General features: G+C 35.2%; 1 long non-coding RNA gene and 1 other non-coding gene across 2 annotated transcripts; one reads left to right on the top strand and one right to left on the bottom strand.

The window, feature by feature from the left end:
- Window positions 1–30602: 30602 nt before the first annotated feature.
- LOC139439378 (uncharacterized) lies at window positions 30603–71349 on the bottom strand. The gene is made up of 3 exons (XR_011649303.1): window positions 71017–71349; window positions 68447–68528; window positions 30603–30870 (listed from the first exon to the last, which is right to left on the bottom strand). It is a non-coding gene; the product is annotated as an uncharacterized lncRNA (long non-coding RNA).
- Window positions 65661–65767, top strand: LOC111765264 (U6 spliceosomal RNA). Its single transcript, XR_002797657.1, has one exon. It is a non-coding gene; the product is annotated as a U6 spliceosomal RNA (small nuclear RNA).
- Window positions 71350–72089: the final 740 nt, after the last annotated feature.

The raw sequence follows: 72089 nt of genomic DNA, 5'->3' as shown, positions 1-72089 counted from the left end.
TGTTGTTTTTTTTTTTACCAGGAGAAATTTGACAGAATGTGTTCTGGGCAATCAATCATAGTTGTCTACAATGGTATTAATCACCTCATGGGCCAGGTTGCTTGTCTTCTCGTCATCTTTGAGGATTAGATGTTTTAAAATGTTCTGCCAAAATATTCTTCATGTAAATGAACCATATGTGAAAGCTTACAATGATGCCAAGGTATTTGTAAAACTGCTTGTTCAAGGTAGAAAGTTTTGCTCATTGTACTTATATTTATTACTGAAGAAAACCTTACATGTGATAAGTTTACAGCAAAGTCCAAATGTCCAAAGGTTAGAAAATGAAAATAGCATTTATATTTTGTCATGCCACATTATTTCTTAGATATCGTTTATAAAAGATATGGAAAAGAATGTCTATATTGGGATTTTTCTACTAGATCTCAGAGGTAATAGTTGAACTGTAGAAAATACATGCTATCCATTTATTTCCCTTTTGGACAATCTGATTTCTATTCACAGTTTGTCATCAGATAACTTCATATTTTTTTATTATTTTTATCAAGTACTCATTTGGTGTTTGATTATTCATTTTTAATTTAAATATTGAAGTGTTTGTTAAGATTTTAAATACATATTTTAAATCCATTTATTAGAAAATAGTTTAAGAGGTTCTGAGAGAAAGGAAAGGAAAAAATAGGTGAAACATAGGGCATTTTCAATGCACTGGAATTTTCTGCAAAATTTGCAATGATGAACACAGACCATTATACATTTTGCTATAAAACCTCTAGAATTGTACAGCACAAAGTGCAAACCATAATGTAAATTATAGATCATGGTTAGCAGCAATACTTCATTATTTGTTCATCAGTGCTAACAAATGTACCACACTAATAAAAGATGTTATTCATAGGGAAAATGTGGGAGGGATTAAGGGTGGTTTATGGGAATCCTGTATATTTTCTATGTAACTTTCCTGTAATTTAAACTTATTTAAAAATAAAGTAAAAAAAATTGATGGAACTTGCTAATACAAAAATGAGGAATAAATTTGAAATGTGTTCTCAGGTTTTATATGACAGAGGCTGTACTGATGTTAATGCTAATTATAGAGGCAGGGACAGTAAAAGCACAATTTTAGTGTGCATCTATTAAAGTCAGGGCCTAATTAATATCTCTCTGAAAACTGTCAACCCCATTGAAAAAATACATAACAGAAATCTTTTTATCCCAAGGTAATTAGCACCACCAGAAAAAGGTGAAGACCTCCATTGTGGTACAAAAAGTAATATTAATAATAAAGGCTATGGCAATTTCAAACATGTCCTGTCTTTATTTGCATAACAATATGACAACAGGATTTTGAGTCTCCATTAATATATTTTACATCTTATAAATCTAATAGAAAGTAGAGTGTAAGAGTGCTATTTCTGGAGCCAGATCATCTGGATTTTAATCATGCATCCATCCCTTTCAAATTGTGTGACCTTGGGGAAATTACTTTAATTATAACTGACTCCATTTCCTCATCCATTAAGTAAAATTGATAATCTGTTAATACTACTACTATCCAAATAGGATTTCTGTGAGAAATAAATAAATTAATACATGATAAAGTCTTTGAACTGTACCAGACATATAGTATTTTCTAATATCAGGTATTATAATTTTTAAGTGTTTCAGTAACTATTGATGTCAAGTTTGCCTCCTATGAATACTGGAAAGAGAAATATGTGGAAGGAAAGTGTAATCACTTTGAAAATAGCCAGTTGAAAATACGTGCACACCATCTCCATTAGCCACTCAGGTTTTATAAGAAACTTTCCTACTTTGTTTGCCATTACAAAAAACATCTCAAATGTTCTGAATGAAAGTAAATAAAAGAAAATAAAGAAGAATCACAGACATCAACAATTTACCTATTAGCTGCAAAAAATCCATTAACAATTAATAAAGATTTTCTAATGTTTGTAATGGTCTGAATTTGTATTTCACATGTGCAAATACAAGGCCATTTGTTCCTTCTCAAAATATTATTTAGATTTATTTGGTTCTTTGAGAAAACTTTAGGTAGAATTTTATCTGGAACATGAATATACTATATGGAAATAAGTTTTTGGACATGAAAGTGAAAAGTGAGATTGTATATCAAATATTGAAATAGATGTTTTATGAAAAAAATCTCTTTATTATATATAGCCAAACAATTGAAATATAAATTGCAGGTTTGCAAGAACAATTACAGCTTTGTATCATTGTATTCAGTTTAATAACACATCAGATAAACTAAATGGAAACAAAAGTTCCAGAATTCTATCAAATGGAAAAATCATATGTGCATGTCAAAAATAATGCACCGTTTTTGTATTTTCCCCTCTAAATGGATGTGTGTATATGTATGTAGTGTTTATATGGGGAAAGTTGAATCATAAATAATATGTGCAAAAAAAAAGAAAATGGTTTAATACTCTGAAGACCTCATTCATTTTTTATTCACACATGCCATCATGAGCTTCTTGTACTGCTTTTAAAACTATATTTTCCTGGTTCAGCACTGTACCAGGACCTGAAATCCTTTAATTAAAGGTTCAACACGGATCAGCAGAATATCCCTGTCTACATATAATAACATGACTTCAAAATGCTGTTTGACCTAATGTAAGGGGGAAATGGAAAGGAGAAATGAGAATATAAGGCTATGAGTCTCTAAAAGAGAGTCTGGAGGTCAGAAGGAATGCCCTTATGCACAAATGAACAGAGTCTGAGAGACAGATAAAGTAGATACAACCCCAGGTATTGGTTCTTTTGAGGAATAAAGAGACCCACGGGTTCTATGATCATGGCATATGGGGTTCACTGCCATCGCAGATGGCCCTTCTCTGGAGCTGGTGTTTCTGCGTGATGGAATTGGACTCAGAGGGGATCTCTTTTCACAAGACTTTCATGCTACTTTAATGGAATTGTAGTTGGTGCTGGGGTTTTAGATATATTTAGGGGATTTGAATCTCTGGACTGATAATATGACACCCAGGCTCAGAGCCTCAACACTTCAGCTCCTACACTTTGATTTATTGGACTTACCCCACTCAGCTAACATTGAGTTGAAGAAGGTCAACCACCACACCATGGAGTCTAGAGTGTCTACAATTGAAAGCAGGAGGAGTGCATCCAGTATCCATGTGGAATCTAAGCCCCCACTTGACATAGATGTGCAATGGACACAACCAATCCAATGTCCACAGAGAAAATGTGGAATGGGTGTGGGAAGGGTAGCCATAGTGGCTGCTGGGTTTGGGGAATGGGAGGAAGAGATGAGATGTGGAGGCGTTTTCGGGATGAGGAGATGTCCTGGGTGGTGCTTCGTGGACAATTACGGGACATTGTAGATCCCCCCAGGGCCCACTGGATGGAACGTGGGAGAGTGTGGGCTATGATGTGGACCATTGACTAGGGGTGCAGTGATACTCAGAGATGTACTTACCAGATGTAATGGATGTGTCACGATGATGGGAGAGAGTGTTGCTGTGGGGGGAGTGGGGGGTGGGGGCGGTGGGGTTGAATGGGACCTCATTTTTTGAATGTAATTTTTAAAAATAAATAAATAATTTTTAAAAAAGTATATACTTAGTAATGGTATTACTAGGTCACATGGCAATTCTATGTCAACTTCCTTTGGAACTGCCAAACAATCTGCCACAGTGGCTGTGCCATTCTACTTTCCCACCAAGAGTGAATAAGCATTCTTCTCTGTTCACATCCTTTTAAACATTTACAGTTTTCCAAATTTTTAATAGTGTCCAGTCTAAAATGTGTGAAATGATATCTCATTTTAGTTTTGATTGGCATTTCCCTAATTGCTAGTGATGCTGACCATCTTTTCATGTGTTACTTCATAGTTTGCATTGCTTTTTTGGACAACTGTTTTTTCAAGTCTTTTGCCCATTTTTTAAATTGGGTCTTTTGTCTTTTTATTGTTGAGTTGTATCATCTCTTTGTGTATCATGGATATTAAAACCTATTTGGATATGTGATTGCCAAGTATTTTCTCCTATTGAGTAGACTGCCTTTTCACCCTTTTTATAAAGTCCTTTGGGATGCAAAAGTGTTGAATTTTGAGGAGGTCCCATTTATCCATTTTTTTCTTTTATTGCTCATGCTTTGGGTATAAGGTTTGAGAAATTACTGCCTGCCACAATATCCTGAATAGGTTTTCCTACATTTTCTTCTAGGAATTTTATGATTGTTTCTTTTGTATTTAAGTTCATAATCCATTTTGAGTTAATTTTTCTATAAGGTGTGATAGAGGGGTCCCCTTTCTGCTCTGGCACAGCTGGAAGGGCTTGACTGCCTTGTCAAAAATCACTTGACTATAGATATGAGGGTCTATTTCTGAGTTCTTGATTTGGTTCCATTGGTTAATGTGTCTGTCTCCATGCCAGTACCATGATGTTTCTACCGCTGTAGCTAAGTAATTAGCTTTAAAGTCAGGAAGTGAGTGTCTTCCAACTTCATTCTTTTTTAAGGTCTTTTTTACTCAGGGCCCCTTATCCATCCAAATCAATTTGATAATTGACTTTTTGACTTCTGCAAAAAAGCTGTTGAGATTTCTATTGAGATTGCAATGAATCTGTAAATCAGTTTGGTAGAATTCACATCTTAACAATAACTAGTCTTCTATTCCTGAACATGGAATATCCTTTCATTTATTAAAATCATCTTCAGTTTCTTTTTGCAATGATTTTAGTTTTATGAAAATAGGTGCTTTATGTACTTGGTTAAGTTTGTTATAATATATTTGGTTGTTTTAGTTGCTAATACAAATGGAATATTTTTTTTTCTGATTTCCTACTCAAATTGCACATCAATAGTGTATAGAAATGAAATTGATGTTTGTGTAATAATCCCATCACTTTGCTGAACTCATGTTAGTTCTAGTAGCTTTGTTGCAGATTTTTCAGGAGATTCTACATATAGGATCATATTATCAATGAAGAGAGAAAGTTTTATTTCTTCCTTTCTTATTTGGGTGTCTTTTATTTTTCTTTTTTTTTTTTTTTTTTTAATTTTTTTATTTTTTATTGACTTTGTAATAATATTACATTAAAAATATATATGTGAGGTCCCATTCAACCCCACCCCCCCACCCCCCCTCTCCCCCCCCCCAACAACACTCGTTCCCATCATCATGACACATCCATTGGATTTGGTAAGTACATCTTTGGGCACCTCTGCACCTCATATACATTGGTTCACATCATGTCCCATACTCTCCTCTATTCCATCATGTAGGCCCTGTGAGGATTTACAATGTCCGGTGATTACCTCTGAAGCACCATCCAGGGCAGCTCCATGTCCCGAAGATGCCTCCACCTCTCATCTCTTCCTGCCTTTCCCCATACCCTTTGTCCATTATGTCCACTTTTCCCAATCCAATGCCACCTCTTCTATGTGGACACTGGATTGGTTGTGTCCATTGCACCTTTATGTCAAGAGGAGGCTCAGATTCCACCTGGATGCTGGATGCAATCCTCCCATTTTCAGTTGTAATCACTCTAGGCTCCATGGTGTGGTGGTTGTCCTTCTTCACCTCCATCTTAGCTGAGTGTGGTAAGTCCAATAAATCAGATTGTAGGTGCTGGAGTCTGTTGAGGCTCAGGATCTGGCTATCACATTGTCAGTCCAGAGATTCAAATCCCCTAAATATATCTTAAACCCCAACATTAACTGCACCTCCAGCACATTAGCATGAAAGTCTTATGAAGGGAGATCCCATCTGAGTCCAGATTCATCACACATAAACACCATTTCCAAAGAGGGGCCATCTGCCCTGGTAGTGAACCCCATCAGCCATGACCATAACTCCCATGGGTCTCTTTAGCCCTCAAAGGAACCAATATCTGGGGGTTGTATCTGCTTTATCTGTCTCTCTGACTCTGCTCAGTTGTGCATGAGGGCAAACCTTCTGCCAGCCTCCAGACTCTTTTTTAGAAACTCGTAGCCATATAAACTCATTTCTCCTTTCCATTTCCCCCTTACGTTAGGTCAAACAGCATTTTAAAGTCATGGTATTTTATGTAGACATGGATATTCTGCTGATCCGCATTGAACCTTCCGTATAAGGTCATTTTCCAGTTGCATCATCAGTTGGTAGTTGATAGTGGTCCCTCGTTGCCAGGGAGGCTCATCCCCGGGTGTCATGTCCCACGCTGGGGGGAAGGCATTGCATTTACATGCTGAGTTTGGCTTCGAGACTGGCCACATTTGAGTAACATGAAGGCTGACAGAAGGAAATTCCCAGGCACAAAGTTGCTCTAGGCCTTGTTATTATTTTGGGTTTATCAGCTCACAAGCATAGTCATTAGTATCAGGGGCTCACTGTTGAACCCTCACTCCCTCCCGGTCCCCACCACTGTACCTGGGAGACTGTCGCTGCTCCCCTAGGGACCACGACAGAGCACCACTGGCCGGGAACCCAGTACCCCCCCTACTGTGGTTTTTAATTGTTGCCACTATGAGTATATCCAAACATTACCATGCACCCTGGACATATGTTCTGTACAGCTCCCTGTCAGTCATATATCATCTGTCATTGGTATCCCATACCAGTATCCCTCCATTGCCATTGTTGAAACACTCTGTGATCCAGAACTCCCCGAAATTTGAAGCCCAATATAATGTCATGGTCCCTTACTAGGGAATGGCATATAGCGATGAGTTTAAAGGATAGATAAAGAACTTGGATAAAGTTAGATAAAGAACTTAGATAAAGAATGTTGACTTGAAAAAATTCCACATCCTATTTTTTTCTTTTTTTTTTTTTTTTTTTTTCCCCCCCCCCCCCCCCTAATTATTCAGCTTTTCTTCACAGGAGTCCTAGACCACAGCAATGTATATATATAATATACAGCACTCCCACATATCCACCAGAAAACCTTTTCCCTTCCACAGTGATACTCTTACGCCCTATTCATATCATATTTACTTAAAGTGATGTACAGAGTCTGAGACATTAGCTTTCTAACAAGGTGACATCTGTATTTACATTATGGTGCATACTTTAGGATACACAGTTCTTTACATTTTTAGTTATCCTATGTTTTACATTATGGTTTACATTATCAGTCCGTCATCTCCTATATGTTATGGTGTAATATTACATGTTTTATATCCATCCTTGTGTACTCTCAAGAAACTCCTCTCTTACCCCCCATTTACTTTGGTTCCACACATTTAACGTCCATTTTCCCTTCCACCTTAGTGCCCTCAGTGATAGCCAACCTCCGTTTCCTGAGGAGCCACTTCCAGAGATAGATGGAATAGTGTTCAGGGCCTAACTTGCTCAACTGCCCCAATGCCCTGGGAGCCACCCTTTCTCTCGAGGGATACAGTTCCCTCTATTGGATGGCATTAGTCCTCCCCAGGATGTGGGTCCACCCCCACTCTCACTACTTGGGTTTCTACCCCATGGTGTCACCCACTCTGGCAGAATGAGCATTTAGACATTCCCCAGGAGCCCGTCCTGCATCAGACCCTCCCCTCCGAGCATTCTAAACAGGTAACCCTCTTTATTATATTTTGATATGATTTTCTCGGCATTTTACTCTCCACCAACACCTGACCCTCTCCTGGTTCGTATGCTACCCCTCCCTCCCCCCACTTTTGGGCAACGTTACCCACCCGTCCCTCCCCAGCCACCCTCAAACCCGCAAAGCCCCAAGCAAAGGCAACCCCTTGCCCCCCTTTTATCTCTTCTTTGTGTTCATACTTACCACCATCTCGTCTTAAATTCCACCCCTGCAGACATCGGCTCATATCCTTCCTCCACCCTCCAATTTCCTGCAAGCCTATCGTTCAGTCTCTTGCTATCTAGGGCAGCTTGTTTATTTCATATCATTGAGGTCATGTAGTATTTGTCCTTCAATGTCTGGGTTACTTCACTCAACATAAGGTTCTCAAGATTCATCCATGTTATCACATGTGTTTGTAGTGTGTTTGTTCTTACAGTCGAGTAGTATTCCATTGTGTGTATATACCACATTTTATTGATCCACTCGTCTGTTGATGGGCATTTGGGTTGATTCCAACTTTTGGCAATAGTGAACAATGCTGCTATGAACATTGGTGTACATATATTGGTTTGTGTTCTTGTTTTCAGTTCTGCTGGGTATATTCCCAGCAGTGGTATTGCTGGGTCATATGGCAAATCTATGGCTAGTTTTTTGAGAAACCGCCATACTGTTCTCCAGAATGGTTGGATCCTTCTGCATTCCCACCAGCAGTGGATCAGTGTTCCCCTTCCTTCACATCCTCTCCAGCACTTGTATTCTTCTGTTTTTTTCATAGCTGCCAATCTTATGGGTGTAAGATGGTATCTCATTGTGGTTTTGATTTGCATTTCCCTGATAGCTAGAGATTTGGAACATTTTTTCATGTGCTTTCTTGCCATTTGTATTTCTTCTTCGGAGAAGTGTCTGTTTAAGTCTTTTTCCCATTTTTTAAATGGATTGTTTATCTTTTTATTTTCAAGATGTAGGAGTTCTTTATATATGCAAGTTATAAGTTTCTTATCAGATATCTGATTGCCAAATATTTTCTCCCACTGTGTGGGCTCCCTTTTTACTTTCTTGACAAACTCCTTTGAGGTGCAGAAGGCTTTAATTTTGAGGAAGTCCCATTTATCTATTAGTTCTTTTGCTGCTCGTGCTTTTGGTGAGATATTCATAAATCCATTACCTATTACAAGGTCCTGTAGATGTTTCCCTACACTGCTTTCTAAGGTTTTTATGGTCTTGGCTTTTATATTTAGGTCTTTGATCCATCTTGAGTTGATCTTTGTATAAGGTGTGAGATGGTAATCCTCTTTCATTCTTCTACATATGGCTATCCAGTTCTCCAGACACCATTTGTTGAATAGGCCACTCTCTCCCAGTTGAGAGGGTTTGGTGGCTTTATCGAATATTATGTGGTTGTATATGTGAGGTTCTATATCAGAGCTTTCAATTCGATTCCATTGGTCTATATGTCTCTCCTTATGCCAATACCATGCTGTTTTCACCACCGTAGCTTTATAGTATGTTTTGAAGTCAGGGAGTGTGATTCCTCCAATTTCGTTTTTCTTTTTCAGTATGTCTTTGGCTATTCGGGGTCTCTTTCCTTTCCAAATAAATTTCATAGTTAGTTTTTCTAGTTCCTTAAAGAAGGCTGCATTGATTTTTATTGGGATTGCATTGAATGTGTAGATCAATTTTGGTAGGATAGACATCTTAATAATGTTCAGTCTTCCTATCCATGAACAAGGAATAGTCTTCCATTTATTTAGGTCTTCTTTGATTTCCTTGAACAATCTTGTATAGTTCTCAGTGTATAAGTTCTTTACCTCTTTAGTTAAATTTATTCCTAAGTATTTGATTTTTTTATTTACTATTGTGAATGGTATTTGTTTCTTGATTTCCTCCTGATCTTGCTCATTATTGGTGTACAGAAATGCTACTGATTTTTGCGCATTGATCTTATAACCTGCGACTTTACTAAACTCATTTATGAGTTCTAGAATCTTCGTTGTAGATCTCTCAGGGTTTTCTATGTATAGGATCATGTCATCTGCAAATAATGAAATTTTGACTTCTTCCTTTCCAATTTGAATGCCTTTTATTTCTGGTTCTTGCCTCAGTGCTCGAGCAAGTACTTCTAAGACAATGTTAAATAGGAGCGGCGACAGTGGGCATCCTTGTCTTGTTCCTGAGTTTAGAGGGAAGGAGTCTAGGATTTCTCCATTGTAAACAATATTGGCTTTAGGTTTTTCATATATACTCTTTATCATGTTCAAAAAATTTCCTTGTATTCCAATCATTTGGAGTGTTTTTATCAAGAAAGGGTGCTGTATTTTGTCAAATGCTTTTTCTGCATCAATAGATATAATCATGTGATTTTTTTCCTTCAATCTGTTTATATGGTGTATTACGTTGATTGATTTTCTTATGTTGAACCATCCTTGCATACCTGGGATGAATCCCACTTGGTCGTGGTGTATAATTCGTTTAATGTGTTGTTGAATACGATTAGCAAGTATTTTGTTAAGTATTTTTGCGTCTAGGTTCATTAGAGAAATTGGTCTGTAATTTTCCTTTCTTGTGATGTCTTTGTTTGGCTTTGGTACTAGGGTAATGTTGGCATCATAGAAGGAGTTGGGTAATGTTCTTTCTGTTTCGATGGTTTGGAATAGTTTCAGCAGGATTGGTGTCAGTTCTTTCCGGAATGTTTTATAGAATTCACCTGTGAAGCCATCTGGCCCTGGGCTCTTCTTAGTTGGGAGATTTTTAATAACTGATTCTATCTCTCTGCTTGTGATTGGTTTGTTAAGATCATCAATTTCTTCTTTTGTCAATATGGGCTGTTTATGTGTTTCTAGGAATTTGTCCATTTCCTCTAGATTGTCATTTTTGTTGGAATATAGTTTTTCAAAATATCCTCTTATGATAGTCTTTATTTCTGTGGGGTCAGTGGTGATATCGCCTTTCTCATTTCTTATTTTGTGTATTTGCATCTTCTCTCTTTTTTTCTTTGTTAGTGTTGCTAAAGGTTTGTCAATTTTGTTAATCTTCTCAAAAAACCAGCTCTTGGTCTTGTTTATCTGTTCAAGTGCTTTCTTATTTTCTATTTCATTTAGTTCTGCTCTTATCTTTGTTATTTCCTTCCTTCTTCTTCCTGTTGGGTTACTTTGTTGTTGTTTTTCTAATTCCTTCAAATGTGCAGTTAGTTCTTCAATTTTTGCTCTTTCTTCTTTTTTGATATATGAATTTATGGCTATAAACTTCCCTCTCAGTACTGCTTTTGCTGCATCCCATAAATTTTGGTATGTTGTGTTATCATTATCATTTGTTTCAAGGTAGTCATTGATTTCTTTTGAGATTTCCTCTTTGACCCACTGTTTTTCTAAGAGTGTGTTGTTTAATTTCCAAATCGTGGTGTGAAATCTGGGCTTCTTTCCCTTGCAAATCTCCAGCTTGACTCCACTGTGGTCAGAGATAATGTTTTGTATGATTTCAATCTTTCTGAATTCGTTCAGCCTTTCTTTGTGGCCTAGCATATGATCTATCTTGGAGAATGATCCATGTGCGCTTGAGAAAAATGTATATCCTGCTGTGTTTGGGTGTAGCGATCTATATATGTCTATTAGATCGAGCTCCTCTAATATACTATTCAGATTTTTTGTGTCTTTGGTGATTCTCTTTTGAGATGTTCTGTCCAGAATTGATAGTGGTGTATTAAAATCCCCCACTATAATTGTAGATGTATCTATTCTTTCACTTAGTTTTTCCAGCGTTTGCCTGACGTATTTAGAGGCACCCTTGTTAGGGGCATAGATATTTATGATTGTTCGATCTTCTTGACAGATTTTCCCTTTGACTAAAATGTAGTATCCTTCTTTGTCTCTCACAATTGTTTCACATTTAAAGTCTATTTTGTCTGATATTAATATAGCTACTCCTGCCTTTTTTTGGTTATTGTTAGCTTGTATGATTGTTTTCCAGCCTTTCACTTTCAATCTCCATGCGTCTCTGGGTCTAAGATGTGTCTCTTGTAGACAGCATATGGATGGGTCATATTTCCTTATCCAGTGTCCCAGTCTGAATCTTTTGATAGGTGAGTTTAATCCATTGACATTCAGTGTTATTACTATCAAGGAATTATTTGTGTTAGCCATATTTTGATTGGATTTGTGTTTGTCATATTTTGTTTGTATATTTTTTTTTGTCTTTTTTGTTGTTGTTGTTGGTCTTATACTCTCCTCCAACTTTGCCTTTCCTGTTTTTTCCTTTCTTCCTGCAGAACTCCCTTTAGAATTTCTTGAAGGGGAGGTTTCTTGTTGGTATACTCTTTCAGTTTCTGTTTGTCTGCGAATATTTTGAACTCTCCATCATGTTTGAATGCTAGTTTAGCTGGATAGAGTATTCTTGGTTGGAAATTTTTTTCCTTTAGTACCTTGACTATATCATACCACTGTCTTCTTGCCTCCATGGTTTCAGAAGAGAAATCAGCACTTAATCTAATTGAGCTTCCCTTGTATGTGATGGTTTTCTTTTCTCTTGCTGCTTTTAGGATCTTCTCTTTGTCTTGAGCATTGGATAATTTGACAAGTATATGTCTTGGGGTGGGCCTGTTGGGGTTTATGACTTGTGGAGTGCGCTGTGCTTCTTGGATATGTACATCTGTCTCTTTCAGTAGATTTGGGAAGTTTTCAGTCATTATTTCCTGCAACACTCTTTCTGACCCCTTTCCCTTCTCTTCACCTTCTGGAATGCCTATAATACGTATGTTTGAGCGTTTTGCATTGTCATTCAGGTCCCTAAATCCTAATTGGATTTTTTCTATCTTCTTATTGACCCCTTCTACTATCTGTTTGATTTCTGATGTACTGTCTTCCACATCACTAATTCTCTGCTCTGTCTCTTCTAGTCTGCTAATATTTGCTGCAAGTGTATTTTTGATTTCTTGAACTGTGGTGTTCATTCCCATCATATCTGTTATGTTTTTGCGTATGTCTGCAATTTCCCCTCCAAGTGATGTCTTCATGTTGTTAACCTCTTTCATTACTGCATCAAATTTGTCGGTGATAAATGTTCTGAGATCTTTCATTGCTTGTGCCAAGTTTTGCTCCCCTTCGTGATTATTGGTTTGTTGATTGGATTCAGCCATGTTTTCCTGATTATTGGTTTGGTTCGTAGATTTTTGTTGCTTTCTGGTCATCTCTTTATTTTGACGAATTTAATCAGTTCCTTAGCTTCTTTGTCTGCTCTTGGAGGTTAATTAGTTGTTATTTTTGCACAGGTGTTATATCTTCTCTTTGTCACTTTTTTCTTCTTATTCTAGTTACTTGTTGTTGGTTAAGTTCACTTTAGAGGAAAGTATTAGTGTTGGGGAAAGGCAATTGTGTAAGCAAGGGAAAAGTGTAAAGTTGTTTTGGTGATGTATGTTAATAAAGCAGGAATATGAGATCTGGAAGGATGGAGGTTAGATTCATGTAGATTGTATAGAGTTATAGCTGTAGGTAGAGTACCTTTTATGAAGTTGATGACTGAATTTGGGAGGAATATGGTATGAACTACACAGCTATTGTTTTCATGAGAGAGGGAAAAAGAAAAGAAAGGTAATAGTTTCAAGAGTGGATAATAGACAGAAAACAGAACAAAGGTATTAGAAATTAAGAGTTAGACACTTTGTGGATCAAAGAACGGGAGGTGGGGGGTGGAATATAGGAGAGACAGTAGATGATAGTGGATATCAAGATGCAGGGGAAGGGGGATAGTGTAGGTAGCCTAAATCAGTTCACACAGAAATGAGGCAGTGGAGGATGGGAAAACCCAGCAAATGTGAGGTGTTCCCTGTAGCACCTATTGTATACTTGAATTAAAGTAAAAATAAGTGGAAGATGAGGGACAAGAGGGAAAGAGAAAACCGAAAAAAAAACAAACAAAAAAAAAACAAACTAATTATAATAGAGAAAAAAGAAAGGCAAGAAGAAAGGAAGAAAGAAAAAGAGGATGGGCAAACGGTGGGGAACGGATAGGGAGAAGAGAGATACAGGTACACACGTGTCACAATTGCAACACTATCTAAAACAACAACTTCCCCCCGCTTTGCCCTAAAACCCCCCCGTCTGTCTGCCCAAATGGGTCTGCAAGCACCTCCCTTCCCACAAACCCCCAATAGGCCGCCCAGGGCCCACGAACTCCCCAGTACTGCAGATGCTCAAAAAAAAAAAAAAAAAAGAAAAAATTTAAGTAAAATTAAAACAAACAAACAAACAAACAAACAAAAAAAAACAAAAAAAAACAGAAACCCCTCCGTAGGCCCGGCTCCGCCCGCCGCGGAGGCTTGGACCGGCTCTGCCAGGCTCCTCACGCCGCCTTGGCCTGGCCTGGCTCCGCCCAGCTCCGCTCGCTACAGCGGCCCAGCCGGCTCCGGCATCCACCTCCCGCCACCGCGGCCTGGACCGGCCCTGCCCAGCTCCGTACCCGCCGCGGCCTGACCCGGGCCCGCCCGGCTCCAAACGCTACCGCGGCCCGCAGCCGGGGCCTGCACCGGCCCCGCCCGGCTCCAAGCGCTACCGCGGCCCGCAGCCGGGGCCTGCACCGGCCCCGCCCGGCTCCAAGCGCTTCCGCGGCCCGCAGCCGGGGCCTGCACCGGCCCCGCCCGGCTCCAAGCGCTACCGCGGCCCGCAGCCGGGGCCTGCACCGGCCCCGCCCGGCTCCAAGCGCTACCGCGGCCCGCAGCCGGGGCCTGCACCGGCCCCGCCCGGCTCCAAGCGCTACCGCGGCCCGCAGCCGGGGCCTGCACCGGCCCCGCCCGGCTCCAAGCGCTACCGCGGCCCGCAGCCGGGGCCTGCACCGGCCCCGCCCGGCTCCAAGCGCTACCTCGGCCCGCAGCCGGGGCCTGCACCGGCCCCGCCCGGCTCCAAGCGCTACCGCGGCCCGCAGCCGGGGCCTGCACCGGCCCCGCCCGGCTCCAAGCGCTACCGCGGCCCGCAGCCGGGGCCTGCACCGGCCCCGCCCGGCTCCAAGCGCTACCGCGGCCCGCAGCCGGGGCCTGCACCGGCCCCGCCCGGCTCCAAACGCTACCGCGGCCCGGCCCGGCCTGGCTCAGCCCCACCGAGCGGGGCTAGATGCCTCGTCTCCGCCTACCCAAGAAGGGAATCCTCTGCAGGTAGCTGGGATCTCCGTGTATATTTCACAGACGAATCCTCTCTGTTACCTTCCCTCCAAATCGATGTCCAGACACCTCCGGACCAGCAAAAATCCCGAAACAATCCGGTCCCAAAGAGTCTCCAACGCCGCCCAGCCGATTCCCTGCAGAAGACTCTAACAGGGATGTTCACTCAGCCGCCATCTTGCCCCCTCCTCCTCTTTTATTTTTCTATCTAGCCTAATTGCTCTAGCTAGAACCACAAACAAAATATTGATTAATAATAGTGACAGTGGGCATCCTTGCCTTGTTCCTGGTCTCAGCAGGAAAACTTTCAGTCTTTTACCACTGAATACAATGCTAGCTGTAGGTATTTCATATATGCATGCTACCATTATGAGAAAGTTATCTTTATTCCAATCTTTTGGAATGTTTTTATCAAGAAAGGGTGCTGTATTTTGTCAAATGCTTTTTCTGCATCAATCAAGAGGATCATGTGATTTTCCTTCTTCAATTTATCAATGTGGCTTATTACACTGATTGATTTTCCTGTGTTGAACCACCCATGCATATCTGGGATAAAACCCATTGATCATGGTGTATAATAATTTTAATGTGCTTTTGGATTTGTTTTGCAAGAATTTTGTTGAAGATTTTTGCATTATTATTCATTAGAGATATTGGCCTGTAATTTTCTTTTTATGTTGTATCTTTATCTGGTTTGGGTTTTAGGATGATGGTGGCTTCATAGAATGAGTTTGGTAGCATTCTTTCCTGTTCAATTTTTTGAAAGAGCTTGAGGAATACTGATGTTAGATGGTCTTTGAATGATTGGTAAATTCACCTGTGAACCATCTGTTCCTGGGCTTTCATCTTTTGGAGTTTTTTGATGACTGTTTCAATCTATTCATTATGATCGGTTTGTTGAGGACTTCTATTTCTTATAGGAACAGTGTAGGTGGTTAGTGTTTTTCAGAATTTGTCCATCTCCTCTATACTGTCTAGGATTTTTGGCATAGAGTTTTTCATTCTATCCAATTATGACCTCTCATTTCTTCAGCATTAGTTTTAATATCTCAGCTCTCATTTCTGATTTTATTTATTTGCATATTTTCTCTTTTTTCTTTGTCAGTTCAGCTAAGCATTTGTTGACTTTGCTGTTCTATTCAAAGAACCAACTTTTGGTTTTATTGATTCTTTCTATTTTTGTTGTTGCTGTTCTCAATTTCATTTATTTTCTGCTCTGGTCTTTACTATTTCTTTCATTCAGCTTGGTTTCAGATTAGTTTGCTATTCTTTTTCTAGTTCCTCCAGCTATGCAGTTAGATTTTCAATTTTAGTTCTTTCTTCTTTTTTAATATAAGCACTGAGGACTATAAAGTCCCCTCCCAGCACTGCCTTTGCCATGTCTCATAGGTTTTGCTATATGTATTCTAATTTTCATTCATCTCAAGATATTTGCTGTATTCTCTATTTGCAATTTCTTCTTTGACCCACTGATTATTTAAGAATGGGTTGTTTGACCCAACATATGGTCTATCTTGGAAAAAGATCCATGAACATAGAAAAAATGTATACCTTGCTACTTTGGGATGTAATGCTCTATAGATGTCTGGTATGTCTAGTTCATTTATCATACTATTCAAGTTCTCTATTTCTTTATCAATCCTCTGTCCAGTGTCCTATCCAACACTAAGTGTATGTTGAATTGAAATCTCCAACTATTGTTGTGGAGACATTTATTTCTCTTTTCAGTTTTCTCAGTGTGTGCCTCACGTATCTTGGGGCATTGAAGTTAGGTGCATAAATATTTTGTGTAGGTATTTCTTTTTTGTGAATTTCCCATTTTATTAATTTATAATGACCTTCTTCTTCCCTTATAGAAGTTTTGTATTTGAAATCTATTTTGCCTGTTATTAGTATCATTATTCCAGCTCTTTTTTGGTTACTATTTGCATGGAATATGTTTTTGCCACCTTTTACTTTTAACCTGATTGTATCCTTATGTGTGAAGTGGGTCTCTTCTAGACAACTAGATGGCCTCATATTTTATTTTATCCATTCTATCAATCTATTTATTAGATTTTTTTTATTAAGGTGTTCAAGCCTTTAGCATTCGATGTTGTTACTTAAAGGCATTACATACTTCATCCATTTTGTCATTCTGCTTTCTGTTGTCTTATTGTTTTATTGTCTGTCTTCTAACCTTTTAGTTTACCCTTCCTATAATCTTCATTTCTACACTCTTCTCCATATCTCTTGCCCCTGTTTTTTCCTTTCATGTTGCAGAACTTCCATTATTATCTCTTGTAATTTTGGTCTTTTGGTAGCATATTCTATTAGTTTTTGTTTGTCTGTGAAGACTGAACTCACATATTTTTGAAGGACAGTATTGACTCATACAGAATTCTTGGCTGGCAATTTTTCTCTTTCTGTACCTTAAATCCATCACACCACTTTCTTCTTGTGTCCATGGTTTCTGATGAGAGATGGACACTTAATCTTATTGAGTTTCCCTTTTATGTGATGCTTTACTTTTCTCTTGCTGCTTTAAATATCCTCTCTCTTTTTCTCTATTGTCATTCTGAATAGTAGGTATCTTGGGGAAGACCTACTCAGATTTAATCTGTTTGGGGTATGTTATCCTTCATGGATACTGATATTTATGTCCTTCATATGGGTTTGGAAGTTACTGGATATTATTTCTTCAAATATTCTTTCTGCCCCTTTTCCATTCTGTTCCCCTTCTGGGACACTGATAATGTTAGTGCATTTCACATTGTCATTCTTTTCCCTGAAACTCTGCTCCATTTTTTCCATTCTCCCTTATTTCTGTTCTCCTGTCTTTTCCAGTTCAGATGTCTTCTCTCTGAAATTACTAATTCTGTCTTTGAGCAATTCAAATCTGCTCTTATGAACCTCTAATATATATTTTTTAAAGATTTATTTTCTTTATTTCTCTTCCCTCCCCCCCCCCAGTTGTCTGTTCTCTGTGTCCATTTGCTGCATGTTCTTTTTTTTTAAAGATTTATTTACTTATTTATTTCTCTCCCCTTGCCCCTGACCCTGATTGTCTGTTCTTTGTGTCTATTTGCTTCATCTTCTTCTTTGTCTGCTTCTGTTGCTGTCAGTGGCACGGGAATCTGTGTTTCTTTTTGTTGAGACATCTTGTTGTGTCAGTTCTCCGTGTGTGCGGCACCATTCCTGGGCAGGCTGCACTTTCTTTCACTCTGGGCGGCTTTCCTTATGGGGCGCACTCCTTGCGCATGGGGTTCCCTTACATGAGTGACACCCCTGTGTGGCAGGGCACTCTTTGTGTGCATCAGCACTGCACATGGGCCAACTCCACCCAGGTCAAGGAGGCCCAGGGTTTGAACCGCAGACCTCCCATGTGGTAGACAGACGCCCTAACCACTGGGCCAAGTCTGCTTCCCTCTAATGTATTTTTAATCTCATCCATAGTGTCTTTCATTCCCATAAGATCTGTTACTTATCTTTGCAAGCTTTCAAATTATCCTTTATGTTCCCCTAGAGTCCTCTTAGCATCATTTATTTCTTTAGTCATATTTTCTTTAAATTCTTTAATTGATTAGGAGAATTGTGCAATTATCAGTGAATAATTATCTTATTTCCTGTATTTTTTCAGAATATTTGGTTTATTCTTTTGGCTGGGCCACCTCTTCCTGTTCCCTAGTATGACTTGTAATTTTTTTTCTGATGTCTAGGCATCTGAATATGCTAGTGAATTTACTCTGATGGCCAGTTTCTCTCTCTTATCTATTGTTTCTTCTTTTTTTAAACAGCTCTTCTTTCATATTTGGTTCAACTTATTCTAAGCCTTTAAAATTATTGAGCTTACATAATCAAAATCAGACGAGGAACTCACTAATGTGGTGCAAATTTCTCCCAAGGGTTAAGATACAGAGAGAACTGAAAGCAGTTTTCATTCATGCAATTTCCAGACTGGCCTAAAGATGCCTATTGGCAGCACACCTTGTCACGGAGGTGCTTCAGTATCAGCTTTCCTGTGTTCCAATGTTGAATCTGCAACATGGAGAGTCACAGTGGGACTCTGCTGGCCAGATTTCACTGAAAAAAAGCCCCCTAACTCCCTTTCCCTTTTCCCTTGAAATAACTGACAGAGAAGATGTCTGTTCCCCTTTCAGACAGCTGCAGTAAGGCAGGGATTATACCCCAGCTTGGAATCTTGGGGGTGGAGGAGTGGAGCCCATCCTAGTTACTTTGGAGGCTTGGTAACTCACATTTGGTGTTTTGAGTTCTTTGTCTCTCCATCCCTCACCCTCATGGGAGTTGTGTAGCACAATCCTGGTCTGCAAAGCAGTTCCCTCCGACAGCTTTTGGCTCTTTTCTAATGTCTTTATTAGCGCATTGAGCCCTGCCTGTTAGTCTGATGCTATCTTCCCACAGTCCTGCAATTGGTCTTCTTTTACAAATTGATTTTGGCTTTTCTGGCACATTACTGTTCTATTTAACGTGATGACTGGCTTTTCAAGTTCAGCCAAGAAGGATGTTGGAAATCTGATTGGAATTGTGTTGAATTAGTAAATTACTTTGAGTAGAATTGACATCATAACAATATTTAGTCCTCTAACCCATGAATATGAAATTTTCTTATATTCATTTAAATATTCTTTGATTTATTTTAACAATGCTTAGTTTCCATGTATGTGTCTTTTACATTATCAGTTAAATTTATTCCCAGTTATAGAAATCTTTTAATTATTATTGTAGATAGATTTTTAAATATTTCTGCTTCAGATTGTTCATTATTAGTGAATGTGATACTATTACTTTTTGCTTGTTGATCTACCCTGTAAATTTGTGAAATTTGTATATTAGTTCTAGAAACATTTTTGCAGATTTTTTATAATTTTCTATATACAAAATGATGTTATCTGAAAATAGGGAAACTTTTACCTTTTCCTTTACAATTTGGTTACCTGTTATTCCCACTCTTATCTAATTGTTCCTGTGAGAATTTCCAAAACAATGACGAATAAAAGTGGTGACAGGGAGCATACTTCTCTTGTTCCTTACTTATCCTAGAGATATAGATTTCAGTCTTTCATCATTGAGCATGATGTTAGATGTGGGTTTTTGTTTTGTGACTTTTAATATAGTTAAATAGAGGAAGCTTCCTTCTGTTCCTAGTTTTCTAAGTGTTTTTATTAAGAATGCTTGCTGGATTATGTCAAATGCTTTTTCTGCAACAATTGAGATGATCAAGAGATTTTTTTTTTTTTCATTCATTCTATTGAAGTGGTATATTACATTAACTGGTTCTCTTAAGTGCAAATCAAAACCACAATTTTATAGTATTTCTCACACAGTAGTATGGCTAATACTAATAAAATGGAAAATGTTTTTTGGAGAGAATGTGGAGAAATAAGAACACTCATTCACTGGTGGTGGTAATGACAAATGGTATAATTGCTGTGGAAACATTTGGCTGATTCTCAGAAAGTATATAAGTATATATATGTATATAATAATCTTATGACCCAGAAATCTCACTTTTAGGTATATGTCTAGAAGAAATAAAAGCAAGGACTTGAAAAGATATCTGTATACTAATGTTCATAGCAGCATTATTCACTATTGTCAATATTTAGAAAGAACCCCTTATGCACTTGTATATTACTAGATAAACAATATATTATACATATAAAATGTAAGAAAAGAATGAGTTTCTAGTGTGCAATAGTATGGATGAGCTTCAAACACATATTGACCAAATTAAGACAGTTTCAAAAGGAAAAATATTGTATGATCTCACTGTATGAAATAATTGGCATAAGTAAATTGATAAAATAAAGATTAGAATACAGGTTATCAGGAGTCAGGGCGAAGGTACAAAATGGGAGTTAATACTTAGTTGGTACAGATTTTCTGTTTGAGTCAATGGAAAAATTTGGGGAAAGGATATTTTTGGTGGTAGCACAACACTGTGAAAGTAATTAACAACTCTGAATTACATATTTGAATGTGATTAAAAGGATTAAAAAGTACACAGTTTTGTACAACATAAACTATGAAGCATAGTGTAAATGATAGATAATAGTAAATAATAAATTTATGATAATATTATTTCATCATTTTTAACAAATAAACCACACTAATATATCATGTAAATAATAGGGAAAACTATGTTGGGGGTAATAAGAACTCTATACTTTCCACACAAATTTTGTGTAAAACACAAGTTCTCTAATAAAATATCAAATGTACAGATCCATTGACATCTTAACAATGTTAAGATTTTCAATTCATGAGCATATCTCTATGTTTCCCTTGTTCTTACCAATATTTTGTTATTTTCATTGTACAATTTTTCACATTTTTTTAGGCATATTATATAATATTCATACTTTTATGGCATTTTAGAAGGTATTTATTTTAGTTTTAATTCTTAATTGTTTCTTTTATATATAAAAACTTTATATATATATAATTTATTTTCTGAGACATTGTTAAATTTTACATATTAGTTCTGGTAGCTTTATTATTAGAATTTTCCAGGCACATGATTATGTTTTCTGAAAATAATGTATGCTTTCTTCTTTTCTTTGTGCATTTAATAATTATACAGTTTTGCATTGAAATGTGGAAAACAAATAACATAGTTTAATTCCCTAACTTATGACTTTTTAAAAAAAGATTTATTTATTTATTTCTCTCCCCCTGATTGTCTGTTCTTTGTGTCTAATTGCTGCATCTTCTTCTTTGTCTGCTTCTGTTGTTGTCAGCGGCAGGGGAATCTGTGTCTCTTTTCGTTGTGTCATCTTGTTGTGTCATCTCTCCGTGTGTGTGGCACCATTCCTGGGCAGGCTGTACTTTCTTTCGCACTGGGCTTCTCTCCTTACGGGGCACACTCCTTTTGCGTGGGGCTCCCCTAACCAGGAGACACCCCTGGGTGGCAGGGCACTCCTTGAGTGCAGCAGCACTGTGCATGGGCCAGCTCCACATGGGTCAAGGAGGCCCAGGGATTGAACCACGGACCTCCCATGAGGTAGACGGACGCCTTAACCACTGGGCCAAGTCCGCCGCCAAAGCCATTTTTTGATTAAGAAGTATAATGTCAGCTATATCTTTTTCGTGAATGTTCTTAATCAGTTTCAGAAAGTTACCATCTATTTCTAATTTGATATGAATATTAATAATGAATAATTTCATTCTGTTAACTTCTTTTTCTGTATCTATTGAGATGCTCATTTTTTCCCTTTAGTCTCCTAATATGGTAAATTTGAAATGTTAACTCAACTTTATATTCCTTGGATTAAACTTTTAAATTAAATTATTAATTTGCTTGTAATTTCCTTGTCCAGTTTTTCAGTGAGGCTATTGCTGGCTTCATAGAACAGTACAAGAAGCATTTGTTTCCATTCTATATAGGAAAGATATATTTTCTTCTTTAAATATTTGATAGACTTCACAAGTGAAAACACATGGCCTTGAAGTAAGATGTCATTCAGACTTTCTATTTATTCTTCTGTCAATATTTGTAATCTGTATCTACCTGGCATTTTATAATTTTCATAAAGGTTGAAGTATGATTTGGTAGATCATTAATCAACATATCCCCATATTAACTTTTAACATCTGTGGAATCTGAAATTATATCCTCTATTTAATTTCTAAATTTGTGAATTTCCATTGTCTCTCTTTTATCTTTATTAGTCTAGTCAGATGTTTATAAAATGTAGATCTTTTTAAAGAACTAACTTTTTATGTCATAGATTTTTTTTCTATTGTCAATCTATTTTCTATTTCATTTGCTATAGTTCTTTTCTTTCTCTATATAATCTTATTTGGTAAATTAAATTTTACCAAATTTGCCAAATTTTGGCGATTATTTAATCAAATACTTTGTCTCTCCCTCTTCTGGAACCAATAAAGCTTGTGGTTTGGGAGTCATTGAGCAAGATGAATTCAAAGAAAATTCCTGGTTTTCTGAGCATCATGACTGGGAAAAGATGAGTTAGGCTGCTCTTATAGTAATTTAAGGTGAGTAAATAGTTCCTAACCTAATGGTGTTTCCATAAGAATAGAGACCTGTGGTTACTGAATATGAAGAGTGAATTAGAAAGTGACCATCATAAATAAAATGAAGAATTTGTGGTGTCTGCAATTGTGTAACTTTTGGTGGTGGTGTGACTCAGTGCTTTACATTGTTTTTGGAAAGAAACAACCAATTTTCTGCATTTATGTTTTCTCAGTAAACTTACCAGAAAATATAGTGTGTGTGTGTAGACCTAGAAATCATTTAAAACTAATGGTGAAGTGGATCAAACAATGAATCCCTAAAATGTTATGTGTCTGACTAGCTGATGGGCTTTGATAACAATTGCCCCCTTATTTCCTGTCCATGTCACTCACATTTATTTTTCTTACTACTTACTATCAGTTGGTTTAGATGCCATTCTTATAATCATGTTAAGTTTTCTAAAAATATGAATTATATTTTGAGGGTATGATGCTTGGATAGCAAAATCATAAGACTTGATTTATAGAATAATCAAATCTTTTCCAAGGCATAAATACAATGAGGAAAAATAGCTACTTCTAACATAAAGGAAATAAGCATATATATTTTAAACTTTATTCTTAAACCTTTCAAGGAAATTAATCTTAGGAACATTATCTGTTTCTCTGTTAGTCTTTGTTGGTTTTATTCTGTGTATCTCTCTTGCTTTATATTTGTTTTTGTCTTTATATTTCTCACGATACTCAAACACCTTTTTTGTACTGAATAGATTTGTGAGAAATTTGTGTTTCCAGTGAATTTATTGCTTAGAGAAAAGTTGAGATTTTGAACAGAATTGTAAAGATTTTTCAGTCTAGCTTGGCAAGTCTATTATATTCCAAATTTAGAAGAAATGATTCACAAATTTCTTTAGATTCTCAGAACTGGCATATCTGTTTAGTAGTAATACAGTTTTAGGGCCTCAATTTGCTATTAGTTTTTTCTCAGTACAAGTAACAGATTTATGTGTGATGAAATTTTAGGTTATAGAAACAACAGACAATCTACTACTATTATTACTGCTATTGCCACCTAAAAATAAAACAAATAACATTTATTGATAGTTTACTTCATGCTATGAAATGTTTTAACCACTTTTCATGTATTAACCCATTTAATTTTCTTAAAAATGACATAAAGTAAATAATTCATATACCTATATATACACGAAAAATATGATGACCTCAAGTTTAAGTAATTTGTCAAAGGTTTCACACTCAATTTGAATTCAGGCACTTGGACTCTAAATTCACCCTGTAAAAGAACATTATGGTTAGTTTTGTCCTCCAATAAATAAGTTCATCATCATATACTATTCTAGTGGCTATTTGAATTAGACTCTTCTTTCAATAGATAGCATTTGCTCTTTGAGATTACTGTTATATAACTTGAATAAATTACATAACTTGTATAAATTTTAGGGAACATCGATATTCAGTATAAGGACTATGAAATATATGCCTTAAATGGTAGGCCCCAAATCAAGTCTTCATCTTTGTTTATATGTTTATAAAATGGTGATTTCAGAAAGTCCTTATGTGGTCATTTGAGTCTTTTGTGGACCCCAGAAAACTATGTTAAATTGGTCCACTTCTATGGGTGTGGGACCCTGTGATTATATTGAATTCAGTTGAGGGCCACTTGATTGGATTGCTTCAGTGGGGACTAGTCCAGGGTGGACCTTGGTCCTCTTGCTAGACTCCTTTGTAAATGGGAGAGAGGAGGCTTCGGAAACAGTGAAAATTCCTAGAAGCTGAGGGTCAAGGCTCCAGGGGCCAAAAGCTGAAATCAGTGGAACACAGAGGCTGAAATGAGGAGAGGGGGGAAATGAGCAGATGTTGCCGTGTGCCTGATCGCCCCCAGCTGCAGCTTGGTGAGAAAGCAATGCCTAATGAAGCCTTGATTTGGACATTTTTCTCAGCCTCAAAACTGTATACTTTCCAACAAATAAAGTCCCATTATGAAAACCAACCCATTTCTGGTATATTGCCTTAGAAACTTTTAGCAAACAAAAACACCTTATAAATAGCATATATTTGGAGGAAATGTTTTTAAAAAAATGCAAAATTTTTGTATGAAAACACTGATGGTTCCAATCTGAATTTAGCTAAATATGCTTTTATTTCTATTTCCTCTTGGAAATAAAAGAAAAAAAAACTTGATTATTAATATTGTAGTGGATTGAGCAGACTTTAGCATTTTGTGACTTTGCAATGTTCTCTGATAATTCCCTTAGAATTACCTGCTTTGGTGCTAAAGGCAATTGTGACCACTTGCTAAAAGTTTCCTGCAGGTACCTATCTTGGATGTAGTGGCATAATCTGAGAACTATTGCCAACAGTCTCTGATCTTTATTATTTTAACTCTTTTCAACTCTTTTCCAAGAATCCAACTCCAACGTGTTTAGCATTTTTCAGATTGAAATACTTTACTGAGCACTGTTCATTAGATTGAAGCCTGACGGATACAGGATATAGTAAAAGTGGTTGCAGGAAACACAAAAATGGAAACCTGATACTCTTTATCTGAATTGATTAATTTTGAAGGTAGTGATGATCACAGAACCATAGGAAAATTGGTTATTAGTTCTTAACATTCAGTGAAAATCACATGTGAATTATCATATGAATTTCTCTGGATTGGATTTTCTTGGAAAGGTAAGAATATGGGTGATAAAATGGATGCTGAAGTAGAGAATTGATGAGGAATAATGACTCCTAAGATTTTGAGGTGAACAATTTGCTTTGGTCTTCTTACAAGAATGCATAAATATAGAAAATAACATGCTTAAGGCTTTATATTTGGATAGTAGTGACAGTACTAATATAAGATAAAAGTTTGATTTTTTAGGTTGTAACTTTACAAATCAATTTGGATTTATGGCCTTTTCAAGTTTCTTACATAGATATTATTGTATTGATAAGGAAAGTTGGCACCTGAAAGCTGGAAAAGAAGCATTTAGATAGATTCAGATGAAACCAAAGTTCATAAAATGTCAAATCTCAAAAAGTCTATTTTCTCAGTAAAAATAAACTTCACTCCTTGTTTGAGAAAGCTAGAGCCTCTTTCCTTGAAGATTTTAATACCCTTACTTCAAACTCTGACTTTAATTTGGTTGCTGATTCTCATTAAGATCTAACCACATCACTATATATACAGATCCAGAACTAGAGGAGACTTTGTCAAATGCCAGTGTAATGAACATAATATCCAAATAGGGAGAAGATAATTTGCACACACATTCATGCACACATACACAATCTCTGTCAGCAGAATATGGGAAAATGTATAGAAAAGGACTCTCAGGTATAAAAAAAATCAAGCCAAGTGTATTAATATAAGTGAACTTACCAAAGAAACTAGGTCTATTGTCTTAATTGAAAAATCTGGGATTAAATCTATGAGTTTTCATAGCTCATTGGCTGATTCTTGAGTTCAACAATGACCATAATTAAATGAAGTTCCATTGCCCAATTTTCTTGCTATAATGTAGCAGTAGAAATCTCAAAGTTTATGAATACTGAAACTTTGGAATAGATTTTTCTTTTCTGACTCATTCGCTTAACTCCTAGCTATGAATCCTTGACTCTAAGAGGTTTTTAAGTGATAACAACCTTTATAAGTAATTGAATGATAGATATCAGTATCATTAGAGAACTTTACAGTTGATGATGTAAGAGTCTGGGAGAAGTCAGCATTAAAATGGTCTCCATAATTTCTTGGGGATGATAAGGTCACAGAAGACTAGCAGTCAAATGTTTGCTCTTTAAGAGCTTGGTTAGTATGAAAAGCAAAAGGCCCACAAAGCCTAAGTGATAGTCCCAAGGACTGAAATATATTGATAGCTTACTAAGGTTTTAATTGATATAATTTAAAATAACAACAACAAAAAAACTAAAATCTCTGGGTCTAATGAACAACCTATCTACATTCTTTGCAATAAAAGGTCATGGCTTTTCTCTGATTTCCCAGACCTGAACTATATTACAGATTCAGAACTTAAAGCACACCATATCTATATCTCTTTTCCCTTTAAAAAAGGACTTGTTACTCATTATCATATTGAATAAATGCTGTAGAAAAGGAAATACCCAAGGTGTTCAGGTATTACTAGACACTATCTCTGAGGTTACACAAATCTCAAGGCTGCAATTACCACTGCATTTAGAAAATGAAAGACTAGATTCAACAACACATGCTTGAAAACGCTTTAAAGAGTTTACCTCAGACTGTGACCTTTATTGAAATTACAATTTTCATTAAGACTATACACATCAACCTTCTTGCTTAAAAAGATTTTCCTTTGAAGAAAAGCAAATATATATCAATTAGCTAACCCAATCAAGTTTAAAAGGAGAATGTTCAGATAAACAAAATCTGAAGAGGTGAGGAACAAACTGAAAATCAGAGAAAATTGAAATAAGTAAAATATTAAAGTAAACCATTTTGTTCAAGCAATATGAGTAAATATGAAAAAGCTGGACAAAATGGAAAAATATTCAGAAAATAAAATAAACCCTATCTTGTGTAAGATTGACTTTCAAAGCAAAACACAAGGTTGTCCAAAAGTGTTCAAAAAAAAAAAAATGCATCTGGCCTGTTTTTAGTTTGCCAAAGTGCTGCCAATGCAAAGTAAAAGAAATGTGATGCCATTGAAAAGAGGATTTATTTGGGGGTAAATAATTGTTATTACAGATCAAGGTGGTGAAAAGCGTAAATCAAGTCACTGTAAGAGGTGTCTTCTCAGGAAAGTAGGCTTGTTGATTCTATTGTCAGGCATATGGCAAAGCAAGATGACTGCCAATCTCTGCCAAGGTGTCAGGCTTCCCTTCCAGTCTCACTATTTCCTGGTGAGCTGCTTTGTGGGCTCAGCCTCTTTGAGCTTCTCTGGTGTTCTGTTTTCCTGCAGTCTTCTCTCTCACATTATAGAATTAAATATGCTGCTCCCTTTTCCTGCATTTGTCTCTCCCTATGTCTCTGGGTTTATATCAGAAACCAGCAAAGGGGCAGAGACTCAACCTGAGTCATGTCTCACTGATGTAGTTCAATCCAAAGCCCTTAAGTGATCTTATCAAGTAATCTAATGAAAGGCCCCTGAAATGAAGTTAAGGCAATCAAAGGGTATCATGCCCAGAGGAATAGATTAGGTTACAAACATAATCACTCTCTTTTTGGGATACGAACTTCCACAAGGCCTAAACCATTTCATAAAAGGATTCTCCTTAAGAAGAGTTCTTTTAAGTGCTATTTAAACTTTTTCCAACAGTGAAATATAAATTAACTGATTTTAAAAAGTACATTTGTGAAACAAAACCCCAACAAACATTACCCAAATAAAAACAATTACAGAAAAATATTGATTATAAATATTGTGTGGAATGCATAGTGGGTTCCCAAAGATAGGTTCACCAGAAAACTATGAATGTAATATTATTTCAAAGAGAGTGTTTTCAAATGTAATTAAAATAAGTATCTGGAGATGGATTATCCTGGATTATCCAGGAAGGTTTTGAATTCTTATGAGAAAGTCAGAAGGATGTTTAAAGCAGAGGAGAAGGCCATATGAAGACAGGGGCAGAGAATCTTGTTATATAGCCACAAGCCAAAGAATTCCTGGAGCCACCAGAAGGCAGAAAAGTCAAGGAATAAAATCTCTCCTACAGTCCCTAGAGGGAGCATAGCCTTGTTGACACCTTGATTTTGGACTTCTGGCCTCCAGAACTGTGGAAGAATACATTTATGTTGTTTAAAGCCACCAAATTTATGGCCATTTTTTATGGCAGCCCTTGGAAATGAAGACAAATAGTGATGCAAATATTCTAAGTAAAATATCAACAACAAAATTCATCACTTGATTAAAAGGATAACTTTTCATAATCAAGTGGTGTTGTTCTATAAATGCTATGGTGGTTAAATATTAGAAAATACATTTGTATAATCATTATTTTAATACTTTAAGGAAATCATGATAACAACAAAAATAAGAAGAACCATGCCTATAGTATTTACTGTGTATCTGACTCTATTCAAGCATTTGAAGTTAATCATTACAACAAACCCATGAGGTAGTTTCATTATTTCACCTATTTTACATAAGAAATTGGAAGAAACACACATAAAGCAAGATTTAGTTGCTTTCTGAGATGATGTTTCCAAGAGATAGTGAAATGTGGTTTGAAATTCAAAGTGCCTGGGTCTAAAGTCCATATATTTTACCATTATGCTACAATCATCTCTGTGGATGTTGAAAAAGAAAATGACCTAATTTGATAATCATTCTTCCTTAAAACACTTGCTTTATCAAAATTATATGTGTAGTTACTTAACATGAGGAACTCAATCTCAACTGAAAAAAACAGAATCATGCTCAAGTGAGGGTACCAGAGTCATTCCTACTATAGTCAGAAATAAAACAAGGACACCTATCATTCCTATGATTGTCATAGTCAAATTATACTGGAGGTACTAAAATTCATAATAAGGTAAGAGAAAAAAAATCTATAAAAATTGTTGGTGAAAATTTAACTTGATTTTGGAATAAGTAATATGATTGCGTGATTCAAAATTATATGTATATATATGTATATAAATACAGAAAAGAGGAGAGAAGTAAGACAATTGTGCTTAATTCCCAGTTCCATATTCTTACCAGATAAGATTAGTTCAAGGAGAACATTGCACATTGCAGAATATTTGCAATCTTGTCAACACTAGGGTGAGATGAGCTATGAACACAGTTTGAGAGCTTAAGTATGACTAACCGGGATTTTGAAATATGGATGAGAGTGTACTGCTCAAGCCCTGCTCCTGAATTCTATGAAAATGAGACTCTCTCCTCATGGTAAAAAAATGATAATGAAAATATCTTCATGAAAATGAGTAAAGAACAATCAGGGATAGAACAATTAATGATTTAATTCTACCTTTGGGAATATAAGGGGAGGCATTTGGTGGCCTTTGTGGAGCAGAATAAAAGAATAAATCAGAAGAAAATGTTGGGTTTCTAATTAATGAACTAAAAGAAGAAAAACAGATACTCTGGGCTCCATGCTAAAAATGACTGTATTAAATCATAATGCTTTGGAAGTTTGTGGACTTTGAAATTTTAGCATAGAGGCCTTATGGCTTTGATTGTGATAAGGAGACACAAACAAGGACATGTGGGTACAAACTGGCTCATCTGCCCTAAGTTGCACCTCTACTGCTAAAGCAAGCAAGGCAGAGGTAAAAAAATATGTTACCTGCTCACAATCTGAGTCCTCCGTGCATATATACACACTTCACCTCATCAATTGCTACCCATTTAAGTAGGAAGTGGAGGGGCAGATGTCATCTATTCTTGGCCTCAAAGTTAGTCCAGACGTCAGTCTAAACCATCCTGACAAGAAGATATTGCTCCTAGTAGTAGCTTACCTCAGGCACTAATTTTGCCAAGTTGCTGTGCTGTCAAAATTTAAGGCAGATGATTATTACTAAATTTATGCATGTCAGATAAAATCATTTCAACTTAAGGAATCAATTAATAAGAAAGTAATCAAAAAGTGATCCAGACTACTTATTTTTATTTATAGTCTAAAAGTAAAGGTGAAAAAATCATACTTTCTTTATAATTTATGAAAATTTGGAACCATGGTGTTCAATATTCATGAAACACTAAGCATATGATATATAATAAGTTATTTTTATTAACTCAATGACAGAATTAAAGATATTATAAGTTCATTGGTTTATTTATTTTTAACACAATGGTAGAAACGTGGATGGAGTTGCTCTCCTTAGGTGGACTTTTTAAGCAGTCATGCCCACCAAACCAAACAGAACTGCATCATGACACACATGCCACAATTCTAACATCTGACCTTTTCCATGGTCTCATGCTGGAATGATTTACTTTGATCTGTGACTCAGAAAAAAATGACAAACTTTTCCTGTCTCCTTTCAAGAATTGTTTATATTTTATGCTCTCTTTTTGAACTGAAATCCATTATGACTGTTTCAGAAGACTTATTTTTCTCTCTTCAAACCTGCTTTAGATTTCCCTGGAGCTAAGTTGTCTGTATTACTCCTGCTCAGGTCAGACCAGCCTACCAGGTCCTTACATTGGGGCATATTCCAGCGGTAGAATTTTTTCAAGTCCAATGATAGAAAGCACCTAAATACTGAGGTATATACATGATAGAAAAACAATAATACATTAGTTAGATATTAGATAGATAGATGATAGATATGCATATACCTATACTATACATATTCATATATAGACATATGTACTCTCTGGAAATTCATTATTTTAAAGAAGCCTTTTCTAGCCTGTCTTATTTATTTGCATTTTTGATCTCCTGTTATGTACATCATTTTCCTCATAGTACCATGTTATGTGTAAGTAGTTCCCCAATAGTGATTGAGCAGTAATCACTATTTTACATTTTTTATATACATCATATAAGAAAAGAAGACAATCTACTACATAAAGGGTGTATGCAATTTAGCTTATTCATATTTTCAAATAATCAATGTTAGTACAAGAATGAGATGAGTTTATTCTGAAAGGTATAATGCAAAAAGTTTCTTTTTTAAGCTGTAATCTTGATAATTTTCATTAGTTTTCAGTGCATAAAGAGTATGTTACATTTTATTTTGTAGTACAGACTAATACTTTGTCAAATAATATAACAAGCTATATATAGTATATTATAGTATAGCATAGTAGAGTAGTACTGCAAAGAGTGTTCCTACTATTACGTTATTGAGGCCATGGAGCTTCAGGAAATCAATGTGTAATTGTAGAAATTTAGCCAATAGCATAAGCAGAGGATGAAATTTAGCTCATGGTCCTGTTACTGATATATCCATGTGTCTTCTATTAATAATGTTTCTGCTCTACCCAAAGTCACATATTTGTTAGAAAAATCTTACAAGCTATCACATTCTAAGAATAAAAAATGTCTTGTGGTTGATCAACTGCAATATTGGAAGTTACCCCAGAGAATCACATAGGACAACAAAGAATTAAATTTGGGATTCACACCAATGTAATTTTTTTTTACTTGGTTTTTGGCTGATTGGTTTAGTTTGGGTGTATGTACTTTTGTTGTAACTACTGAAGTTTATTCTCAATTGATCTCCAATTTATTTACTGGACAAATGTGAGATTATCTGAAATACATTTTCTCTTTTCTCCCTTCCCCCTAAATTTATTGTTTACTTGATGTGGAGGATTGAAACTTAATGCAACCCAGAAAATCATGTTGTTGAAGTTATTCCATTCCTATGGGTGAAAACCAATTGTAAATAAGGTCTTTGGATTAAGTTACTTCAGTTAAAGCATGGCCCAGGTTGGGTCTTAATCCTTTTACTTGAGTACATACATACATACATACATATATATATGTATATGTGTGTGTGTGTATATATATATATGAATGGGATGAATATAAAGAGAGAGAGAGCCACAGAAGCAAGAAGCTGAAAGCAACAAAACCTGGACAATAAGGGAGACCAGCAGACCCTGCCATGTGCCTTGTCATGTGACAGATGTGTCCAGGATCATGGGCAGCAGGTTTTCAGAAAGAAACCATGGTCTTAGCAATGTCTGATTTGGACATTTTTCCCAACTTTGAAAATGTAAGCTTGTAATCTAATAAATTCTCACTGTCAAAAGCTGACCAATGTCATGGTGTTGCATTTCAACAGCCTGGCAGACTAAAACAGGTGATTTGGTTGTTAGGAGATAGGATTTTGAATTCTCAATAAGCACTACCAGGTAAATTTGATGCAAGTCCTCATGTACAATCCTGAGAAACACTGCAACTGATCTTTAAAGTGAAGAAAACATTGTTTCTTCTTTGGTCTACTACTCTTGAGGTAGAGTATTTTATTGTATTTTATTTTACTTCATTTTATATTATTTAATATAGATTCATTATATGCAAATTTATTGGGCTAAGGGTTACACTGACTATCAAATAAAATTATTTAAAAGTTTGGGTGGGGTTAAGATAAAAGTGCTGTGGTTTAATCTATTGTTTTTGTTCCTCTTTTATATATTTGATGAGGGAGAGCTTATCCCAGTATAAATTTCCAGTGAAAAATGCCTGCTTTTAGACTACAGCTCATTATTAACCACTTCAAACAACATTTATGTTAAACCACTTCTAAAATATTATATAGCTGGTCCACTGACAGAAGTTTTAAAATGTGTCCACCTAATTTAATATATATATAATTTTTAAACAGAAATTAATAATTATAAGGTGCTTTTTCTATAGAAAAAGCAATGTTAGTATCTCTCTCTTTCTCTCTTTCTCATTACCATGTATAAAGCTTAGAATCTAATGTTAACTACAGAAAAGGGGAGCAATTACATTCTAGAGAAATTCTTCTACAAAATCAAATTAAAATTGATACTATAAATCATATGATAGATTTTTCCCTTTACATATTCTAGAAATGGGCACATAAATTACTTACCCATTTTCTTTTTAATACTTTAGTAATATACTAGTTGGAAGATTGACTAACTTGGAGATGAGAAAAATTAAATAAGTTTGAATTTGTGTGCAAAATATTAGTATATTTTATTATTAAAGTGTTTCTTAGGCAATTATTTTCACAGACATCTGTTTATAAGCATGAATATTCTTCCAGATAAGCAAGTGATCATTCTGTGTATAATAAAAAGATGTTTGTATTAGAAACACAAATTTAGTTTGCTCAGTTTCATCAGAAAAGTAGTTTGAGAAATTTCCCATAGATACATACCAATTTCAATAGAATTTTTTCTTGATATATTTCCAGGTAAGCCAACAATATTCTATAGGTATCCAATTTAATAGGGAGAACAGGGTGACAGAATATACCTAATATTTATTGTATTTTAAGTTTATAATAGTAGATACTAGGCATTGTTACTGTGGCATATTTTTGAGAAGTTCCAGAATAAGAAAATGGCTTAAAAGTGAGATTTTTTTTCTTTCTGTCTCTGATTTTGCCTTGAAGAGTTAAACCAGGGCTTAGAGAATGAAAGAAGGAGAAGAAAATAAAAGCAAAAGGTTAAGGGCGAGCAAACTGATGATAAGAGTAAGAACCATTCCCCACAGAGAAACCGGAAGCAGGGTGGAAAAGACCAAAACGACACGCCGTCTTCCAGTGTGTCTCTGATTTCTCCAACCCCCCTTCTCACCAATAATGTGTCACCTGTGAAAAATCTACTATTCTCCACAAAGCAGCATGTGCAATTTCCCTTGTCCCCCGAGAGGCATGGGGTGATGCAGAATCAGACCCACGTGGATGCTGCCCGCACAGGGGTTTTCTGTCCCCTCTAAGAAAATCCAAGTTAGAAAAACCTAATTTTTAAATAGGATTTGCTAACATATCTGACACACCTTTGCTTCAAACATTTTCTCTTTCATTCTGTACAGAAATAAACCTGCCCTCTGTACCAAAGGAAGACACTATCTCTATTTCCAAATCTGTTTGCTATAAAATATCCTTCAAAACAGTCAGGTACAAAAGGTGGACATGTAGAAACACCATGGAAAATTGTTTCTTGAACCTTAAGAGGTATTTTAATTATAACGTGTAAAAGGCAGCATAAATTTTTAAGTTAGGGTTTTGTATTTTGTGTGCATTTAGATTGTTGGGGATCACTTTGGAAGGCTAGTGATAAGCAGCAGGTGAAAATCGTGATTGTGACATTTGCGGGGTGATCTAGGATGAAGATGATTTATCAAGGAAATTGGGAGTGAGCATTTAGCATTAATAGAATCATACATAGGTTTTTGATCTAGGGAACTGAGAGAACTTAGTAATATTGACTAAGGAAATGATTGCAAGAACAGAAGCAGATTGGAAACAGGGTAAGAGAAGTGAAGATTCATTAATTCAACTTTAATAGTAGAATAATAAAGACTTGCATGCATATATATTTTCTAAATGTCTCTGAGCATAAAAATATGCATAGTCATCCTGTTAGAGATTAAACCCCAAATAATCATATGCTCTTTTCAAATTTTCCTTTTCGTGTCTACTTATGTATACTAGATACCCTTTAAAACTATATAGCTGATTTTAAACTAAAAATAGCAATATGGAACCATAGAGAAATGACTGCAAATAGGACTATTATTTGCATTGAAATGTTTGGAAAGATTATGTTATAATTTTAAAAATCCTGATCCTATTAAGATTTTGTGTTAATATAAAATGAAGCTGGATGTAGATTTTATGGTGTTTTAGTCAAAGATACATCATAAGATATTCTTTAATATTTGCTTAAATAAAGAAAAATTTGCCCATATTTCAAATTACTGGCTCAAGCTCTGTTAGGCCAAGTAAATTCCCAATATCCATATGAATGTGGAATTAAGCTATGTCAAATTTTAAACATTTTAATTTTTAAAAAATTTTTAAATTATCGACTGGTGAGCTTGTCACATCTTATTCATAGTGCAGCAGCATTATGTTGCATATTCTAATCTAATGGAGAATAAAGGAGGAAAAAGAACAAAGTTTAAAATAAAATAGTCTCTCACTATTCTTGTTTCCTTGACTTTTGTTCCTCTAGGACAGCTGAAGATATTTAGTTCCATTATTTTCTGAGTAGCTCATGAATATTTCAGTTCCAAATGGTTGAATGTTCTTTTCACTTCTCCATTTAAATTGCTCACAAATATGTTTTATATGTGTGTTGCTGGGAGACTTGGCAATTTAGGGGTTTTACTTTTTTTTACAGTGAAACAACAGACTACATAGAGAATATAAATGTTTATCATGTTTATTTAAGATTTTGCAGTACAATGGGTATATCACATGATGTCTTTAACTTTTAATAATGAAATAGCTATTTTATTTTAATAAACATGTGAAATAAGTTTTTGAACATTTAGATTTTAGTGCACATAAACAGAGTTTTGAACTAGACCGTTTTTCACTTCTTTCTATAAGATACTTCCTTTGTATCTCTTCATATAAGCCTTTTGAAAGGGTTGAAAAGACAGGTAAAGTGTTTCCTAATCATTGCTCTCACTGGACTTTTATGTAAAACACATCTGAAATGCAGGTGGCATCAAGGTCTTGGCTCTCTAGATATGGTATTATAATAATATAATAAATATTATAGCACAATGTTGCACACAAACTCCATGATTCTCATATCTCTGAAAGCAATTAAGATAGACCTGGGTGGATTTGGGGAAGCAGGTTTATGGTGTCCTGCTAATATTTATAGGATTTTGTGAAATTAGTGAAAATCTTCTAAAGATTCTTAAAAACCAGTCATCTTGATGCACATTTTAAGGGTAGGTCTGAAATGCATAGCTGAATTAATTTATTTTCAATCATGGCTTATTTTCAAGTATAAAGAAGGGAGAATTAAACACTGTCAACAATTCCGTCCAAATTTGGAAGTTATTAAATAAATGAAACAATTAAATAGAATTGGCAAAGCAAATTAATTATCTGAAAATAAGAAAAAAATATTTAATGAAGTTGTTTTGCTTCTGTCATATTTTCTCCTGAGTACAGTGCTTTTCTATGATTCATTCACATCATCCCATGCTTATCAGTTACTTTAGGTTCAGAGAAATGGTAGTACCTTTTGCTATTTAAAGAAAATTGCTTGACACCTTTAGCCCAGGTAATGAGATTAAAAAGAACTAACTTTACAGCAGTTAAAAAAGTAGTTTAGAGGTTAAAAATGTCATCTTTTAAGAATTGAAAAAATATATAAATTAGTAGTCTACTTTAATTTAACTTAATATATTAATCGGTGTGCAAGAGAGCAATAATTCTAAAAGAAGAATTGATCTGATGAAAAAATATCAAAAAAAACAAGCTCATTGTCAATATGCAATACCTCTTAGGACAATGTTCTTAACTTAGGTATTTGGTCAGAATATAAGGAATTCATGTGGAAGAGACATATTACCATCTGCTGATGCAAAATGCATCATGTCTAATATTATAGAATATGCTAGTGATATGAACTTCAGTTCCTCCTTTCCCACTGCCTGAAGAATACGTATCTCAGGTAAACTACTTTATTCTGGAAACAAGGTTTGAAAGATGTTAGAGAAATAGACAATTTTTAATGCTGAGCATCCTTTATGAACTCATTTTATATCTTTATGCTAGAGAAAACATAGTAATATAGTACTATTATTGTAATACCTAATTAATTTTGGCTTCCATTTTTCATAAAACTCAAAACAACAGAGGATAAGAAATAATGAATATAAGATCAGTTGAAAAAATAAGATGAGCAACAATATACCCTCTGTAAGGTAAGAAAAACACAGGGTTATACCTGAAAATATTTACATAAAATGATAATACTTTATATTGAGGCCCTCGAAAATCCAAAAGATTAAATACATTTAATGTGAAATAGGTGTTAAATTTGTAGTAATGACATGCAAGTATTGTAATAAGAAAATAGGTGTGGGAGGTATAAAGCCATTATAAAATATACTAAAAGTTGGATATATTGGGAAGCACACTTGGCCCAGTGGATAGAGCCTCTGTCTACCACATGGGAGGTCTGCGGTTCAAACCCCGGGCTTCCTTGACCCGTGTGGAGCTGGCTCATGCACAGTGCTGATGCACGCAAGGAGTGCCGTGCCACGCAGGGGTGTCCCCCGCGTAGGTAGCCCCACATGCAAGGACTGCACCCTGTAAGGAGATCCGCCCAGTGCAAAAGGAAGTTCAGCCTGCCCAGGAATGGTGCCGCACACACACAGAGCTGACACACAAGACGATGCAACAAAAAGAAACACAGATTCCCGTACTGCTGACAACAACAGAAGTGGACAAAGAAGAACACACAGCAAAGGGACACAGAAAACAGACAATAGGGAGGTTGGCTGGGAAGGGGAGAGAAATAAATAAAAAATAAAATCTAAAAAAAAGTAAAAAAAAGAATATTGATATGACTACCTGAGAGAAATATGGGCAACCACTTAAAACCTAGCATACTGTACATATATATAGAAGGGTGATGCAATAGTTTCTCATAACAAACACATTTTATATGATTCTTTTTTATGATTCATGATTCAAAAAACAACTTTGTATTTTCCAATTCAGTGATTCATTTAGTTAGAAAACATGTTGACTGATACCATTCAAGTAGTCTTAAGTTATTAGAACAGTTTTCCCGAGTATTATTACCTATGTACTGATTTTATGGGTCTCAGTGGTTAGAAACGTATCGTGATACTGACAAGAAAGGATAATTAATAGAGTCTCAATTCCATTTTTCAAAACAAACACACATATATGCCTACTTAATTAAAGAGCAGTATTATCTAAACCACTTAAACACACCTAAAACAGTTAAGACAAAAAAACAGGAAATAATTTGCATCATTTCTACTGAACAGAATTAAGGATTATGTTGCTTTTAATACATCATAAATAAGCTGATTCTTTGAGGGGAAATTTTAGAAATTAAAGGTTTGACCCATTCAGTATAATGTTGTACTGGCATTTACATCAGATGTCTGTGAAGAATGTCCAGGAATGTGTATAGAAAAGAATATTATTATTCTTTCCTCATTTTCTTTGCTCTCTTCAATAGATGGCTGCTGATTTTCAGTTAATTATGAATTGCATGATGAAGGAAATGGGCATGATTTTTAAAAAAATGAGATGAAAGTGACAACAAAATATGGAAGATTCTGTAATGTGATGTGACTGCTGTCAAAAGCACAATTAGTTTGAAATTAAGTATCCTTGCTATCACTGAAAATGTGAAAAATGTAGATATAAGGCATAGATGGGCCTTCTGAAGTGTCTGAATACATTTTGTATCTGAATACATTGTTCCAAAGATATGCCTCATCGTGTTAATTGTATGTCCCAAGCAAATACCATATTTCTTCTAATAAGGACACCCATACTTTTTTTAAGAGTGACTTGATATCACCAGTCACAATTAATACTTGTAATATCCCCAAAAGTCATTATTATATTATTATTATTAATATTAATATTATTCCAAGAACAAGAAGCAGGGATACAGATTTGAAGTGACAGAAAAGTGACTTCATGTGGATTATCCAGGACCAGAACACAGATCTTCTGCAGCTCAGCTATTTCAGAGTTCCTTCCTGCTCAGTTGTGTATGTAAATTAGAATAATTTACTTATTAACGCTTAGAAATGTTTACATAAACTAAATTATTTAAACATTCCTGTAGAGTGTATGCCTTAGAAGCCATTAATGTAATACAGAGATTTAAAAGAAAATACTATGAAGTACAAATAGCAAATACTATATGTTAAAATTTAACAGGGAAAATATTTGAGAAGAGACAGATATTAGAAATAACTATCAAAAGAGTAAACATTTAAAGAAAATGTTTAAGGAAGACTTTGTGCAACAAAGTGTAGAAGGGGAGAAGATTGTTCAAGTTTGGTAATGTATCAATGATTTTTCAAGTTATTATGTTGAGTTAGTTTAAGTATTATTCCTTAGAGGTAAGACTTTGGAACTTACTCTATTTAGTTAACTATTCTGTTCTTTATAATTCTAAAATATATATAAGGTTAATATTCAGAACTCTTAACAACTCGTTCAGTGAAAGCACATCCCCATTTGAATAAATGCTCAATTGTCCAATAATTATTCCAATAGTTGTCTCCTAAATAGCTCTATTTCTTAATTTAGCAAATGAAACCTTTATTTAGGGTCTCCTACTGGGGAAGTCATGGGTACACACTCAGCAGCCATCTCTCAGCTCTTGCCTACTGTGATGGTTTGAAGCTGGATGGACCCCACAACATTATGTTCTTAAAGTTAATTCATTCTTTTGGGTGTAAACTTACTCATTGTAAGTTACTTCAGTAAGGCAAGGTCCAGGGTGGGTCTTAACCCTCTTACTGAGACAGAGAGCAAGAAAGAGCCCATCTGCAAGAACCAAACCATGGATGCCAGAAGCTGAAAGCAACAAAACAGGGAAGGGAAAAGAGAGATAAACAGACACAACCATGTGCCTTGCCATGTGACAAAGAAGTTCAGGACTGCTGGCAGTTGGTCTTCCAGGAGAAAGCTGATCTTCTAGGAGATAGAGGAATGATTTCTTGATTTCTTGATTTGTACATTCTTACAGTCTAAGGACTACAAGCTTGTAAGTTTTTAAGTCTGCACTGTAAAAGCCAACCCGTTCATGGTATATTGCTTTTGGCAGCCTAGTCAATGATACACCTACCCTTTTGTCTCATCTTCTACTGAATGAAGATGTTTCTATTCCACATCCTGGTAGGATGTTAAGTATAATGTAAAGATACAGCCAGATCTTACCCTGAAAACTGGGAGCAAGTATCTCCATAAACTAATCAAGGTGGGGATTTTCAGTGCCAGGGCCTTCTCCACACCAGGTAGTGGATAAATACCATGCTCAAGCTGTGTAGATTAGTATCTCTTTTCTGAGATGAGGTGTTGCATGCAGAGCTGCCATCTACTGACCCAGACCTGAGAGCAGTTTTAACCACCCTCGGTGACAGGCTAAGATGGGATTTCTTCCCTGACTTCTTTGGACACTTTGTGCTTTGTAACTTATAGATTCAATGTAATTCCAATCAAATTTCCAACAATCTCCTTTGCAGAAATGGAAAAGCCACTCATCAAATTTACATGAATGGTTTAGGGGCTTTGACTAGCCAAAGTTATCTGGAAAAGCAGAATTACGTTGGAAGACTCACTCTTCCCAATCTTAAAACATATTAAAGAAAATAAACAGTAATGAAAAGAGTGTAGTGCTGGCACAAGGACAGACATATAAACTAATGGAATCAAATGAGAGCTCATAAGTTATCCTTCATATTAATGGACAAGTGATTTTTTACCATGGGACAAATGCCACTCAATTAGGAAAGAATAGTCTTTTCACAAATGGTGCTGAGGAAACTGGATTTCTATTTGCAAAAGAATAAAGGAGTACCCCTACCTCACACCACATACAAAAATCAACTCAAAATGGATCAAAGACATAAAGATAAGAGACAGAACTATCAAAGTCCTAGAAGAAAATGTAGGGAAGCATCTTCAAGATGTTGTGGGTAGGCAATGGTTTCTTAGCCTTTGCACTCAAAGCACAAGTAACAAAAGAAAAAAATTAAATAAATAGAACTCCTCAAAATTAAAAACTATTGTGCTTCAAAGGACTTTTTCAAGAATATGAAAGATCAGACTATGCAATGAGGGAAAATATTCAGAGCCACATATCTGACAAAAGTTTAATATATAAAGAATATATAAAGAAATCCTTTAACTTAATGACTAAAAGACAACTTGATTAGGCAATACACACAAGACTTGAATAGACATTTCTAGAAAGAAGGTATATACATGGCCAAAAAACACATGAAAAGATGCTCAACGTCTTTAGCCATCAGAGAAATGTAAGTCAAAACCACATATGATACTCTTTCACTTCCACTAGAATAGTGGGACAAAATGGAAATTTATATGTGTTGGAGAGAATGTGGAGAAACAGGAATACTCCTTCATTACTGGTGACAATGAGCAACTGTGGAACACAGTTTGACCATTCCTCAGAAAGTTCAGCATAGAATTACTCTATGATATCTAATCTGACTTGTAAGTATAAACCCAAAAGAATTGAAAGCAGGGACTTGAGCAGCTGTATACACACCAGTGTTCCTAGTGGTTTTATTCACAATTGCCAAAAGATAAAAACAACCCAAGTGTCCATCAACCAATGAATCAAAAACAAAATGTGGTCTATACATACTGTGGAATATTATTCAGCCATGAAAAGACATGAAGTTCTTATATATGTGAGAACATGGATGGATTTTGAAGACATCATGAATGAAATAAGCCAGAAATAAAAGGATAAATATTGCATGATTTCACTGATATTAAATAATTAATATAACAAATGCATAGAGTCAACATCCAAAATATAGGTTACCAGGAGATGGGGTGCATAGAAGGAATAGGGATTTAAGGCATAAAATGTATAGATTTCTTATTTGGAAAGGTGGAAATGTTTTGGTAATAGATGGTGGTAATGGTAGCACATTATCACTGTAATTAACACACTAAAATATATATTGGAATTATACTAACTTTATATATGGTTAAAAAGAGAACTATTAGGTTGTATATATGGTAATAGAATGATTTTTTAAAATTGGTAAAATTACATTACACAGTGAACCCTAAGTTAAACCATTGACTATATTTAATAGTACAATTATAATATGTTTTCATCAATTATGAAAAATGTGCCACATCAATGCAAAGTGTTAATAATAGAGCAGAATATGGGAGTCCTGTACTTTAGGCATGTTGTTCTGTAAACCTACAACTTCATTAATTAAAAATTCCATGTCTAATGGCAAGGCTGTCATAATAGGATTTTCTTGACTTATATCTTCTTTAGAAATGTTGTCAATAGAAACTAATAAATAAAACCAAATGTTTTAAATTTTACATGAGATTTTAATATCCTGACTTAACTTTCAAAAGTTTATAAAATAATATAGTTAATTAAAATGTTTAACTGGAATAGCTTCTGAATATATGAGTTTAAGGATATATAATAACACTGTTATTTGGAAATATGAATAATGTTCAAGCAGACATCAAATACCACCTCTTTGTATTTACAAAGCACACAGCCTAGGCAAGGCCGCGATCTAACACATATTGTAGAGAAAACATCAAGAATCTAGTTTCTTCACATAATGAAATTGTAGGCTAAATACTAGATAAACTTCTTGTCATCTCCCATTTAGTCATAGTTGAGAAGCAGAATTTTAGTGACAGAGAAATGTTCTTTATGTGCAATCTGAATTTGAACCATCTATTCTAATTAGAAAATATTATAGTTTCTTGACAAGGAGAGGTCAAATTAATGCAAACCAAGTATGAAATAAAGAAGAACCAAAACAGTGAAATTCTAACTACAGGGGAGTAATGTTAATGTGATCATTGGATATAGGGATGTGAGATTTCTTTTAGGTGTCTTAAGAGTTTTTAGCATATACTCTGTGTATGTTGGGGAAGGACACAAAGAGCATATTTAAACAGTTACTGATCAAAATATTAAGTGTATATATTAAACATATAGTAGTCTAGTAGAAGATCATTTTAGTCATTCATGGAATGGAACAAGAAGTTAAGTTTGACAGAGATTGACAAATCCTGGTCTAGGCTATGTTTTTTGACATATTTGTCTTTTGGTTCTCAGAACTTTCTAAAACTTCTAGCGATCTCTCTGCCTAGGGACTATTTCCAATATTATATCTGATTTTCTCCTTTGTCAAACCAATATAGTCATAGGCACAACAGATGAACACGAATCCCAAAATGAAAACAAAAACAAATTAGTTACAATATATTAAAAGGCAGAGAAAAGAATGAATATCTACAGAAGTTCATTCTACCAAACATAAAGTATAGGAGAAGTTTAATTCCATGACAAAAGTAAGCCAATAAATCATAGAACTGGAGGGGAGCATTGTGTTCAATTATTTCAGAATTTCATTTTACAAATGAAGAGACTAAGGATTAAGTGTTTATTCATGGAGCTAGTAGGGTATAATCTAATGCTAGGCTTTTGAGTACATTCTTTCTATCTCAGGGAAAAGTAGGATAAAGTCGCTTGAAGAAGAAATGTGGTTGAAGCATAAAATGTTTTATTTTCCTGTGGACATTTTGGCATTCAGTTTACAATTTCTCATTTGAAGCACCTTGATGTAAAAGTATTTATCCTTGAAATTAGTGAATCTAGACAATGAAAATAAGTGAAAAGTACTGAGACAAGATGGTTCTTTTCCCATCTCATTGACTGATCTTAGGATTCTATGATTCAAATATTATTTGAACTACTTCATAAATAAAGCATTTTTAAGGAAGAATGTGAGATACTCTGAATTCACTAGGTCTTAGTTAGGATAGATCAGCAAATAAAAGAACATGACCAATTATTTACAGGTATAACAGTACAGGTAATGTGAAAGGAAAACTTTCAATAAACAGTGATGTGAACATATTATATTTCTATTATGAATTTCTGTAAATTGTAAATCTCATGTCATGGTCTATGATAAGATCAATTTTGCATTTCATAAAAACACTCTGATAGATTGAGAAGGGGTAAAATTGAAACCAGAGTTCTGATTAATAGGCTTCCAAAATAACAAAGGCAAGAAATAAGATGAATCTGAACCAAGGTGGTAACAGTGGGGATAAGGAAAGTAGGATTAATATAGAAATGATGTAGAACTGAGTAACGATGCAGAGGTTTGATACATAAGACTAGTGCTCAGGAGAGAGGTGCAGTCTTGTGAATGATATACCTGAAGACAGTAGTACATGAAGTGGTGAGATTTCCCAGAGATTAAACAAGAAGATCATACATCACTAGGAAAGAGTAGGCAGTACCATAAGAGGAGAGAAAAACAAAACAAAACAAAATGAAAAACAGTAAACAAGATATGGAGGAGAACCAATCTCACAGACGCCACCAGAGTAAAGAAGTTTATGAATGAAGGCAACTGAGTCGACAGCTATAAAGAGATCATACACAGTGAGATCCAAGGCATTTCCCACCCCTTTCCAAAACTTCATCCCTGCCATCTTTTGATGCCAGAATGTGTCATATAATTCCCCATTATAAAATCCATCATAGTCTCCCATAAATTACATCTTAAACTTCTTGGGACTCATCCCAGCCATTCTATTGTGGCACTATTTTTGTCAGTCTTAAAAATATCCCTAATCCCCATTTTGCTTGTCTGTAAAATGTGATTACTTGATAGTAGGAAAACACAAACAGGTTTGTCAGATGTAATATGTTCTAGATAGCATCTTGAACATGCTAGGTGCTGAATAGTTAGCAACTATTACAACCACTTATAATGCTCATTTGAGATTAACTTGATATTTAAGGCTGTTCAGGACTTGGATCCATGTATTTCTATAATTTCATCTCTTGCTGCATTAGCCACTGTCCTTTTTCCCAGCAACATTAAATTACTTATAGTTTCCTAAATGCATTGCAAATTTCAATCTGTTTATGAATCATGCCTTTTTCACATCAACTTCACCAGAGCACTGTGAATAATATCAGTCTTTTATTAGGAAGTACCACCATATGTTGGTGTCTTCTCTTTAGATGTCCTTAATTCTTATGTTGGCAAATTATGACAGTAACTAAAAATTCATTAATAAATAGGGAAAAGGAATTAAGGCTCAGCTGTCCTAAATCCCTTAGTTTCTCAGTCCATTAAATGGGTATGAAAGGAATCACCAATAAATTTCACTCTTTGGACTCTCTGATAGTAACCCATGAATAAAAAAAATGGCATTTTCCCTGTACCTGAAAGAATATCACAGGAACTGATGTTAGATTTAATTCATTGAAATGTTCATATTCATGGATGAAATGGAGTAATGGGAATCCTAATGAAATTCCCAAAAGATATATAATACGAAGAGGAAATAATGAAAAATAGGAAGAATGGCAACATCCCTCATGATAGTAAAATAATTTGTTAGAAAAGGAAATTAGCTCTTTAAGTCGTGCAGGCCAAAGAAATAAATCTTTGGGGAAATAATAAAGCAACATTGATTCTTATGTACAAAAAGAAAAAAAAATAACATGATATAATTGATTTCATAAGTAGTGAGAAATTGCTGTCATCTAGGTAAATGACTGTAAAAGTGAAGAGAGCATATTTTTACCTTAGCCCATAACCTCAAGAGAGCTAGTAGTAGGACATGACATAAATTAATTAGGAGAGTTGATTAGGTTATTTAGGCTCATCTATTTAATAAAACCACATTTGAAATGTGTCTTTTTGTTTTTTGCTTCATTTTTAAAAAATTTGTTGCCAGCTTTTAAAACTGTTCCAACTTTTTTTTTTTAATAGGCATGTCTAACTACTTTTTGATAACATTACATCATCTAAACATGCTGGGTATTCTACATGGTATCTATGTACTTTCCAGTTTGTTACACATTATACCCCTTACCTACAGCCTTCCTGATAGTGAATTAAATTGTCAGTTGGTATTTATAATGCTGTTAATTTTCTTATAATAGTGAATTAAGAAAAATGAATATTTTTAACATCTACATAAAAGTAAGACATTTAAATATAGACTGAGAAGACCATGTGTTTCAAGAAAATGCAAGAATGTATATATACACATATATACATATGTATTTGGTAACTGCTTTATTGACATTTGATTCATGTCAATAAAATTCACCCAATTAAATTCAATGGTTTTAAGTATATTCACAGCATTGTACAACCATTGCCCCAATAAATTTCTAAATATTTTCATCACTTCTTAAAATGAGTCCATTTTGGACTGTAACTTTTATAAATATTGATGAAATTTAACATGACCTGTATCCATCACTGCAAGATCATGTAGAACAATTCCATCACCCCAAAATGTAAACCATAATGTAAATCATTGACCATGGTTAGTAGCAATGTTTCAATATTTGTACATTAGTTGTAACAAATGTACCATCCACATGCAAAATGTTATTAAATAATAGGAGAAAGGGAATAGGGGGAGAATACTGGGTATATGGCAATCTGTTATATTCTGTACGTAACATTTCTGTAACTGAAAACTTTTTTGAAGACAAAATGAAAAAAAAAAAGAAGAAGAAAAAAAAGAGAGTCCTTATACTTCAATGAACACTTTCCAGTCTTCCCAACTCCCCCAACACTAGTAGCCACTGGTCTACTTTCAGTCTCTAAAGATTTGTCTGTTCTGGACAGAACACATAAATGAAACAATGTAATATATACTCTTTTGAAATGGATTATTTCACTTCTCATGATGTTATCAAGGCTCACCCATGTTTTAGCATTTATCAGTATTTCATTCCTTATTATGTCTGAACAATATTCCATAGCATAGGTATATCACTATTTCTTTTTTAATCCAATCATCAGTTGATGGGTAATTGGGTTGTTTCCATCTTTTGGCTATTATGAGTAGTGCTCATTTGGCCCTTCATGGCCAAGTGTTTGCATGAAACACGTTTTCATTTCTCTTGGGTGTATCCTAGAGTGGAATTCCCCACTCATATCATAAGTGTGTTTAACATTTTGAGGAACTACTAAACTTTTCCAAATTGGTAGCACTCTTTTACAATCCCACCAGCAAAGAATGAGGATTTCAATTTCTCCAGATTCTTGCTATCATTTCTTATTGTGTGCCTGTTGTATTTTATCCATCCTTGTAGATGTGAAGTGGTATCTCCTTTTGGTTTTGATTTGCATTTTCCTGATTGCTAATGATATAGATCTTTCCATGAGTTTATTGGCCATTTGTTTACCTTCTTTGGATAAAATGCCTATTCAGATCATTTATTCATTTTTAAATTTATTTTACTATTGACTGTTTCTTATTCATGGAATATCTTTAATAATCAAGAAGAAAACATAAAATTATAGAAGATTCCAGAAGATGATATGTATTAATAAAAGATAAGTAAATAATGAAGATTTTATGGATATTTCTCTTTAGAAAAAGTTCAAATGTACACAAATTTTGGTATACATTCCAAGACTAGACTATTTACAAAATGAAAACTTTTCTGCTACCCCAAGTTACCTAATGCAAAAGCCTACATTTTCTAAAACTTAGTAGTTTTCATGGGATTCATCTGCCTCTGCCTAGCATGCTTCTTCAGATAATCTTTTAAAAGTAAAATAAAAGGAACAAGTTCTGTTAGTGTTGCATTCCAAGAAAAATTGTCTGCAAATAAGTCAATTTCCAATGATCACCCTTTTAAAGATTTTCATCTGCCAATGAATTTATTTACCCAGTTTTAAAATGAATTATTTTTCTTTTTGTTACTGAGTTGTAAGAGTTCTTTGGATACAAGTATTTTACCAATATATGATTTTAAAATATTTCTTCCATTATATGGCTTGTCTTTTCACTGTCTTAATAGTGTGCTGTGAAACACAAATTTTTTCTTTTCGTGAAGTCCAATTTTCTTTTGTTGCTTTTTGCTTTTATTCCATATCTAAAAAATATTGCCAAATCCAAGGTCATAAAAAGTTACTCCTATTTTTCTTCTAAGCCTTTTCTAGCTTTAGCTTTATCATTTAGGTCTATTTTGAAAAGATGATTCTTTTCTCATTGATTTGTTTTGATACGTTGTTGAAAGCCAATTAACTGTAAATGTGATGATTTATTTATGGGTTTTCAACTCATTGCCATTGATCTATATATATATAAGGATAGACATATGCCAGTATCACACTCTATTGATTATTGTTACTTCATGTTAACTTTTGAAATTGAGATATATGAGCCCTACAAATATTCACCTTTGACAAGTTTGTTTTGCTAGTCTGGATCCCTTAATGATCCACATGTATTTTATGATCAGATTGTCAATTTGCATAAATAAACCAGCTGAAATCTCCAAAGGGATTGCAATGAATCTATAGATCAGTCTCTGGAGTATTCCTTCTTAATAATATTAAGTTTTCTGATCCATGAAAATGGGATGTCTTTCATTTTACTTAGATCATTTTTAATTTTTTTTTAGTGTTCAGAGCATAAGTTTTGAATTTATGTTATTAAATCTATGTGTTTGTATTCTTTCTAATGTTATTTGAAACTAAATTGCTTCCTTAGTTTCATTTTCATATTGCTATTGCAAATGTACAAAAATATTGATTTTTGTGTATTAAGCTTGTATTCTGCAATATTGATTAAAACTATTTTATTAGTTCTAAGAGTAGTTTAGTGGATTTCTTAGACTTTTTTGTACAGAAAATCATGTCTTCTGGAAGTGGAAATACGTTTTCTTCTTCCTTTCCAATTTGGATACATTTTTTTTTTCATTTTCTTGCTTCAATTTTCAATAGATGTGTTGAGAATGAACATACTTAACCTGCTCTTAATTTAGGTGCAAAACATCCAGGCAGTCACCATCAATTTTGATATTACTTTGGGTTTTATAGTAGTATCCTTTATCATGAAGTGGAAGTTCTCTTCTATTCTTAATTTGGGATTCATAATAATTGGTTATAAAATGGGAGATATATTTCACCACATTTTGGAAATCTCTTCTAGATTGTTTTTTCTTACTTAGTTTCTCTTTTTATTAGTAGTATTAGTAATAAAGAGGGTCTTTTGCTGTCTTGTGAGTTGCCTCTGCTTATGCAGGCTTTCTTGCATAATTTGCAAATGAATTTATTGTAGAGAGAGGTAAGAGAAATGGGTTTGGAGAAAGAAAAGAGGTGGAGATACAAACTGAATGAGGATTTTTGTTCTGGGCCTTCTATCTATTTGCCTCAGCAGTTCTGCCACAGATCCTCCCCATTCTTTCACATCAAGAAGCTGATCTTAAAAATTATTGTTTTTAAAGTTGATCTTGCAAGCCATTTCCATGTTGTAGGTCTGCTGGTAGGTTTCATAGCATCCCCATTGTCACTGGTGGCAAGGTCTTCATCACTTAATATTTTCAGCGAGCCCTATATGAACCTTCCAAATTTCCTTCTCCTACTATCATAGTTTTGTCAATGAACTTCAGATGTTTTGCCTTGACCTTGAGTTTAAAACTCTTCATTCTGCAGCCCAGCTACCTTCCCAGGGCCCCACCAATTGGAAACTGTCTCAGGCCTTGTAAATTTTCATTAAAAATTGAATGTTTTAGAAAACATGTTTTAACAACTCTAGGTACTAACCTACCCACTCCTGTTACTTGTTCTAATTATTTTCTTGTTTATTTGCTTATTGCCTGACTGAATTACTTTAGTGAAATCTGCTTTCTCCATATTTTGAAGTTTCTGATATTGCTCCTTAGTAAGCATGGTCAGGGAATTGAGAGCAGTCATACCAAGATGACATTGGTTTTAACAAGGCTCTTTTTGACTGTCACCCAACTGTGAAGCTGCTCTAATTGTTTGGTTGTTCTGTTGTTTTCAGTAATGCTCTGGGGAATAAATTGCTCCACAGACTAATCCAATTCAGTCCAGGTTTTTTTTGCAAGGACACTTTCTGACATCAGTGATTGAGATTTTCCTGACCCCAAAAGAACTCTTAGTAGCTGTATCTCGTAACCCCTGATCTCTGAAAGTTACCTCTCTCCTCTTAATGGCTTTCCATCATACCTCCTTTGTGTTTTTTTAAATAAATTTTTAATTTATTTTTAAAAGATCCTTAGATTTTATAAAATGTGATATATATATTAAAAAAGAAGGGATTCCCATATGCCCCACTCCCCACACCTCCTACCCTTCCCCACATTTACTTCTTTCATTAGTCTGGTATATTCATTGCAATTGATGAACTAATTTTGGAACATTGCCACTAATATAGTTTACATTATAGTTTGCACTCTCTCCCACTCAGTTCTGTATGGTTGTGTATATAATGACCCATATCTGTTATTGCAATGTCAGTCAGGGCAAATTAAAGTCCTGAAATTGGCCCCATATTATACTTCTTTGTCCCTTTCCCTGATTTCAGCATCTCCAGGGGCCGCTTGTCTCCACATCAATTATATAACTCCCAGATTCTTGAACTTCCCCACCTCCTGTTTCAAGTAAAGTTAGTTCCTTTGGAAAGAGCTTCCTAGCTCTCTGTTTTTCAGCCTTCCTGTCCACTCAGCAAAATCTCTAAGCCACAACGGACTCTACAGCAGGGCATAGGAATCCGCACATTTTCCCTCTAAATAGCACTACTGGGGTGTGTGTGGGAGAAGTAGACTCTTGGCTTTTGGCTTGCCTCTCTAGATGTGGGACTTCCTCCTTACAAATGAGCTGGGCTAGGAAAATCAGGACATTTTTCTGAAAGCAGATCCTCAAATCCACAAGTGGGGACAAAGAGGGAGCCCCCAACCTTTTGGATGCCCTCATCTATACTTTAGCCTCTGCAATTAGTAGCTGGGGGGTGGGAAGTGAGATGCTGCTGTCCTACTCCTCCTGGAAAGATATCGTAGCCCTCAACTTAAAGTTGGGTGAAGCCAGGACCCTCAGTTCTTTGATGCATCCAACTGGAGTACAGTTTCCATCACATGGAATTGGGAGAGGGTAGAGAGGGGGAGAGTCGTCTTTCATATGCCATAGACTCTTACTGTTTTTAATGAGACTTAGGTATTCTTCAATAGAATTTTTCTTCATTTGCTGTATGCCCTTAGGAACATTTCTAGAGATTTATATGATTATTTAAAAAGAAATTCTCACTCGTTTCACTGAGAAGTACACCCATAGAAGTACTCATCTTTCCATTCTGGAAGTAGAACTCTCACAAATATGTTTTTAAAGGGTTATTGAATGCTTGTGCTTTCAAAGTAAATGGATTTTCACTTGTCAAAAGAGGTCTAATGAAATGAAATAAAAATTCCTATACATCTAGATTTAAAAAAATAGCTATAGTAATTAAATAAAAAATGAATTGCCACTTTATTTTATTGATGCTAAAAGAAAACAAGGATAGGAAAAAAGACAATTGTAAAAACAACTAATTCTGGTTTTTGAATATATGCAATGGAGAGAAAATATATAATCCAAATATATTTCCATTCCCAATAATTTTACTTTATTCATTTGTGCAAAAACCAAATGGATTTTTTAATATTTTTAATGTTATATATCCATGCTTACTATTATCTTTATATAAATTGCTACAACATTTTGAGGAATTAATTTAAAAAATCTAACAATGTTACACAGACATACACTCAAAATCTTTGATCCTGCAATCCTGCTTATGGGAGCATATCCAGTAGAAAATATAAGATAAATTAGGGTAACTCCCTAATGGGGTCAAATTATATGACTAAACATTATCAAATTGCTTTCTATAAATGTTAAAGCTATTTACATACCCACGTAGAGTATATAAGAATTAACCATTTTCTCATACCTTCCCCAACTCTAAATAGTACCAAACTTTAAAATGTTTGCAGTCTAATATATGAAAATGGCATGTTTTGGTTTGAAAAGCTAAAATTTAATGATGGATGAAGTTGAGCATCTTTCTAATATTCGTTTCCTATTTGTGTCTTCCTCCTGGAAACTGCTTGTTTATAATATTGCCCTATAAAAGCACTAGAAGACAAAATCAAAAACATTTCCCAGAATTTAGAACAAAAAGAAATACAGACAAAAATCTCTCTCTCTTCCTCTGCACACCCACATGCATAAATATATTTATTTCATTTGTTTTCCTCTAATGATTATTTCTGCTTTTAAGGATGCCATCTCATGTGTCTGAGGAATCTGATCTCATAGCTTTTGTTGTTGTTGTTGTTGTTACTGTTATTGTTTTTAAAGTTACCTTTTCCCTTAATTGTCTCTGACTACATCTGGGTCAGTTTCTCTGTCTGTCTTTGGAATTCTACAGGCAGGCAGAGGGAGTTTCCTATGCCGCTGAACATTTAGAACTATTTTACCAAATATTCTTATGCCTGAATGGGAAGCCACATGATAGAAGAAGCAGATTGTTAAAGCAGGCCTATTTTATTTAAATGAATGCAAACAAGGAGCTGGCTACTTGACCAGCTGCAATGATTCTGAGTGAGAGGTGGCGATAAGATAATTTGTGGTACAGCTGTTGTGTAGAGAAACCTTTAATCCATACTTCAGTTTTCAGTGCCATACCTAATTCTCACCTCTCCACTTCCAACTAGGCATTTTCTAAGACTTCAGCCCAGATCATACATTTTGGCTTTCCATTCCACGTAACCCTCATGCCCGCCTAGCACCCAGCTTCCTGATATATGACATCCCCACTACCCTATTTCTCTTTCCTTCACTGTGATCCTCCCATCCCCTCTTATATTCCATACTGAACTTCCAGGGGGAATTTAGGAAATAGGGAAGTTTTGTGGCTGTGCTCATCTCACTATATTGACTGGCAAGCCTATGCATGGCTTTGAAATATTCTTTATGACATTGAAAATGTAAAGAAATCACTTTAAAACGAAAGAAAAGTGCCAACAAAATATTGCTGAGTTGGCATAGTTGCTGTGGGATTTCACAGACTTTGCTTTATATCTGACGTTAACAAATAAACTGTTGAAACAAAAATGATATAAAGACTATATTAGGCAGTAGTTTTCACTCTCAAAACAAATATTACTACAATCATAAATTATTTAAAATACTGCTGAGAAAACAAAAATGAAAATAGTTTCTTAAGTCATATTTTTTATTTATTGTGGAGGAGAGAATAACATATTAAAATGATAAAACTGTAGTAAAGGCAAAGCTGCACAAAGTGTATTAATCCTCATATACAGTCAGTTATTACTAAGCCATTTTATTACAATTACTTTTTTGGACGTAATTTTGGAAGCTTTAAAATTGTTTATGGATTTTCCTATGTTTAGATTTTGACACTAAACCCATGCATACCTCAAATTAGATTGATTAATAGATACTGTTTCTAATGCAACATCAGCATGTTTCTTGGTAGCTAGAGACACATTAGTAATACCACTTATTGCTTTGTAAATACCATCTTAGGTATTTTCCTGCTACTGCCATCCACTTTATCTGGTCTTTAATCTCAATATCTCCTACTTCTGTATAGAGGAGAAGTGCATAAAGGAAAAAAAATGATCAAATAAGAAGAACCATAAGAAATTTTGCAGCAGAGCTAATAGGATTAAGAACAGAATGGCTGAACACAAATGTAACACAAAACTCTTTTCATCAACAAGCCCATCATTTTTAGACTGCTAATTCAAAAGGGCCTAAAGAAGAATAAATCCCCCCTCTCTTATTCCCTCTCTCTCCCTTTACCCATCTACACAAACACACTCAAATATTGCTAATAGATCCTTTGCACTACCCAAACTACCAGAAAACATTTAGAAATGCCTCTGTGTTGGTATACCATTTCTTTTCAGATATATATGGCTAGATTCCAGATAAATCAGATGGAAGTAGGGCAGAAAAAGTAAAACTACTTGAAGATTGAAAAGGAATTTCTATGCCTGAAGGAATCTTACTCCACATTAGTATTATCTTCCACAATTTCACTATGGGAAACCCTGAAGTCATGATTTCATACTTAAAGTATGAGTATTGCTAGGTTATCTTCTCTTTAATTTCCTTATCATTTCCTTATGAACTATATCTGTTGGTGTCCTTTAATTAATCACATAATTTTCCTATCATGTCAGCCATGCACATGAAGCATTTATTTTGGATTAGAAGTGCTTTTATTCTTGATATCCATTATTACTGATGATAGGACCTGATATATTATTGTCTCTAGGAAGATAGTACTTTGGAGATGCTTACCTTAATTCTGCAGCATCAAATTTTTATATGCTCTGAGTACAATTAAGCAAGATAAGGTAGACAGAATAATGGCCAGCCAAAACTGACATTTTCAACCCCCTGAACCTGTGAATATATGATGATATATGGAAAGGAGGTTTCATGCTACAGATAGAATTAAGGCTGAAAATCAGATGAGTTTAGGTTAGGGAGATTATCCTAGGTTATTAAGCTAGGTCCAACGTAAACACAAATGTCCTCACCTGTGGATGAGGAAGGTAGAAGAAGAGGTTGCAGTCCTGAGATGTGAAAAGTTCTCTACATTTTGCTAGCTTTTAAGATAGAAATCCATGAGACAAGGAATGTGTCAGCCTCTAGAAAAGGTTTTCAGCTGGAATAGGATTTATCTCTAGAACCTCGGAAAACGAATGCAACTCTGAAAAAACCTTGCTTTTAGTCCAGTGAAACTCAATGCAGACTTCTGAGCTCAATAATTGTAAAATAAGCGATTTGTGTTGTTTTAAGCTACTATGTTTGGTAATTTGTTATAGCAGCAGTAGAAAACACATAGTGATGATTATTAACAGTATCTTCAAGAGCACTCACACAAAATATTTTTCTCCAAATTCCTTTATCATTTATGAAAAATGGCCCAAATTTCACTTTCTGTTTGTTTTTCAATTGAGATATTGTACGTTTAGGATCAGATCTTGTATTTTATGCATGGTTCTGCCACTAACTAATAGTAAAACATTAAGCAACCATAACAATGTCTAAATCTCATATTAACCATTTGGAAAATGAAATAATTATACTGATCTCACAACATTTTGGTGAGGTATAAATGAGACAAGGCAGGCAAAGTATTTAATACTTGGTCAGGTACAATAAATTAGTGATTATTATTATTGTGAATATTTTTACAGTTTAGTTTATTTTTCTTTAGCTCATCTTCAATTGCTTTCTAAATTTAAAAAATTCAGCATTGATGTTTTATACATTATTTGTAGTCCACATAACTATAAGTATCTTACCTTACTCTTAGAAATATACACCTTAATTTTTATTAAATGATTTTAGGGAAAATAGGCCCCAATATTTAGGTTTTATACATGTTCCTGAAAATAAACCGAGATAAGGTCAAAACCACCTTATAGCTTTCCCATAGTAGAAAAAATGCATTTGAGAGATACAGTTATGAAACAGTTACTCGGAGAAGACATACTGGTTTGCATCCAGGTAGAACAAAATGAACAAACTCTCCAACCTGAAAAATAATTGTTCCCATTATTTTTTTCTTTTTTTTTTTTTTGGAGGGGGTGGTGGACAGGAAGGTTCACAGGTTTTGCTGGACAGTTCTATGTTTGTTTGTTTTTTAAAATTTTTGTTCAAGTAACATATATACAACCTAAATTTTCCCTTTTTTTTAATCAACTTTTAAGTATATAATCCAGTACTATTAATTATGTTCACAAGTGTTACCATTACTACCATCCATTACCCATTTTTTAAATCTAGAGATTCTTACAGTGAAAGAAACAAGAAAAAAAATGTTGAAAGTATAATTTTGTTTACTATTCTCCTTATGTGAAAAAAAATCAAGAAGCCAAAAAAATAAATTGGTAAAGCATATGTAAAGAATGCCATAAGGATATTTGAAAAAAAGAAGTAAAAATGAGTGTGTCTTATATAATGTCGCGAACGTGGTTATACGTATCACATCAAACACAAAGTAATTTTATGAGGCAGATATGGCACTATGAGAGACATTTTATACAAAAGAAATCAGAGAAGTTTATGTAAACATACTTGATTATTCTTCATTTTCCTAATTTATTGTCAAATGGAATATTGAAAGAATAATATTTCTAAATGGCGCTTTTCTAGGACTCCTTTTTGTAATCAACTTGATGTGAACTACCATATTTAGTTTTTTGAAAGATATGATTTTCATTAGAATATGAGTTCTATATTTCATCATAAAACTAGACCTTAACAAGTATAGGTAGAAATAGAACATTTTGTGTTTGATATATAAATGTTTATAGAAGTTTATGATATATGAAGATTTTACACATGTATTCCATGTTATTTATTGCATTGCATCTGATGTTGAATTAAAACAATTGAACTACCAGATTTGCTTTGATTTCATTGGATGGAAGGTAGTTCATGATATCAGCATTAAATGACAAAGTATGCTGGATGACTAAGCAGCTAAACAATGTCCTGGTTGGCAAAAATTTATTTAACATTTAATAAAAATCCACTATGTACCAAATAATCTGCTAGATTCATAGTAGCAAAAGGACACTTGCTTTAGTAAATCATAATGTAGAAAGGAAAAAGATATTAAAATAATTATACCATGTGATATTTATTATAGTGATGACTTTTTCAACAAGGTGAGTGGAGAAAGTTGCTATAGACTTGAGAGCTAGAGATAATAGAGAAGATGTGGTGACAGACTATTTGAGATGAATTTTAAAGAAGGATATATGTTTGTCACATGTCCCCATAGGGCAGGTTTAGAAGTGAGAAAAAAAAATAATATGAGGGAATTACATATAAGTTACTATAGTATAGAAGCATGTAAAAGTGTAAGTAGATGAAACATGGTAGAAGGTAAATGTCACAGTTTTGGGGTCAGTACACAATGCTGAGGAATTAACTGTGAAGCAAATTACAAAATTGTATGTCATGGACACAGGTTCAGACACAGCAGAAAGTTTCAGCTAATGACTGCTTAATTACTTACACAGCATAGTAGGTCTGAAAGAATAGGTAAAGAGATCTAATCATAGCTGGCTTCCAGAGATCAATTGCTTGGGTCAGGGTTGGTGAATAGCAGGTCCACATACCCCACTTTTGTTTCAGAGAAGAAAGACAAATCTGTGCTGCCCAAGGGTGGTGTATTTATAAACCCTAGGTGACGGGGCCCTGACATTGAGGGTCTCATCCCCAATAAGCAGCTAGAAGTGTTTTTCTCAATTTCTGGGTTAAGGTATGGTCAAGCCACTACATTACAACTAACATCTGTCCCAAAGTAGAATGGAAACATATTGAAGCATTAGCATACAATAGAAAAGGAAGAAGGGGGTATGAGCAGGCTGGGAGTGGCCCCTAGGCGTGTCTGTGATTTCCCTAGCAGCCCATCCTGCAGCCTGTCTACCAGGTTACCAGGTCTAAGCAAATTCTCCCCATTAGCTTTACAATATATGTCTATGACACAAAGGTAGAGATAGGTTGGGCCTAAAGGTCCCTTGTTCTCAGCAATGTTTGGGAACACCAGTGGCTGCAGCACATTAGGAGGTCTTCACTTATACATACCATTATATCAAGCAGGGCGACCAGGACTGTCTAGAGTAATGGTTGCATCCATGCTCCCATACTCCTCAGGGGATAGCTGAAGAGGTCCCACACAGAATCCATTTGTACATTTTTACGCCAGTGGGTTTGCTGTTTGAATTTACTTACCTCTTGTTCTACCTCCCCTGAGGTATTAACCAATTGCAGGAGGTATTAACAATAGCGCATATGCCTCCTTGTTGGGCTAGGAGGAAGTGTAAAGCAAAGTGACTATCAAACACTATTTTGGCTATAGTGTCTACTGATTTTTGCTGAGCCTGAAGGGTTCATTCTATGAATCTAGCAATTTCAGCCAAAGTGGCTGACAAATTGCTTTTCATTCAGTGGTGCTTACTCCCATCAGGGCAATATTGATCTGTGGAAAAAGGTGACTCCAGAATCATGGACATCCCCAAGCCAAGCATGCTTTGCTTGAGATAATAAATTGGAAAGATGACTGAGCCATTTGTCAGTTTCATTGTATTGAGAATTGTTGCATCCCAACAAGTTGTCCAGAGGTTTGGAGAAGTGGGCATAGCCAATGTTTGTGCCATTATCTTTGCCAAAGGCTCAAATAAAGGACTTCCTGATGTTAGGTCAAATGTTTGGCAGGGAAAATCAGCTCCCTGAGTGTCAGTCTGGACTGGCAAGGAATGGGGAGGGAGCAAGGGGTCAGATGGCAGCTCCAGCAGTTCGTCAAGACCTGCTGATGTTATGGCCTGGGTTAGCTGCATGAAGATGTTTTCTTTCCAGGTTCTAACTGGGTCAAATTAGTAGAAAACAGGAATGGGGAGCAGCAACTAATCCTGATGGTGGTTGTGCAACCACCTCTCATGGGAGTCACTTTTCTTGGCCTGTTTTCAGTTCAGTGGCTTGTGTTTTCCCTCTAAGGCCACAGTCTGCCTGCCTTTGCCCTTTTCCATTGAATGCCTTACTCATTCTTCTGGCCTACTTTAACCTCTTCCTGCTAGATGGGAGTTGTCGGGTCTCCTCAATGGTATACCACTACCCTTCCCAAGGGGACTGGTGTTTCAACCAGAAGCATCACCCTCTATATTCCATGAAGTGTGTGTCAGGCCTACAGGTCCAGCTCACTGGATTGTCACCTTACATGTGCTAAGCATTCCTAGGCCCATTTCCACCATCCCCACCCTTGGCCTGGTGGCTGTAACCACCAATCATCCTGGGAATCATGTGAGGGGTGTATAGAGTAAAAAGCAGGACAATATCTGGACAGTGGCTGAAAAGGAGAGTCCCAAGTGTTGTATAATTAGTCTGCCTTTCAGGATCATTTCTTATCCTTTGGGAGTAAGGGCAGAATGTCAGGAAAGTCTGGATTCCTCCTATATTCATGTCCTGCTCCCCTGTGCAGGGAAATTGGATAAAGCCATACTTCTTTTCCAGGGAATTGCTGGATTCAGATTCCAAAGGGCCCGAATAAGGCAGATTGTCCATTGAGTAAGAAAGTGTCAGGATGTAGATGCCAAACCTCCTTTTTTAGGCAGTCATTAAAGTTATCCACCATGTCAGATGCTGGGGGAGAGGCAGTGATATAGAAATTCCATCTAATTCTGTTAGTCTGAGCCTGTTATTGAATGGACTCTCAATCCCACCGTGAAATGGGATCTTTGGTCAGAGGAGATGTACTCTGGGTACCTGCAGGGGAGGCAGAGCTGATTTCCAAGCTGTCTTATACATGTACCATTTCAACACAACAAAATGGAAAGTCAAGGTATAGGGCATACTTTAGGATGGTGTGAGAAGGCTAATATAGTCTGTTTTTTATTAGTGGCCTGGAGCAGCCCCTTTGGAAACAGACCCTAAATGTTCTTCTGGGACTCTGGTTTGTAGTTGACATCTCTTGCATTCGAAAATGACATATTGGACCTGTTTGTTTTAATAACCTTATTTCAAATTCAGAAAAATAAAAAAAAATAAAATGCACCAGCAATGGATAAATGTCCCCTTTCCTCCATATCCTCTCCAACACTTGTAGTCCTGCTTTTTAATAGCCACCAGTCTAATGGGTATAGGATGATATCTCATTATAGTTTTGATTTGTATTTCCCTAATAGTAAATGATGGTGAACATCTTTTCATGTGCTTTTTAGCTAGTTGTATTTCTTCTTTGGAGAAGTGTCAATTCATATCATTCACCCATTTTTCAAATGGGTTGTTTGTCTTTTTATTTTCAAGATGTAGGATTTCTTCATATATGCTGGATATTCAGCCTCTATCAGATAGATGATTCCCAAATATTTTCTCTCATTGTGTAGGCTGCCTTGTCTATCCATTTGCCCCATGGGATCTAAGCTCCCTCTCAATTAGAAATAGAGAGCATCACTATCCCCAAATCCTCACGACTGGAGAATGAACAATGAACTAAAGTAGATTTAGTATTATGCGACTGTAGACTTATTATTCTAACAATGGAAGAATTTTTATCACTGATAGAAAGGCAATCGGCCACTAGAGGTTTTCAGTGGAGGGAGAGGAAAGAATAGGCATAAAACAGTGGCATTTTTGGAACATTGGAGTTGTTCTGCATGACACTGCAGTGATGGATACAGGCCATTGTGTATTTTGTCATAACCTACAAAACTGTGCAGGACAGAGTGTAATATACAATGTAAACTGTAATCCATAGTTGGTAGCAATGCTTCAATATGTGTTCATCAATTGTAACAAATACACCATGCTAATGAAGGATGTCGTTGATGTGTGAAAGTGTGTGTGTGGGGGGGAATGAGGCATATGGGAATCCCCTATATTTTTTATGCAACATTTATATAATCTAAAACTTATTTAACAATAAAAATAATTAAAAATAAAATAAAATACAACTCTGGTGTATGTAATGAATCTGTTTTTGTTTGTTTGTTTGTTTGTTTTTAGAAGGCACCAGGGACTGAACCAGGGAACTTGTATGTGGGAAGCAGGCATGCAACCAAATGAGCTACACCCACTCCCCTGGACCTGTTCTAATGAGAGAGCTATTCCATATTTCTGGGCCCATGATTTCAAAGTGTTGAAATTTCCATGTCCAGTTTGGTGGTGGATCTATCCAGCAGCAGCAGAAGCAGCTGTGGAAAATTCTGCTATTTTGCATATCCCACTGACGCCAAATTCATTGTCCTCATCCTCTGGATAGGATTCATCTTCTGCCTCTCTCCCAGGAATATTTCCTGGCTTTTTAGGTGTGAAAAGCAGTTTGGTGTATCCTTTACGGGCAAGGTCATTCAGATGATGCTGTTTGTTGCCATGTGCTTCAACATGGGTAACATAGAAGGAGAACTTCCACACTGTCAATTGTTTCTGAAGATCCCTTCCCTATACTGGGGATCCTTTGACTCTTCAATCCTGTTCCCTCCTTGACCCTGACCACACTGCTAAGCCATTGGCGATGCCATTAGCTAGTCAACAGGCACATAGGTGTGCTTTGGTCTGCGTATTCCAGGGTTTAGTGGGCCACTCATAGTTCTGCCCATTGGGCACCTTTTTCAGTGCCAGAGGTGGTATATAGTCTGCCCAAGTCAAGAGAAATGGCAGCTGCTGCCCAATGGATAACAGATGGTTTCAGCTTTGCAATCCTCTCATATACAGTGGAAACTACTTGTTTTTGTTCACCTGGTATAAGGCTCTCAGGAGAATACTGAGATGAGGAATTTGCTAAAGTCAATACGCAAACAGCCCAATCAACTGTTGGCCCTCCTTTTTGGAGGTAGGTAACTTTTGGGACAGAAGTTTGCCCCATACTTCTGGGTCACAGATCAGGTTTTGGGCCACGCCACATTTCTCAGGACATGTTCGATTAAGAAGCAGGTAGGAGATGCTCTCCACGCTTCTGTCCATATCTCTTTTTCATATCTTGTATCTCTTTTTTCATAGAAGTTCATGCTTTCATTTTATTCTCAGGTCCCCATCTTCAAGTTTAATAGTCTCCTGAATAATGACTGATCTCACGCTAACTTCAAGAGCAGTCTGGATGACCTGAATATGGGCATTTCTGGTTACAGAATGAGAATCGATAAAAGAATCGATGAGAGTACATGCAAGGAAGTAGAAGCCCAGACCTCATTTGTCTTAACATGGTACCAGCTAGTGAACTCTTTAATATTCACTGAGCCTGGTGGTGGTACTGGATTCTTTGAGCTCTGTTTATTGCCACCCTTCCCCCAGAGAGTGGAGACAGTATGCCCTAGGTTCCCCAGCTTTAGGTCATACTTTTACCTTGGCTAGTAGGACATGAATGACCCTGCAGTTTAGTGCACAAAGTCATGAATCCTGCATTGCTTAAGACATTTCCATACAAAAGTTCAAAAAAAGGAGATGAAAAAGAATTGTCAAAAAATCAACTCATTTCAGACTTCCCTGTGCATCCAGCTTACTGTGATAAAATCTGTGGAGCGAGTTGTTATGTGGTGCCTCTTGAAAACAGACTCAGACACAACAGAAATTTTCAGTAAATGATTGCTTTAATACCTATACAAAGCAAAGGGTTCAAAAGCAGGGGAAGAGATCCCATCATGGCCCATCTCCCCTGGCCAACTGCTCTGGTCAGTATTGGTGAATGTGTGGGCCTGTTCATGTCCCACTTTGCCTTGAAGAGGAGAAACAAATATGTCCTTTCCAAAGGCAGGGTATTTGTACAACCTAGGGGTAGGGGACCCTGCCATTGGGAGTTGCTACTCTGATATGCACTTGGGGCTGCTTGATCCTGGTTTTGGGTTTCAGGTAGTAAGGCTACTTTATTAAAACTAACATCTCTCTCTGGCTACAGAAAGGAAACATTGAAATATCTGCACACAATAGAAATGGAGGTGGGTTGAAGTGGGGTATAGGTAACAGCTGGGAGATGGCTGCCTGTGTGTGTCAGTGGCTTCCCCAGCATTTTAAGGTGAGAGTCATTTGGACATTTTAAATAGGAAGTGATCTGATCAGGTTTATCTTTTGTAAACATATTAGTATTTCATTTGAGGATTAGGCTAATTTTTCATAGATATACCAGAAAAAGATATTCGGAAAAATATTATGAAGATCGAAGCTAAATAAGTTTTATAGGTCTCTAATAAAACAGGTAAAGTTGATAGGGGTAAAGTCAATACAATTAGGAAATGTTTGGGTGGTAGAAGAAATCTGTGAACAACTAAGTTTCCAAAGATGGAAGGAATCTAAAATACTATGATACTGTGGTTGAAGAGTGTTCCCTTACCCCCTGTCCAAATTTATGTCTGTCCAGAACCTCAGAATGTGACTTTATTTGGAAATAGGACCTTTGAAAATATACTTAGTTAAGTTAATAGGAGGGCATACCAGATTGCTGGGTCTTAAATCCAGTGACTGATATCCTTACAAGAAGGTCATGCGAACACACAGGTAGAGAAGGCAGTGATGCAGACATAAGCCAAGGAATGCCAAGCATTGCTGGGAACCACCAGAAACTAGACAGGACAAGGGAATATTCTTCCCCACAAACTTTAGAGAGAGTATGGCTTGTCAATGATTTTGGACTTCTAGGCTCCATAACTGTAAGAGAATAACATCTGTTGTTTACAAGGAACCCAATTTGTGGCATTTTCTTACGATAGCCCTTGGAAACTTTTTTTAACTACCAAGTGTCTAGGTAGGTCTCAGCCATGAATCAAAATAGAAACAGAAGAACCTTACAGAGTTTATCACAATTTAAGTTTAGACTACACAATGAGACACAAAAATATTCCCTGACCTGTTCAAGGTAAATTGAAAAAAAACCCCAAAAAACTGTATGTTCCTCTCAAATATATTCTCTCCTACACCAAGTACTTAGTAAAAGTCTCTTCACTTCCCTTTCAAATACTAAACTCTCTCCTCTAATTCCCAATTAAGTCCACACAGGTTCTTTTAAATCACTACTCTCAACATCAACAGCTCTCTAAGAGATCTTTTCCTTCTTTTTGTACATCAACTAAATCTTTTAAAACTTTCTGTATTGTAATAAAAGGAGAAACTTGCCTGAAAGTATATAATAAGACCTAATAGAAAGGCAGAGGAAAAGAAGACAAGTTTACAGAATTTGTAATTTACATACCTCTTCTTTTATCCCTCTCAAAGAGAAACAAACTTGTAGTTAAGTGAGAGTAATATTGTTCTTAATTAAATATATTAATTTATGTAAGTAGAAATAATTCATGCATATAGCAAACTGTTACCCTCATATTCTCCAATTATCCTACACTCTTAAATGACAATAGGAAGAGCAATTAATATTTTCTCCAGAAATACATACCTTATGTTTATGTAGGCTATATAAAAACATTGTATATATATACAGATGTCATCTGTATGTTGCATTATACATTGAAAATTCATTCTGCATCTCATCTTTATAGAAAAGACACATTATCTCTAATCCATGTGGCACAGTCTTGATAACTCAAGGTAACCAATTAGAAAACTCCATTTCCGTGCAAAAATTATTGGCATCAAATTGTACATAAACTCATAAGGAGAGGAAATGGCTTTATTTTTGTAGAATTTGAGAAAGGAAAAAACCTCTTTATTATCCTCTGTAATAATTAACTGTAAGGGCCTTAGCATGAGGCATTGGTATTCATTTTTCCATGTCATGGAGACGAGACAATATGAATTCAATACAAATAAATATGAAATATTTATATGTATAAAATGTACATATAAAATATTTCATATATCTAATGTTTTATTCAGTAAAATAAATTATATGGTGCATGTTTTATCTTCCTTTTGCACTGCTATTCATGATAAAATTTTGCTAGTTTCATATATCTACACACATACATATACACAAATACATAAAATATGTATATAAAGATAAATAGATCTAAATAAATAAATATATAGCAAGTTAGATATACTTATCATAAAACTAGTGTTCCAAGGATCTGCAAACATTCACTGATATTTAGATGCACTTTGACTGTATGTTACAAACAAATCTGAGATTAAATCTCCTTATACAGGAAAGAAACATTTCAATGCAGGTCCAGAGTTTCCAGAGAAATCACCAAAACTTTAAGAATATACAGAAGCAACAGTCATTGATAATAAGCATCTAGAATTTTCTACCATCAAGCTATTATTCCTTCTTTCATTCATTCAAATATTCAAAATACTTAGAGTATCTTCTTTAAAAAATGATAACAATATTCAACCTGTAGTATTGCTTATTCTCATCAAAAACTGTTTTTGACATGGATTAATTCATTTAATAAAACAATCTTATGAAGTAGTTACTACTATTATCACTTGTTAACACATAAAGAATTTGAGAAAAAGAGACAATATTAAATAGTCTAGTATCATTGAGCCAGGATTTAAAACTTTCAGCCCGATTTGCTTTCCTACTCTTGGCTATAATCAAAAGTAGCATTCATTACAGTATTGAGAGAAGGGAAGATAAAGGGGAGATTAGGTAGATGATAGATAGATAGATAGATAGTTAGATAGGTAGATAGACAGATGATAGATAAATTAGACAGGAAATAGAAGAAAGATTTAAAAACATATATATGAAAAGTAAAAAAAAAATGAAGCTGAGATTAATATGGATATTATAGAAAATTAAAATAGATTAAGTGAAAAGGCAGAATTTAGAAATTATTCTTAATGGAAACTGAGCTTTTAAAATGACATATGAATGACAATAGGGATCCAAACTTGTGAGATCTGAGTAAGAGGATTTCCAGCAAATGAAATATCTCGTATATTAGCTAAAATATAAGAATGAGCTTGTTATCTTTAGGAGCATTGAGAAAGTGAATGTGGCATAATGAGTAAAGTAAAACAGGAAGAATGAACAGAAAATTGGTTGGTGAGGAAGGCAGGGTCCAATATGTAAGGACTTAAAGTTGAGGACAAGAAGGATAGGTTTTATACTAAGCATTTGGTAAAGATATTGGAGGAATTTACATGTAAGAGTGACATAATCTGAATGATAATCTCAATAGATCCTTCTGGGTATTGGAGAATGGATTATAGGAAGAGAGGAGTGTAAATAAGGAGACCAGTTGGAAGTTCTGACAAGAGATGATGGTGTTTCAGACAAAGATGATAGGAGAAAAGGTGGAAGAAAATGGACAAAATTAAGATATGTTTTGGATCATGAGTCAATATGATGTGAATATCTTAGAGACAGACTAAGAGAGGGAGAGAAAAAGGGAGGGGAGGGAAGAAGGCAGAGAGAGATGTTGAGGATAATAACAATGTTTTGTTTGAGAAAAAGGATAAATAGAACTGAAATGGAGAATATTTGGAAGAATATATCTTAATGTTTTTTCTTTTTTAAAGAAGCTTTAGATAACATAAATGTACATAAAAAATGAGTGCTTGCTTCGGCAGCACATATATTAAAATTGGAATGATACAGAGAAGATTAGCATGGCCCCTGCTCAAGGATGATAGGCTAATTCGTGAAGCATCCATGTTTTTAAAGAATAGTGAAGATACAGGATAATGAACAATGTGATTAAAACCTGATTTAATGGATATATACAGAATCCTGCTCCCAATAATAAGAAGATATGTTTTCTTCTTAAGCATACATAGAACATTTATAATCATTGACCATATACTTGTCCATAAAGCAGGTCTCAACAAATTTCTAAGAATCAGATAATAAATATCACCTTATTTGACCAAAATTCAATTAGGATGGAAATAAATTATAAGATAACATTTAAAAAGCCCTGTGTGTTTGGAAATTTTAAAATGTTCTTCTAAATATTTCATGGATTAATAAGAAACCATAATAGAATTTTTAAATGCTGAGAACTGAGTAATAATGAAAATACTAAATATCAAGAATTGTAGAATTCAATAAAAGCAGTATTTCCAGGGAAATTCATGGCCTTAAAATTTCATATGAAATGTCTGGAATAGGCAAATCTATAGAGATTAAAAGTGGATTATTGGTTGACCAAGGTTGGGGATGTAGGTGTAGGAAAAAATGAGGAGTGACTTCTAATGGTATAGGTTTTATTTTGGAGGTCATAAAAATGTTCAAAATGTGATTGTGGTGATGGCTGCACAACTCTGTGAATACATTAAAACCATGGAATTTTTTATGTTTATGTATATATATAAGATTCCCATATGACTCCACACCCATACTTTCCCACATTCACCACATCTTTCATTAGTATGGTACACTCATTACAATTGATGAACACATATTGAAGTTCGTTACCAAGCATGGACTATAGTTTCCATTTTAGTTTACACTGTGCCCCACACAATTTTATAGGTTTTGAAAAAATGTATAGTGGCCTGTATCTGTCATTGCAATATCATGCAAGACAATTCCAATATCCCAAAAATGTCCCTATATTACATCTATTTTTCCCTCTCCCTCCCCTCAGAACCTCTGGTAGCCACTGCATTTATATCAATGATAAAAGTTCTTCCATTGTCAGAATAATAATACATCTATAAGAGAATAATAATACATTTAATTTAATCCATTGTTCATCTCCAATCTCGAATCTTAAGGATTAGATCCCATGGGCAGGATGAATGGACCTATCTTGCTTGTAGCTGCAAATACTCTGATCTTCGGGATGGACATTGTCACTCATCATCTCCTTGTTAGTTGTCTTTGTAATAGTCTATCTTGAGTGACAAATGAATATATTTTGGGACATGTTAGGTTAGAAATGTCTAACCATCATACAGGGTACATAGGTCTGGAACTTCACAGAGATCAATATTTAAATATTAATTCAAAATTCCCTAACCTATTTATAGAATTTAAAGTTGCAGAATAAGGTATTATAAAAAAGATATACAGATTACTTCACTTAGCTATTATATTTAACAAACCACCCCCAAAATTAGTGTCTGATTTAGTTTCTTTTGATGCTCAAGGAAATACCATGCAATGTGTCAGTTTAGACAATGGGATTTTATTAGTTCATGGTTCTGAAGTTAGAAAAATCCAAATCAAGACATCATCAAGGTGATGCTTTCTCCACAAAGACTGGCATTCTGGGACTGGCTGCTGGTGATCCTTGGTCCTTAGTTTATTACATGGCAAAGTGTATGGTGGCATCTCCTGTTCTGTCCCTTCTTGTCATGTTTCTGTTGATGTTCAGCTTTTGGCTTGTTCTCTGTCTGAACTTCATTATACTTATAAAAGACTCCAGTAATAGGCGTAAGATCCATCTTATTGAGATGGGCTACACCTTAGTGAAGCAACCTCATCAAAATGTCCTACTTAAAATGGGTACACACCTACAAGAACAAATTAACTTTAAAAAGATACTTTCCTGATATACATATAACCCCAAACCATCACGGTGGCATAAAACAACAACCATTGATATTCCTCATGATTTTGTGGATTGGCTGAGTTCTCCTGATTTGGGTTTTATTATTTTGTTCTTTGCTGGATTTCCTCATAAACCTTGGTTAGCATAAGATGATTTCTATGCTGACTGGTTTTAAAATGGCCTCACAGGGAATAATCATGTGATCTCACATCCTGTAACAGGCTATCTAGGCTTGTTGTCATGGTGGTGGTAGGATTATAAGAAATTAAAGAATGTTCAAAAGGCCTTTCCATATCTAGGCTTGAAAGTAGCACTCTGTCACTTCTGGTAAATTCTGTTTTCCAAAGCTAGTCATGTTGACAGCCCAGATTCAAGCAATGGGGGCACAGAATCCACATCATCATGGAAAAAGCTGAAAAATAACCCTGAAAAAGATGGGGCTACAGGGAGGGGTAACATTCAGACCAGTTTTACAATTTATCTACCAAACCTGGATAAGGCTTATCTGGCTAAAAAGGCAAGGTTCTAATATTCAAAGAGAAAAATATCTACAAACCGAAGAAAAAAAATTAAGAATGTAGCTTTAATAGAATATTTAAATCTGAATATTCTGCATTTCTTATAAACAAATTTACAAAAATTAAGATCAAACCTTAAAAATGTAATAATGTTAAAAAAGAAATTGAAATATAAAAATACTGGAAAATAAAATTTCAAATTAAAACTACTAAATACTTTAATCTCTGTACTTGTTTCCCACATTTATTCTAGTTTATTTATCATATTTATTCAGTAATGTACACTTTAGCAGAAAGTAAATTCATATTACTTTTTTTACTTACCCTTTCTGGCATTTAGAACTGTTCATATCTTTGCTTCCATCCTTTATTTGATAATTATTTCTGTTGATTTTCAGGTTGTGTGCTAGAACATGGGTAGTAACATACAATTAATAATAAATACACTAAAAAGTATATTCTCTTAGACAAAGACTGCTCATACCAAGCCAAGAAAAATATTTTTCTACATCAACATTCTATCTTTCAGAAATTCTGAATTAAACTCAGAGGATGTTAGTTCTGGCATATGATTTTGCCTATTCAGAGATAGCCTAATATAATTTGCCCATACTGCTCTCAACTGTGCCTATGAAATTTTCATTCCTGGTTATAGATATAACCTTATATTTTCATTGGAAGATCACTTTTATAATTATAACTTACTTTATTTCCCACTTTATCCATTCTGTTTCCTACTTTCTGCTCCAATTAGAAATCACTGTCAATCAACTGCTTCTGACAGTACTAGAAATATTTACATATAATTGATTACAGAAGATTTAGGGAAAGACATGTAAAAGTGGAAGGTATAAGCAAATGTGAGACAAAAACAATATAAAGGGGAAAAGAGGAGATATGGGAGCATAGAACATGAGTTCTATTGAAGCTAACTTGGTTATCTTTTCAAATTAATGAATTATAGACATAGGTGGTATAAAAAACCAACAGTGTAACCATTGAGAAAGTACTTAAAAATGTATACAGAAACAGAAATGAGAAAGGGATCAATCATAAATAGCAAAAAAGATCATCATATATTTTGGGGAACGGTGGTTAGTTACACAAGTATTTATTATTGTTATTTTTCTTAGTAAACTGACCCTTTTATTAATGCATAGTGTCCTTCTTTGTCTCTTGTAACAGCTTTTGACTTAAAGTCCATTTTGTCTGGTATTAGCAAAGCTACCCAGCTCTCTTTTGGTTGCTTTTTGCAAGGATTATGTTTTTCCATTCCTTCACTTTCAACCTATTTGTGTCTTTGGGTCTAAGGTGTACTCTAGTAAAACTTAAAGTTTGTTTCTTCTTTTTCATACATTCTGCCAGCCTGTGTTTTTAATTGGGGAGTTTAATTTCTTAACTTCTGTGTTTTAACTGTAAAGGCAATACTTATTTCAGCCATTTTTCTCTTTGGTTTTTATATGTCATGTCTTTTTGCCTCTCTTTTCCTTTACTGTAGACTCCTTTTCAGTAATGAAAAGTAATGAATTCAGTAATGAAAAGACCTATAAAATCGACCAAACTTTAGCTATACTGAAAAAGAAAAAGAAAGAGGATATAAATAAATAAAATAACAGTAAGAGTTGGCACATTAAGACTGTCTCCACAGAATTAAAAATAATTACAAGAATATATTATGAACAATTATGTCAACAAGTTAGACAAACTGGTTGAAATGGACAAATTCCTAGAAACACGTGAACAACCTAAACTAACTCTAGAAGAAATAGAAAATCTCAACAGACCAATTACAAGTAATTGGTAGTAACACATCATTGTGTGTTATCAGTCATCAAAAACTTCCCTCCCCCAAAAAAAGCCCAGGACCAGATGACTTCACAGGGGAATTATACCAAACATTCCCAGAAAAATTAATAAGAATCATGCTCAGTCTTCCAAAAAACTGAAGAGTAGAGAACACTACCTAAGTTATTCTATGAGGCAAACACTACCCTAATACCAAAACTAGATAAAGGTATTACAAGAAAAGAAAATTACAAACTATTTTATCTTATGAATACAGATGCAAAAATCATCAGGAAAATGCTAATTGAATCCAACAACACATCAAATGAATTATACACCGTAATCAAGTAGAATTTATCCCAGATATGCAAGGTGATTTTAAAAGAAAAAAATATTTTATAAATTTAAGTTACATTATATTTATCTTTACATGAAAGTTGTTACATCACCTTGAATTGTTTCTTCAGGAAAAAGTCATATTAACTATATTAAAAGTGTGGGCAAGAACCTCAAAACTGAAAAACATATTCAAAATAAATCTAAAATGCTCTTTCTTCATAAAAATGCATACTATTCTGAAGGAATTTGGAAAAGCAATTACTATAACATAAATTTTGTGTTTCTTATTAACATCAATTCCATTTGGAGGGTATTATATTCACTCTACATAAAAGTTTGAAAATGTGTATTTACACAAATAACTATAATCACGTTTTTATATATAATAGCTTAATATATTGTACTTGATTTTCCTGTGCCTATGTAGAATATCAGCCATATTTCTTTCTTCTTTGTCTCCAAGAAAGATTGGAAAACAATTTTCTTCAGCTTCAACAGTTCTTTTTGGAAATGATTTTTATGTGTAACTCCAGAGTGGAGACTCTACAGATAGTTCTATCAGTGAATAGAATTAAGTGAATTGGGGGTTTAAAATATCCGTGGCCCCTGGATTGTAGTAGTTGTCATTTCTTTCTATATTTAGGTTGAGATTGGTAGGAAGATACTTACTTCAGGAACTACTTACTTACTTCAGGAACTACTTCTTCAACACTCTTGTTTTATGCAGATATGCTGAACTTCACTGTATACATTTACAATTACCTACTTACCTTTTTAAAATATAGCCGTGAGTTGTTGACTAATGTTTAATAACTATCTTCTGGTTTTGAATTAGAATAAGAGTGTATGACTTAATCTCCCTTTCCTCTTCATATAAAAATTTGCCGGATTCAACACATGCAGTTTATGTGTTCTGCTCCTCAGTTTGAGGGATGTGATTATGAGGGCCCTCACCCATTGAAAATGCTTTTCCAGAGCATTTTTTAATGGGGTTCAACAAGTTCTCATGCCAGGGTATCCTTTTGCAGTGTTATACATAAACAATGTCATGTAGCTGTCATGCTAAGTATCTTTCTCTCTAATGTGGTCCTCAGCACAGCACAGGGGACGTGGATTCTTTACTGCTGTGGCTACAAATGGTCTGCAGAACGCGGAACTTCTATTGTCTCTATGGCCCTGGCCTCTGTGACACTAGTGCTAAGGAATACTGAATCTATTCCCCTCCATCTGCCCCCATTCCCACCTCACCCTCAGTGGGTAGCACTGCCTTTTTCTTCAACCCATTCCCCAATTCACTCTCCTAATGAGAGTTTTGAGGAAGAGTTTTCAGGCTAATCCACCATTCTCATCCCAGCCTCTTGGTTTAGCCTAAATGTTCTGATTGAGTTCCTTCCGAGCCTTCCTTTTTGAGTATCGAGTGAACAAAAGCACTGTTTTCCTGTATCTTATCCTTGCTAAAATAACCCTAATTTAAGGAACTTTGAATACTCCTACAGTGTTTCCCAGATGTTCAAGTTGGTAAGAATTACCTGGGAAACTTCAGAGACATACAGTTAAGAAACACTTTCTTTGGAAATTCTAATCAAGTAGTTCTAGGACATGGAGGAAAAGTTTATGTTGAATAACTGCCCCCAGGGAAAAATGTAGGGAACACTGTCGAAGAAATGCAATAAGGAAAAGCAGATTTTACTTAGCGACAGCTAAACGAAAAGGAAGCAGATACACCTGGGAGTTATTTATACACCTGAACTTTCAAATTATTATTTTTTTTGGAAGTCTAAAAGGACTGGCTATATTTTTCTGTTATATTGTTTCTTGATGTATGCTGGCAAATTTGGTAAAC

The sequence above is a fragment of the Dasypus novemcinctus genome, chromosome 1 (genome assembly GCF_030445035.2).
Source record: "Dasypus novemcinctus isolate mDasNov1 chromosome 1, mDasNov1.1.hap2, whole genome shotgun sequence".
Lineage (NCBI taxonomy): Eukaryota > Metazoa > Chordata > Mammalia > Cingulata > Dasypodidae > Dasypus > Dasypus novemcinctus.
This window is presented reverse-complemented; position numbering and strand designations above follow the sequence as displayed.